Source organism: Lycium barbarum, chromosome 7 (assembly GCF_019175385.1).
Source record: "Lycium barbarum isolate Lr01 chromosome 7, ASM1917538v2, whole genome shotgun sequence".
NCBI lineage: Eukaryota > Viridiplantae > Streptophyta > Magnoliopsida > Solanales > Solanaceae > Lycium > Lycium barbarum.
In genome coordinates, this window is record NC_083343.1 from 131914689 (window position 1) to 131986177 (window position 71489).

The 71489-nt window shown below is 33.4% G+C and overlaps 7 protein-coding genes across 10 annotated transcripts; 6 read left to right on the forward strand and 1 right to left on the reverse strand.

The window, feature by feature from the left end:
* Positions 1-14778: 14778 nt before the first annotated feature.
* LOC132604483 (serine carboxypeptidase-like 26) lies at positions 14779-20378 on the forward strand. 2 transcript variants are annotated; one of them, XM_060318009.1, is made up of 10 exons: positions 14779-15143; positions 16602-16709; positions 16815-16910; positions 17000-17092; positions 17184-17272; positions 17463-17744; positions 18447-18607; positions 18714-18809; positions 19140-19245; positions 19948-20378. In XM_060318009.1, exons 1-10 carry the CDS (start codon positions 14882-14884, stop codon positions 20092-20094), a joined length of 1440 nt encoding a protein of 479 aa, XP_060173992.1. In that variant the 5' UTR covers positions 14779-14881; the 3' UTR covers positions 20095-20378. The 2 variants fall into 2 exon arrangements, with proteins under 2 accessions (XP_060173992.1, XP_060173991.1); XM_060318008.1 differs by having other exon boundaries at positions 14781-15143; positions 18441-18607.
* Positions 20379-22743: 2365 nt separating this feature from the next.
* On the forward strand, positions 22744-24671 carry LOC132604484 (F-box protein At5g49610). The gene is made up of 2 exons (XM_060318010.1): positions 22744-23565; positions 23999-24671. The coding sequence occupies exons 1-2, from the start codon at positions 22975-22977 to the stop codon at positions 24488-24490; spliced, it is 1083 nt and encodes a 360-aa protein (XP_060173993.1). The 5' UTR covers positions 22744-22974; the 3' UTR covers positions 24491-24671.
* A 3673-nt stretch (positions 24672-28344) lies between these two features.
* LOC132604486 (uncharacterized) lies at positions 28345-32730 on the forward strand. Of its 3 annotated transcripts, none has more exons than XM_060318011.1 (5): positions 28345-28479; positions 29877-29994; positions 31573-31768; positions 31975-32024; positions 32337-32730. In XM_060318011.1, the coding sequence occupies exons 2-5, from the start codon at positions 29879-29881 to the stop codon at positions 32365-32367; spliced, it is 393 nt and encodes a 130-aa protein (XP_060173994.1). In that variant the 5' UTR covers positions 28345-28479; positions 29877-29878; the 3' UTR covers positions 32368-32730. The 3 variants fall into 3 exon arrangements, with proteins under 3 accessions (XP_060173994.1, XP_060173996.1, XP_060173995.1); XM_060318013.1 differs by having other exon boundaries at positions 31975-31994; XM_060318012.1 differs by lacking the exon at positions 28345-28479 and adding an exon at positions 28513-29320.
* Positions 32731-34211: 1481 nt separating this feature from the next.
* Positions 34212-40066, forward strand: LOC132602677 (nuclear poly(A) polymerase 3). The gene is made up of 10 exons (XM_060315474.1): positions 34212-34657; positions 34741-34818; positions 35726-35833; positions 35988-36050; positions 36153-36314; positions 36536-36649; positions 37255-37317; positions 37409-37711; positions 38167-38331; positions 39369-40066. The coding sequence occupies exons 1-10, from the start codon at positions 34457-34459 to the stop codon at positions 39753-39755; spliced, it is 1644 nt and encodes a 547-aa protein (XP_060171457.1). The 5' UTR covers positions 34212-34456; the 3' UTR covers positions 39756-40066.
* A 4277-nt stretch (positions 40067-44343) lies between these two features.
* On the forward strand, positions 44344-45353 carry LOC132604487 (cell wall / vacuolar inhibitor of fructosidase 1-like). The gene has a single exon (XM_060318014.1). The coding sequence runs from the start codon at positions 44478-44480 to the stop codon at positions 45018-45020; it is 543 nt and encodes a 180-aa protein (XP_060173997.1). The 5' UTR covers positions 44344-44477; the 3' UTR covers positions 45021-45353.
* A 10787-nt stretch (positions 45354-56140) lies between these two features.
* Positions 56141-58641, forward strand: LOC132604488 (cell wall / vacuolar inhibitor of fructosidase 1-like). Its single transcript, XM_060318016.1, has 2 exons — positions 56141-56568; positions 58307-58641. The coding sequence occupies exons 1-2, from the start codon at positions 56281-56283 to the stop codon at positions 58517-58519; spliced, it is 501 nt and encodes a 166-aa protein (XP_060173999.1). The 5' UTR covers positions 56141-56280; the 3' UTR covers positions 58520-58641.
* Positions 58642-60886: 2245 nt separating this feature from the next.
* LOC132602678 (DELLA protein RGL1-like) lies at positions 60887-63478 on the reverse strand. Its single transcript, XM_060315475.1, has 2 exons — positions 62297-63478; positions 60887-61968 (listed from the first exon to the last, which is right to left on the reverse strand). Exons 1-2 carry the CDS (start codon positions 63192-63194, stop codon positions 61274-61276), a joined length of 1593 nt encoding a protein of 530 aa, XP_060171458.1. The 5' UTR covers positions 63195-63478; the 3' UTR covers positions 60887-61273.
* Between the last annotated feature and the right edge of the window lie 8011 nt (positions 63479-71489).

The window sequence follows — 71489 nt, forward strand, 5'->3', positions numbered from 1 at the left end:
CGATTAATTCCTAATGTTTTTTTTAGACTAAACCATATTTCTTATCTCAATTTTTTGATCAATCCATGTTTAATTCACTAACCCATTCTTTTAATATCCGGTCTAAAAAATCAACCCAGTCCATTTATGGACTGGGTCCGACCCATTTTCAGACGAAATAAGGGAAACCCTAAAAGGGTTCCCCTTCATTTTTTTTCCTCCGCCGCTCCCTTCCTCTTTCTCTCTTCTCATTCATCATCTTCATCATCTCCATCCCCCACCCCGCCGTTCCCTTTACCCCACCACCGCCGCTCCTTTTCATCACCTCGTCCCCACCTCGCCGACGACCCCCACACCGCTACCCCACCACGCTCCTCTTCCTTTTTCCCCCGCTCCTCTCCCCCTGTTTTTTCTTCAACACAAAAGAACCCCCCAAATCCCCATAAATAGCAGGGTTAGAATCGCAGAAAGGAGGAAAAAAGACAGTTCTTGAACCCCCCAAACCCCCTACAAAATAAGTTTTTTTTTTGTTATCACCTGAAACCCTTCTGAAAAATACCAGTCTTCAGACGCACAGAATTTCCCAAATATCAATTTGTAGTTCGTTGTAATAATCGAGTCAAAAGATACGTCAAAACATATTTTTTTTATTTTATTTTATTTGATTCTGTTGGTGTTGGGAATCTGAGCCTCGCGAGCTCAGATTTGGTAGTTTCGAAGGTAGATCTGAAGCCCCGCACCCTATTCGCTGCACCCGAAGCAAGTAATTCTCTATTCCATTTTGCATCCTTTCGTTGCTTGCGTTATTTTAGTTGTTATTCTAGGATTAAAGTGTGTTAGTGTAGTTAAGTCAATTTAGTTTGGTAGATAAGTCTGTTTGCACGTTTTCTGTGTGGGTCTGTTTGTATGGTTGAACATATTTCATATATGATAAATTTAGTTTAGTCTATTTAAGTATGTGAACAACTTTCTTCAGTTAATTAATTTCAGTCCGGTAGTTAATAAGTGTTATGTGTTCATATATGTTTTGTTGTCTCAATTAGTTTAATTTCAGTATAATGGCTTAGTAGCATTATGCGTGTCGTTGTTTCAGTTGGTTTAATTTCATTTTAGCATCTTAGTGTCATTACGCATGTTCATGTTTAATGAGTCCAGGTTCGATTTAGTAATTAATAATGTTTGTATGTCTGTGCCTTAGTTCGGTTTAGTTTCAGTTTGGTAATTGGCAACATCTGTATGTTTATGTCTTACTTTAGTTTAGTTTTCAGTTATATGATGCTTTGGATTAGAATATATGTCATTAGATAGTTATGCCTTTTCGATCCGGTTTCAGATCAACTTTAGCTTAGTTGATCTGTGTATATGCAAAATTGTTGGTTATATACACTAAATGCTATCCACGACCAGAGGAGTTAGTTAACTGATTTTGAGCATGTTTTGGACTGCTGTGTGCTATGATTGATATACCTAGATGGTTTGAAAGTATAATCATACTTGTTTAGACTACATCGACATATATATCAACCCCTAAGATAGATCTGTTAACCCATGCTTATGTGTGTATAAGACTTGTTTGATCTTTCCCTTGTGTGCTAAGTGTCCAGCATCGTGATCTTGATTGCCACTCAAAATGATATTTGATTTCTTTTCCCTGAAAACATTAACATTAAAAGAACCCAAACCTGCCCTATTCTTTCTTTATATTTTCAAACTTCAGCAGAAAGGATTTAACTACTCTAACTTATATGTGCATCATTTGAGATACGAAAAGGAGTTAACTCAGCCTATAGTCAATATCATTCAAATCTTATCACTAATAGGCTCCATAGAACCATAGGGAGGTCTGAAACAAGTTGTTGTTTTGTGTTGTTGGCTTTGGTCTTAGCTAGTTGAATCTGTAATTTCCTTAATTCTAGACACCATGGTTTGAACCCATATATAGCTGGTATGCAAAACTGATAATGAGACCATACAATGAAATTAGTCTACCACTAAAGTATATCATGTTTATCTTGCCTAAGAAGTCCATATCTTTCTCTTGTAAAAATGTCCTGATCTGGTTCCTGAAGGAAAGATATCAACTCAAAAATAGAACACCTAGACTTAAATGGTATTCAACTAAAAACAAGAGAATTCTAAAACAATAATGAGTCCTTAAGTGAATCATCCCGTACATGTTAGCAGTCCTGATTGTTGGTGTTTAACTGGCTGTTGGTATCATAGTAGATTAGGATTATTTGTTTAACCAGGATACCTCATATCTGAAATGTCCATTTCTCAATGATCATATCTAAAGTAAAATCTCTTTTCTCTCTCAAACAAACTACAAACTTGTTATCATCATGCGAAATGTGGAGCATCTCTTCTTCCTTCTTGATAGGCTGGTTGGTAAGTTTCATTTTGTTTTAAAACAGTTTTTTTTTTTTTCTTCTAAGAGTTATGAATTAGGCAGTTAGATAAACCAAGAAAGTTGGCTTTTTCTTCATGATATGATTTGAGTGTGTTAGGCCCAAGCTGAAATCTGTTTCATTCCGCTAGTATGCTATAAGAAATTTATATTTGCTACAGATTGAAGTTGTATATAATGGGTTATATTTTTACAGTTAGGCATGATTGGATCTTTGTTTGATTCAGCCTAATCAAAGTATGCTTCTATGTTATCCTAGCCTAAGTTTATCCATGTTTAAGCATATATAGAGTATCCTGTTATGATTAATCATGTTTCATATGTCGTATGTGTGTCATGAATCAGTAGTCACTGCGTAATGAAGCCCAGATATGGATGTTTCTTCGTATGCTCTCTGGACTTTCCTTTGCATATTATTCATCATCTTTGGTCCTGTGCATTAATCTGTGTCATTCTTGTATTCTGATATTTTGATAAGTTCAGCGAGATCTTCATGTTGTTTGAGTTTGATAACTGAGTTCTTTCTTCGGTTTAGCTTCATTTCAAATCAGTTGTTTATTTTCAAATTCGTTGGATTAGTTCTGCTACTAGGTGGCTACCTGTTTTTTTCCATATACGATTTTCTTGTTTTGCTATTCATTTTCTCCATTCCTTTCATGTTTGAGTTAAGTAAAATTAATAGACTAAGTGTGTGTCGGTTCGGTTCAGTGATCTGTTTTCGGGTCTGAATAAGAGTTCAGTTTGGTCTTTAATTTAAGAAGCATATTTCAGTTCTTTTATTTTTTGGGCATGGCTGGTACATTTAACCCCTCTTTGAGGTAGATTATTGCCCAATCTAATGTTGATATTTAAAGCATGCTTACACTAGTTTTAAAGCTGACTCCATACTCTTTACATACTCATTTGCTGGATCTGTTACGACTTTATTTTTGTCCAAAACGTGAAACATGCATAAATCTGATTTCGGGTAGGGAGATGCTTGTGTAGGCATATGCTTGTGTATGGACAGCCCAATCAAATTTAATTTTTCTATTTGTCATAAGATGGTATTTGAAGTCTCTTTCTCTGAGTTATGAATTTTGCATCATTAATTATCCCCACTCATACTAATCCTTTCTCTTTCATTTTGTGCATGACCATCGCGTGCGAGTCTGAAGGACTCGTCGTCTTCCGCGTTCGGTGTTGGGCTAAAAGCCTAACGAAATCTTCCCGAGTCATTCCTATCAGCTCTGTCCGCAGCACAGACAAAAAAAATAAAATTTTGGGCCGAAGCCCAATTGACAGCAACAGCCGCAGCAGGCTATATAAAGAAACTATTGGGCTAAAAGCCCAACAGCAGCAATCAACAGCCCATTTAATATCGCTTGTTTCTTTATCTCATTTTATATATTTGATTTGTATTTGTGCAACTAATACTCTATTTTTTTTTATTTCCTGAACTTAGATGAATCTTAAATAAATTAGTAGGCTTAGTTTTAGTAATGGGTAGTTAGTTAAAAGAGATCAATAATTAATTCCATAAATTTCATTTTTTTTTTCTTTTTATATTAAAATGCTTTATAATATCCATAATAGACTTCTAGAATAATTGGTAGTATAAAATTCAGATTTTTCGAATTAAAAGGGTCATATTCTTATCTCAATTTCAAAATATCATTAATAGGCCTAAATTCAAACACATTCATTAAGCATAGTTGATAAAGATAAAAAGAGTTGATAAAGGAAATGTATTAGCCATTTTATATTCTTATTCACACTTCTAAAACTCAAAAATCAATTAATATCTCACTGCTTAGTTTTGTTAATTATTTATCAAAACATTGCATAAATTCGCATTTTTCTTCTACTTATATATAAACTATTATGTTTTGTAAACTTCATTTTATTATGCTACTCCCTTTAAAAAAAACTATTAGCAACATTTTAAGCTTTATCTAAAGAACATTTAAAATTCTCTTTTATGCAAACTATCTTTTCATAAGTTTTCATTTCCAAAATAGCATTTCATTTAAAGCCGTAGTAATATTTATGAGTTTATTTAAAATAGCATTTAAAGTCCTCTTTTGTGCAAATTATTATATTTTATGTAAATCTTATTCCAACTAACATTATTTTCTTTTAAAAACTTCAGCAATATTTTAAAGTCATTTTCTAAATTTTATATTTAATCTTAATTAATTAACCTAAGTTGGTCGGATAACCGTAAGTTAACGGATTCTGAAGGATGCCTAACCCCTTCCCTTTAGGATAATATAGAGCCCTTACCTAGAATCACACTGGTTAAGCAGACTATTAACGGAGGTTTAGTTTTAACTTTACCTTAGTTAATCTCTAGGTGTCCTAATTCACCATTAAATTAATTAGGTGGCGACTCCTTAAAATCAAAACAAAATAGGAATCACCAATACGTCATTACTCCTAATTTTGACTCCGGGTTAAAATGGGGGTGTGACATTGCTTCCCATTTGACTAGGTTGACTCAAAAGAATGTGTCATTCCAGTGGTCCGATGAGTATGAGGAGAGCTTTCAAAAGCTTAAGGCTTTATTGACTTCAGCCCCGATTTTGGCTTTACCAGTGGAGGGAAAGGACTTTACTGTTTATTGTGATACTTCACGCATTGGCTTGGGATGTGTGTTGATGCAAGAGGGTAAGGTGATTGCGTATGCTTCGAGACAGTTGAAGGTTCACGAGAAGAACTACCCCACTCATGACTTGGAGTTGGCTGCAGTAGTCTTCGCTTTGAAGATTTGGAGGCATTACTTGTATGGAGTTCATTGTGAGGTCTTCACAGATCATCGTAGCCTTCAGCATGTGTTTAGTCAGAGATATTTGAACTCGAGGCAGCGTAGATGGATGGAGTTGCTCAAGGATTATGATATTACTATCCTTTATCATCCGGGAAAAGCTAATGTGGTAGCTGATACGTTGAGCCGAAAGGTAGTGAGTATGGGCAGCTTGGCGCGTTTGATTGTGGGAGAGCGTCCTTTAGCCATGGAGGTACAGAGTTTGTCTAATAGTATGGTGAGACTCGATATTTCAGAACTTGGTAAGGTTCTAGCTTGTGTGGAGGCGAGGTCATTCCTTGTGGAGCAGATAAGAGCCCAACAGTTTGAGGATGTGAAATTGTGCAAGATTCGGGATAAGGTGCTAAGTGGCGAAGCCAAGGAGGCTATTATTGATGATGAGGGTGTTTTGAGGATTAAGGGGCGTATTTGCGTTCCTAGAGTTGGTGATTTGATTTCGTTGATATTGAAAGAGGCTCATAGTTCTAGATATTCCATTCATCCAGGAGCAACAAAAATGTACCGTGACTTGAGGCAACATTATTGGTGGGGTTGAATGAAGAGAGACATTGTGGAGTTTGTTGCTCAGTGTTCGAATTGCCAGCAGGTTAAATATGAGCACCAGAGACCAGGTGGTGTGCTTCAGAGGATGCCCATTCCCGAGTGGAAATGGGAAAGGATCGCTATGGATTTCGTGGTTGGTCTTCCGAAGACTTTGGGCAAGTTTGATTCGATTTGGGTTATTATGGATAGGTTGACTAAATCTGAACACTTCATTCCAGTTCAGATTACTTATAATGCAGAGAAGTTGGCCAGGATTTACATTCGAGAGATAGTGCGATTACACGGAGTTCCTATTTCCATTATTTCCGACAGAGGCACTCAGTTTACTTCCCATTTCTGGAGGACTTTGCCGAAGGAATTGGGAACTCGGTTAGATCTTAGCACCGCGTTCCACCCGCAGACAGATGGTCAGTCCGAGAGGACTATTCAGGTGCTTGAGGATATGTTGAGGGCTTGTGTTATTGATTTTGGGGGTCATTGGGACAAATTCTTACCCTTGGCAGAGTTCGCATACAACAATAGCTACCATTCCAGTATTGATATGGCGCCATTCGAGGCTTTATATGGTAGAAGGTGTCGTTCTCCTATTGGGCGGTTTGATGCTTTTGAGGTTCAACCTTGGGGTACAGATTTGCTGAGGGAGTCTTTGGACAAGGTGAAGCTTATTCAGGAAAAGCTTCTGGCAGCTTAGAGTAGGAAGAAGGAGTACGCGGACCGGAAGGTTCGTGATATGGAGTTCATGGTTGGTGAGCAGGTCCTATTAAAGGTTTCACCCATGAAGGGTGTGATGCGGTTCGGGAAGAAACGCAAGTTGAGCCCCAGGTTTATTAGCCCGTTTGAGATTCTTCGTCGTATTGGCGAGGTGGCATATGAGTTAGCTTTGCCACCAGGTCTGGCAGGTGTTCATCCGGTATTTCATGTTTCCATGTTGAAGAAATACCATTCAGACGGGTCTTATATCATTCAGTGGGATTCGGTATTATTTGACCAGGATTTGTCCTTCGAGGAAGAGCCAGTAGCAATCTTGGATCGGCAAGTGAGGAAATTGAGGTCCAAGGATATTGCATCAGTTAAGGTGCAATGGAAGCACCGTCCGGTTAAGGAGGCCACTTGGGAAATCGAGGCGGATATGCGGAGTAGATATCCGCAGTTGTTCGATAGTTCAGGTACGCCTTTTCTACATCTTTCCCGTGTCGCTCGAGGACGAGCGATTATTTGATTGGTATCTGATGTAACGGCCCGTTTGGTCGTTTAGCACTTTTGGACTCTTTTTCGTTAAAATACCCTTTCCGTAGCCTTAAATGGTATTCTTAACTTGTGGGGATAGGGGCACGGTTATATAATTGATGGGTAATTTTTGGAATATATTTATTTAATGTGTGAATAGCTTTTTCATAGGAATTTTATTCGCACTTATATAAGGTATAAGTTAGTGAGTAATGTAATTTACTAAATGGGTCAATTTTTACCTTGTACATATTAATCGAGTAAAAAGGTTACTTTGGACAATTATTTTAGTTGGTGATTAATGGGCCAAGCCCATAATTTATTTAATACCCCATGTTACATGGCCATATAAAATGGATTAAAGTTAATAGGGTTTGCACTTTTAAATCATAACAATAGAAAGAAAAAAAATTACCGTGTGTTTTCGGCAGAAAAGGGGGGGGGGGGGGGGGGGCAACTAACCTGACACAGGTACGAACTTGCAAAATTTTGTGATTCATTAATTTCTAAGAAACATGTCCCTTGACATTAACTATGGTATTAGTATTAGGTGGGAATGCACATAATTAGTAATTTATTTTCCATTTCTGTTGGTGGTTAGCCGTATGACACTAGGATATAAAGTTAGTGATTCAATCAATTTAAGGATGGGTTAATCATTGGGTAATGATTACAAATAATGATAGAATTGTTGTTGGATAAATGGTCCCTGTACGTTTTCTTGTTCAATTGTAAGCACAGTGTCTGTATCTTTCTTTAGGTTTGTAATACTCTTATGTTTATCATGTTCAACTTTAAGTCTAATATATAGGGTATATGTAATTGAATATTTTGGTATCAAATTATATGTACACCTTCAAATTCATGACAATTAAGACTTTGGGATAATTGAAAGTTTTGAGCCTTAGTCTTAAGAGATGAGAATTAATGATTTGAGAGTCCATTTATCGATGAAATTGACTAATTTTCCGGATATATGACCCTTAGGTTATGGGTGATATGATTTCCTAATAAAATTCCAGTTTTGCCCTTATGGGGCTGTGATCTCTTTCTAAGGTCGTTTTGGGTTTCGAATATAAGTATAGCAATATAGGTTTCTTTAGATTCGTATTCTAACGTAAAGCACATATTTGATAGACTTTGATCGTTCAGTGGCTCTTCGCAAAGGGAAGGCATTGGTTTGATCGTTCGTGGCACCCGCTCGGCCTTCGAGGTAGGTTACGGTCTACTTTAGTTAGACTCTGATTAGAGAATCGTATGTAGTTGTAGAAAGTGACGAGGATAGCATGATAGGCCTTCGGGCATGAAGTGGAGGTGAATTCCAATTAGGTGGGTTTTGTCAGCTGCTATGTGGGCTTGTCACCAAATGTGTTAATTCTGTGATTATCACTTGTTTGTATCTCCGTCACATACTAGTTCACTCATCACATAAAAAGGAATGGTAATATTGATAATTGAACAGTGGACAGTAATATGACTTGTACTTGTTGATTTTTATTTGTGATATTGTTGAGACTGATATCATGCATGGCATGCTTTCCATATTATTGTTGTGATGATTGGTGAGGTGAGTGATTGAGAGACTCCGAGGTCTTTGCCGGAGATGGAGAGTGACAGAGAGACTCTGAGGTCCTTGCCGGAGAATGAGAGTGATTAATAGCCTCCGAGGTTTCTGCCGGAGAGCACGAGTGGTACATGGACTTCGCAGGTCCCTTATGGGTCATGGATTTGAGGCACTGCCCTTAGCATGTGTGTACGAGAGTGGAGTGAGAGAGGTGACAGTTGCATTGCATTGCATTCATTCACTCATACCTTTGACTGATCATCTGGTGAACTATATCTGTTTTGGTTGATTTCATGATTCCTTTATACTTTACTTGTATATTAGATGTGACCATACCTGTTTGCTCTATGTGCTACTTGTTAGTTTCCACTTCTTCATGCGTTATCTAATCATGGTCGGCCTATGATGCTTACCGGTACTAGTGTTGTACTGGTACTACTCTTGCTGCACTTTTGTTGAGTGTAGAGTACGATCCAGGCTCCAGTTCTACACCCTGTAGCTGATACGCGAGGGTGACATTTTTCAGTCATTCAGGGTGAGCTACTTGGTCACCCGTGGCCCCTGAAGGACCTCCTCTATTTATTTCTGTTTTTGTATTCGACAGACAATATGTAGCCTTCGGGTATTTTCAGACTTCTATTCCGTACTATGTTAGCGCTCTTGTACCCTTTGACCAGATTTTGGGGATTGTCGTGACATTTCTAGTTATGATAAGTATTTAATACTTGATAATTTATTCTTATTTAATTTTACGCTTATTTAACTTGTTATCAGTAATGTGGTTCGCCTACTCGGAGGGATAGTGTAGGTGCCACCACGACTCGCGAATTGGGTCGTGACCGTTGTGGCTAACAATTTGGGTTGAAATGCACTAGCAGAAGAGAAATGGCTATAGTCTTAGTAGGAGAAGGACGAATGTTCGAACAAGCATGGCCCTACGTGAAGAGGTTATAAGGAGGACAATTAGATTAAATGGGTGGGGTAATTTTAAAATTAAATAATATATGTGGCCAATCAAAACAAGCCACGTGGCATTTTAAAATTGAAAAAATATCATCAAAATTAGGTGTTAGTTTGAGCGCTATTCTTGAGCAAAAAAAAAAAATAGGCTGGGGGTATTTTTGGACCAAAGAGGTTGATGGAGGGATATTTTTGGACCAATAGGTGGATGGAGGGTATTTGTGAGCTATTTCCCATAGTTTAGGGGTATTTTTGGACCTTTTCCGCAAAATAAATGAAGGCAAAAATGATTTGCAGGAAAAATACCAATTACAACCACGGATTAAGGAGTTGAAATACCTACTTATAAAATAAGGGACAACTCAACACGTGTCACTTCTTCATTGTGGTTTAAACTCTAGTAAATTGACCAATATAGCCCAGTGAGGACTACAAAATATTTCCATTCTCCCTTATATATAGTTACTAGTGTCATTTGGCCCGGGCTTACTGACGTTAAAGTTTTAATTTGTAGATATCTTTTAAAATTTTCTGCTTTTGCTGCTTTATTTTTGTAACATCAATATGATACTTCGAAAGACTTCTAAAATATTAAAGTATAAAAACGTACCTGAAAATTAAAGGAAAGTATTTTTCTTAGTTTATTTATTAGATTTTTTTTTTAAAAAAAATCAAACATTTGAAAGCTCTTCTAATTTCCATTTTACATAAATTTTTTGAGATTAAAGTCTCTGATGATCCAAATTTGAGTTTCATATGTTAAATTAATTTCATTTGTTTCTTTGAATTGAATCCACATTGGCTAACTTATTTTTTACCAAAGATATTACAATATTCAATGTATGTCAAATATATTTGATGCGCAAATATTGTTGCATGATGAAATCAATAAAGTTAACTTACAAATAAATATAAATAATTAAAAGCCTTGATATTACAAGCATTTTTTGTAGATTCTTTCAAATTAAATCAGAAAAAAATACTGAAAAGTCAATAGAATTAATTGTTCTAACTTTAAGCTTTCTTTTACCTTCCAAAAGGTGCATGTAAAAAAATAACATTTTTTTACCTTTTCTTAATTTAATAAACCATTTTATGAAATCTACATTGTAATAATATTTTCATGTTAAACGTAACTATTTTATCCTAAACTATATAAAATATTGATTATCCGATTTTTACAAAATATTTTAATATTTAAGAAAATAGTAAAACATATAATTTTTGCAATTGTCTAGTATTATTACTGTTTGAAAATCAAATTGTATTTTCTTTAATTACATATATTTTTAAACATTTTCAGAATATATAAAAACAATATTTTATAGTTACTCTTTTAATATAGTAAATAAATTTTATTTAAATAGTGTGCGCACATAAAATTTATTAATTAACTATTGTACTTCGGAATTCCTTTTTTTCGATTGAGACGGAGGGACTGTAATTTACATTTTCGAAGGATTTAACAATGATATAAGTAATTTATATTTATTTTCTTAATTTAAAAATTAATACAAACTTAAGTGAAATCCTTATAAATTACTTATGTTCGCCAGCATGTACGACATAAGATTTTAGGAGAAAAATAAAAAGAAATTACTAAATGGACGAATAAAAATTAAAATAGCAAATGATAAATGGTAAATAACATTAATAAATAATAAATAGTATTATAAGAATAATATTTTAGTTCAATAATTAAGTCTATATTAAGATAGAATTGAATGACATGATAACTCTTTATGTGTCTATAATAAATTCTTAAGGAAAAACATAATTTGAAATAAGTTTAATAATATTTCTACATAAAATATTCAAAAATGTATGAGTTGCTTTGAGGGGCCTCTATAACGTTTTTCATAATCATTATTTTTAGGGGCATGAAAAAAGTCCCCAAAGTTTTCAAAGTTTACCAAAATGTGTGAAGATTCACAAAGCCATTAAAATTTTAATTAGGAGTAAAAAGAGTAAAAAACAAATTCACGTGAAGACTACAAAAAATGAGTATTCTCTCTTATATATAATAGTAAAATTAAAGTAATGAAAAGTAGATAATAGAATTAAAACATAAATTTGACCTTAAAAATAAATTTGGGACCTAGAAGTAATTAATTGAAAAGTTTAACATTAAATTGAATTTTTTTGTGAGGAATATAAATACTCTTTGATTGTTTGTTATATATAGTAATAATCTTATATATATATATATATATATATATATATAAAAGCAAGCAATAGGCTCGCCTACGTGGCGCTCTAAAAAATCAGAAATCATATTTATCTTTTTTCCTATTTTTTTGCCTCTTTACTCCTTTTTTGCCATTTAATTTGCTAAAGAAAATTAAAAGGACACGCCTTTTAAATTGGCAGTTTTAAAACCTCCCTCTGTTAATTACTATTCCTCTTTCCCTTTTCCAACTAAAACTATTTTTCTTCACTTTCCGTCCTTCTCCTTTACCTCTCCCTCCCACTGGCCAGCAAATTCTCTTTTCCTCTTCAACATATATTTTTTCCACCTCATTTTATGTTAATTGTACTACTCAGTATTTTGTCTATTAGTTGTTTCGTTGCTCACGTATTGAATTAAACAAGTTTCATTTGATATGGTATGTGCTCTTTACTTTCGGAGAAGCCATCAAATTAAACACGGGTACACCGACGATACTGAAGACGGTAACAAGTTTTGTGAAGAGAACGAGGCGGGCAACGGAAGTAATAGCACCAATCATGGCAGAAACAGAGTGTCCAACTTAAATGCAAGGACAAATTTGGAGTTCTTCCAAAAGAACGATCACCTCACATATGTACGTATCCTTTTAAGATTGACTACTTATAGAAGTTAAATTTGTCGGGATTGATAGTTCCAACACCCATATTGTCAAACAAGACAACCTTATAATATATTTGTTATTTAGAGCCACTCGAAGTTGGTTTCCGGAACCAATTTATTTGGTTTTAAAACTATACATGTACAAGCATTGATTTTTATTGTTTTAGGTAAGCCATTTTGCACTTCCTTTGATAATCCAACCTACACAAACCCGCGTTTTACAGACTTCTTTCACTATTTGCAGTAATACAACATTATTGTTTTTGTGGCTTCTTGCGCGGTGTTCGATACTTGCATTGACGCTCTGATTAATCAAGGTCCAACTCAACTCAACACGGTAACACAGTATTAATCATGCATTTAAAATGTTGAATTACCAACAATTTGATTTCTTTTACTCAAAGACATGGTTTTTTTTTCTAAATAGAATTTGCTTATGAAAAATTTATAATCATACGTTTTTAAGCATATGTTTGTTTTTGTTCCACTCTTTGTGTGAAACTGCTTATATGGAAAGTGCTGCAGCTAACTAGAAAAAATGGGTATGTATGATAGAATTAAGTCATTAACTTTAACATGCATATACAAGAAAATTTATTTGTATATCGATCAAATTTATAAGAATAATATATACTCCTACATAATTTAAGCAATATTGATCATAGAACTAACTTTTATATGCATATATATGAAAAGTTATTCCTATATGAGTGGAGGACTATTTCTTGAGAACTCTATTATAAACTTATAAAACACATATGAGATGCTTCTATTGAAGGTTTTTTTTCCGTTTTGTATCTTTTTTCTTATATATTAATTTTTCTAAAAGATCTTTCATATGTATATCTTGCATATATTTGTTACTTTCAATTTTTCGTCTGCATGTATTAAAAGAAGTTTATTGACCGCGCGAAGCGCGGATAAATTTACTAGTATACTAATATATATTACTACTATATAGAACCATGGGTTAAACCCATGCTTCGTCGTCACTCATCATTAAAAAAATAAAAAAATCAAGTGGCCCCATACTAAAAACACCAAGAATATTAAAAAAAAAAAAAGTGGATCCCAGCATCTTCAAACTCATGTAAATTACGATTATATAGAAGCATGGGTTAAACCCATGCTTCGTCGTCAATCATCATTAAAAACAAATAAAAAAATCAGGTGGCCTCATACTAAAAACACCAAGAATATTAAAAAAAAAAAGTGGATCCCACCATCTTCAAACTCATGTAAAAAAAAAAAAAAACGAACTCCATATTAAAAAAAAGCAATATTAAAAAAATAAAATAAAAAAAAAGCAATGTCAAAAAAAAAAACGTGCACCCCATATTAAAAAATCAAACAATATTCATGTAATTCTCAGAGTATCCCCATTAAGTCAATAATGATGGATTCATTGCCACGTGTATATCAACCCATTAGTGAGAGCAAATAAAATTATTGTACATCAAAAGACATGAACCCCATATTATTGCTTTTCTTCAAAAGGTTAAGTAGTCAAACCATACAATCTCCTTTCTTTTCTTATATCAGCCTGAGATCTAATTTAGATATTTAACTGTTGTATTTGTTATTCTGCCATGTCATTTATTTGTTATGTTTACTAAAATAAATATCCTTAAAATATTTATATTTTAAAATAAGATAGAATTTAATTATTTTTCATTTTTATTCTTACTCTAATAAATGTGAAAAGAGATTAATGTCATAAAAAATATTATTAAATGGAGATCAAATAATTAATAAGATAAATTAGTCAAATGATAATTCTAATTGACGTTTCCTTACAAAACCGTACAAAGGACAACATGACAAGTAAAATGAGCTAAACCAAGAATATTTACCAAAAATTAAAAAATAGTAGTTATTACTATATAGAAGCATGGGTTTATACCCATGCTTCGTTGTCAGTCACCCTAAAAAAATAAAAATATAAATAATAATAATAATAATAATAATAATAATAATAATAATAATAAGGTGGGCCTCATACTAAAAACACCAAATAATATTTAAAACAAAAAAGGAAAAAAAAAGTGCACCCCACCATCTCCAAACTCATAAAAAAAAAAGTAGACCCCATATTAAAAAAATCAAGCAATATAAAAAAAAAAAAGTGGACCCTATATTAAAAAAAAAGCAATGTCAAAAAAAAAAAATGTGCACCCATATTAAAAAATCAAATAATATTTATGTAATTCCCAAAGTATTCTCATCACTATCTAAACACAACTACATACACATAAATACACTATAATTCAAAATGTTGGGCCCGTGCACAGCACGGGCATACGCCTTCTAATATATATATATATATATATATATATATAACAACATTTTGCTACTACAACGAAAAAACATGTGGACAAAAATTTAATACCGACTTGCAAATAATAAAAAACTATTGCCTGAAGTAGTGCCCTGTGACTGTTATTGTTTTGTCACTGTCCTTTCAATTGTAGAGGTCAACCCAAGAGTCAAGACTGAGACAAACTTTATCTTTAAAGTTTTTTTTTTTAAAAAAAAACACAGACATAATAGGAAACAGAACTGAAAATGGAATCTTCAATTCCAAAGAACACCACAAACATAGTAGTAATTATATTTGTGTTCCTCATTTGTTGGAGTAAAGTTTTTGCAAGAACTCAAGAAGATGACAAAGTAACAAAGCTGCCTGGTCAACCCAATAGCCCACAAGTCTCACAATATTCTGGTTATATTACAGTAAATAAAACTCATGGAAGGGCTCTTTTTTACTGGTTTTTTCAATCTCAGTTTGAATCTTCCAAGAAACCCCTTCTCCTCTGGCTAAATGGAGGTAATTTTCTCATGTTTTTTCATAATTAGTGAACCCCATTTTTTATTTTTCTTGTTTCATATGAAAGATTGGAGATTAATTACTATTACTATTTAGTTCTGTTCTTCTACTTCTCTATGTTGTTGTTCTTGAACTTGTGGCTCTAACAACAATTGTTGTTTCCCCTTGTAATTTTCCATATCTTATATCATAAAGAGTGAACCCCATTTTTTATTTTTCTTGTTTCATATGAAAGATTGGAGATAACTATTTAGTTCTGTTCTTTTACTTCTCTATGTTGTTGTTCTTGAACTTGTGACTCTAACCATAATTCTTGTTTCCCCTTGTAATTTCCCATATCTTATATCATAAAGAGTGAACTCCATTTTTATTTTTCTTGTTTCATATGAAAGTTTAGAGATTAATTGTTTGATTCTGTTCTTCTTGTACTTTTTTGTATGTTGTTGTTCTTTGGAACTTGTGGCTCTATAATCATAATTCTTGTTTTCCCTTGTAATTTCCCATATCTTATATCATAAAGAGTGAACCCCCCCATATTTTGTTTTTCCTGTTTCATATGAAAGTTTAGAGATTAACTATTTAATTCTGTTCTTTCAGTACTTTTTGTATGTTGTTGTTCTTTGGAACTTGTGGCTCTATAATCATATGTTTTCCCTTGTAATTTCCCATATCTTTATCATAGAGAGTGAACCCCACTTACTATTTTTCTTGTTTCATATGAAAGATTGGAGATTAACTGTTTAATTCTGTTCTTTTTGTACTTTTTTGTATGTTGTTGTACTTTGGAGTTTGGACTTGTGGCTCAATAACCATAATTCTTGTTTTCCCTAGTATCTTATGATCTATGTTGCTCAACTCTTCAAAATGTCCACGGGTGCATGTCGGATACTCGAGAAGTAGTGTTTTTTAAGGATCCGACATGGGTGCAGCAGTATTTTTGGAGAGTCTGGGCAGCATAGTTATGATGTTTTTCTTGCTTCATACGGAAAGCTTAGAGCTTATTTATGTTCTTTTTGTCCTTTTTCTATGTTGTTGCAGTTAGATTTTGTGGCTCTATAACCGTATTTCTTGTTTTCCCTTGTATCTTAATTATGATTTATGTTGCTTGGACTTTTCCAGTATATCGAAGGGTGCATGTCAGATCTTCGAAAAGTAGTGTTTTTTGAGGATCCGACATGTGCGTGGCAGTAATTTTGGAGAGTCCGAGCAACATCAACTTGCGATAGCTAAGGGGAAAAGAAGCATGAGTTTTGGCGCATAAAAAAAGATGCCCTTGAACTTGTGGTTTTAAACATGTCGTGATATTTCTATGAGAGCATGTCATTAAGTGTAAACTAGAAAGTTTTAAAGTTAAAGGATTCCTAAATATAAAAATACTGCCATTCTTTTAGGAACAAACTAAAAAGAACAAATGAGTACTTAGTTCCTTAGCATTCACTTGTGTGCTTTCTATATTAGGGCCTGGTTGCTCTTCAATTGGATATGGTGCTGCTACGGAGTTGGGACCTCTGCTAGTTCAAAGCAATGGGACTGGTCTTGACTTCAACGTGCATTCTTGGAATAACGGTCATATCTCTTTTCCATTTCTGCTCTATTTTGACCCTAAATCATTTGCCAACTTATGGCTATCCTCACAATATTGAACATATTGACTATCTATATTACTTGCAGAAGCCAATTTGTTGTTTTTGGAGTCACCAGTTGGGGTGGGGTTCTCATACACCAATACATCCTCTGACTTAACCAACTTAGATGACGATTTCGCTGGTAATTACAACCCGGGAAATGTAAATACATTTTCCAAGAAGAGTGCATACTGTGTTTGCTAACTTATGAATATAATTTGCTTCATATAGCTGAAGATGCGTACAATTTCCTGGTGAATTGGCTGGAAAGGTTTCCCGAGTTCAAGAACCGCGAATTTTTCATATCAGGAGAGAGCTATGCAGGTGACATAAACCTTCTCCTATACTTTCATTTTGACGATTAAGACTATGTGTCCAATGTGTGTAAAGAACGTTCATTCTTTTGTAATCACAGGACACTACGTGCCCCAATTGGCAGAGCTCGTATACAACCGAAATAAAGATGGCAAAAAATATCCATATATTAATCTCAAAGGTTTCATAGTAAGTATCTATATATTAATCTCAAAGGGTTTTATAGTAAGTATCCATTGATGCAAAATTCACGGATATTTGCAAAGAAATTGATTACTTACTTGCTCATTCTGATTTATGCAGGAAAGAAGAAACAGAATATTAGCATTTTCTTTACTGATCTCTTGAAGTCTATTTAATCTTATAAGATGGCTTGCAGGTTGGAAATCCTGAAACGAACGATTACTATGATTACACAGGGATATTAGAATATGCTTGGAGCCATGCGATACTATACGATTCAGAGTATCAGAAAGCCAAACAAGTATGCAATTTCAAGGTCTCCAACTGGTCCAACGCGTGTAATGATGCCATGCAAGTAGTATGGGATAAATACAGAGAAATTGACATTTACAACATTTATGCTCCTAAATGTCTCGTGAACAGTTCCTCTTCTTCAGCTAGTGATATCGTTAGTACACACGATTCTTCTCAAATCAAGGTGAGAACGATCTTGGGTTCCATTGAGTGCATATTAGCTTGTATTTGCATAAAATAATTTATTAGTCCTACATTGAGGAGCTATTTTCAGCCTCTTCAAAGGCTTATATGCTGTGTTGCACGGACTCTTCAAAAATGTCGTTGGGTGCATGTCGGATCCTCCAAAAGTAGTGCATTTTTGGAGGATCCAACATGGGTGTGACAACATTTTGGAGAGTCTGAGAAATATAAATTATATGCATAATAACATAATTATGTTGCCGTGAATTTTCATCTGAATATTTTTTCTTCACTGCATATTTCGTTTTCTTCAAAAGATTTTTACTCCCTCTATACCAATTTATGTGGCACTTTTCATTTTTCGAGATTCAGACTATGTAACGTTTGACCAACATCTTAAAACGTAATTTTTCATCAGATTGACATGAGAAAAATTGCAACTTATAGTACTTTGGGTATAGTTTTTGAATATATAAATTTTAATTTTAGAATATTGAGTTGATCTAATTCAATTTAGCTTTCAAAGATTACTCAGATTGGCTCCCGGAAAGCGAAAACTATAACATAAATTGGCACGGAGGGAGTATAAGCCTATTTAGTTGATAGCTCCTGAAATCCACATGTAATCTTCATGAGTCAAATGGAAACTTGATAAGCATGACTGGAAACTAAGTTTTCATTTTGATAATGTACTTAGTTGCAGGAACCTAATTATGGGTTCAGGAGAATGAAACGAATTCCAGGAGGTTATGACCCCTGCTATACCGTGTCCGCCGAAGAGTATTTCAACAGGTTAGATGTTCAAATGGCTCTTCATGCAAACACCGAAGGAAGTCAAGCTAGACGAAAATGGAAAAGTTGCAGGTGAGTTCAAGTTCGTCACATGGTTATATTTACTCGAGCTCCATGCAATTTTTGTTTACTATTTTCAGTTTCTATTTCCTAACTTAGTTTCTATTATGCACTGCAGTGATTCCGTGTTCCAAACGTACAACTACAATGTAATATCTCTATTGCCAGTATACAAAATGCTCATCAAAGGGGGTCTGAAGATTTGGATTTTTAGGTATTTGTGTTTTTATCTCTGTCTTGATTTTGCTTTTAGCTTGTTCTTATACTTATTATAGTTGCATCCTAGTATAAGGTTGTTGTAAATATATTTGGTTTAGACCATATACATTACAAAATATGAACGGCTCGTGTTTTATAAATGGTTCCCGCTGTTTACATAACACTCTTTACATAATGGTGAAATACCGCATATTTATCATGTTTTCTGAATCTAATAATGCGTTGCGATTCCTTGACCACATCTTGATCTGCTTTTAGTACTCATTTAATATAAGCTGACATTCATTGACCTGTGTTTGTGTTTGTATTTTTTTTTATCAAAAAGTGGCGATGCAGATGGAAGAGTGCCAGTAATTGGGACGAGATACTGCATTGAAGCTCTTAATCTGACTCTAAAGTCCCCTTGGCATTCTTGGTTCCACAATCATCAGGTCAGTTCTTGTTATAATTCTCGACTTAGAAAAATTAAATGACGAACGATCGTATAGAAAACCGTGCTTTAGCCTGAAATCGGTAAAATCCATGTTTCCCCTCCCTAGCGGTCCCTGAACCCCACGCCCCCTTGAGATCCAGAAAATGTAGTCGGACTCCATTAGTGGATTAGTTTAACTTATCCTCCTTTTAAAGATAGTCATCTCGATAAAATTACTTTTCGTTGAGTCAACAATGCTTCAATCTTTTAAAACATTTAAACAAAGCAATGTAGGACAAAATTACAGCATGATCAAGACAAATATGACTTGTACTCAAAGGCAAAGCTAGAATTTTGAATTCTAGAAAACGCAGCTTACTGGGTTCTTGATAAGTATTTATTATAGATTAAGTAATAAATACAGCGTTTGAGCCAAAACTGCTTGGTTTTGCGAACCCATAACCGAAATTGTAGCTCCGCCTGCTTGTATTTACCTGATTGAATGTTGTTTATCTGTACACGAAAAGCTAACTAGCTAAGCATCTTTGGTTGCTTGAGTCATGTAACCTAAAAAATAAGGCAGGTTATATGTTACAACATAGTAAAAGTATTGATAGTGTAAAAGTATCTGCACTATGGATGTGTGTGTGTGCATAGCAACCGCTAGCGAGTGCTACTGAAATGAGGACAACGAGGGACATTAATGTATCTAAAAATGCAGGTGGCTGGACGGGTAGTGGAGTACGAAGGGCTAACATTCGTGACAGTAAGAGGAGCCGGTCATCTAGTACCTCTATACAAGCCAAATGAAGGTCTAGCCCTGATCCGTTCTTTCTTAACTGGTGAAGAACTGCCGGCTCATAGATAAACGCTGATTGTATCCCACAATAAAATTTCTTTGATAAACATCTCCTCGATGATTCATTACCGATCGATTGTTTTACTTCAAGAAGTTACCTGATGTTCGTTACTAGTGATAAGGGCGGAGAAATGTTGACCTTTCGCTATTAGCATTATACTTCTTTCTTGGTTATACTACAGCAAGAATCAAGACTTCGGACACCATAAAAAGCAAGACGCTATCAAATGCACTTGCAAATTGTACCTTTTTAACTGTATTTTAATGAATTTCAAGGTGGTTCTCTTCTTTTCCTTGTGCTGTTGTCTTCTTGGCTATTAATAACCAGTGCCATTGGATTACTTTGTTTTTTTAACTATTTACCTATATTGCTCGGACTCGGATGTGGATACCACATACAAGTGTGGATCTAGAGGTCGGATTCTTCATCATGTAAGTTCTAGGATGTGGGGTATAGATCCGAATGTAGATATGGGTGTCGGGATATGGCCTAAAATGTATATTACGACACATATAAGTATATATTCCGAGTAAATGAGGTTACTAAACTAAAATTAGTTCTCTATAGACACCTAGTAATATTTTTATTCATAAGATATCAGCCCCCAGACCCCAGTGGGTATGTTATTGTGTTGATAAGATATCTTGCGTAATAGCAACACATTCTCATACTTTATATATTGGGGAAATTTTTATAATGTACAATCTAGCATACAGAATTACATTTGCGTAGCCATATTTTTAAATTACACCCGCATAGCCACTTTTTCACTCTATACAACATTATACACCTGCAGTACACAAGGTATCAACCTTGTATAAAAGTGTATAATAATGTATAAGAGGTGTTTATACACACTTTTACACTAGTATACAAGATTATACAAATTTTTACAAGAGGTGAAAAACACTTTTACTCTAGTATACAATATTATATAAACTTATACAAGAGGTGCTTATACATAAGAGGGGTTTATACATAATGTATAGAGGTGTTTATACACACTTTTACACCGTTATACAAAATTGTACAAAAAATTATTTTGATCCCCTACAATACACCCTCGCCCATCGTGAAAAATAGCTAAGAAACTTGTCATGGATACACCATAGCCATCTTGCTCTATTAAAAAATCATAAAAACAGAGCATCTCCATAACCCAGCTGATTCTTCCTCGCAATGGACAATGAGATGGGCATCTGAATACAAGCCAATCGTCATGATAATGGCTAAGTCGGGTAAAAATTAAAAATGGGCTAAAACGGGTAATTAGTTTTCCCAAGTTAGCATAGGGTGTAAAAATCCCTTATATATTATTGTATATTATGACGTAAATCCAAAAGTCAAAACAAATACCCAATCAATTCATGCTTACTAGTCATAGGTGTAGTTAGAACACCCAAGGTAAGTTTGCCAAACCCGGTATAGATCCCACACCCACACCCAAATCGTGTCGGATCAAGATGGGTGCAGCAACGATTTTAAATAGTCCAAGCAACATAGCTATTTACTTCCTGTTGAGATTTCACTGTAATTTCTTTTCTCTTTTCTTTTCAAACAATCGTTGGATTCCAAAAATACCTTGTAATTTAATAAATTTTTGAAAGGTATCAATGTCCTAAAATGACTAGATCAATAAAGTAGAAACTGATGTTATTATACTATTATTTAGTCATCATGCAACAACTTTAACTATTATTAAGACTTGACTAAATGTGCTGTAGAATATTGTGAAGTCAAGCTAAATTAATATAGAAACTTACATCAATTTTTAAGACTATTTATTTGTTTGTTAGTTTATGCTTCCATTAACTGCAAGTGGATTCTCTTTTTAGTACTAAAGAAATCAGTCACTGTCACAACTCACAAGTCTTCTAGTGCAAATAAATTATTAGGGAGTTATATTTGAATCCTTTTTTATAATATTAACTCTTGTTGCTTGTCCGTTGTTAAAAATTCAATATTTACGACCACTTTTTAAGTTATCTGGTGTGATTATCAGTCATTCATTCAGCACTGCTAAAATTGTAGCACCCATTCGTTGTTACGATTGTGGTTTCAACTATCCTTTTGCTCATAACCAAAATTCTTTAGTCCAACTTGTATTTGATATTAAAGAGAAAAATAGTTACTTAATAAGTATTTGACTTATAGCAACAATTGAAATGTATGAAAAGGTCTAAAAATTATAACAAAATTAAATCAATGATGTATCTATTTCTCTTTAAATCACACTACTATTGAAAAGTCTTTTCTTCTTTGCTAAGCTTTGTCAAGCATTTTTTAATTTTATAACCCCTATTTTAATTATAAAAGATGGTGACTTTTAATACTTACCACTTGGTGCAGCGGATTGGCTTGCTTCGCCCTTAACCAAAGGTCTCGCGTTTGAGCCCTAATATGAAAAAATCCTGGGTAGGGAGTGCTTCTCTCCAATGGACCCTACACGGCATGAATCCAGATATAATCGGGCTCTAATGCGAGTACCGGACATCAAATGCGAAACAAAAAAAAAAAAAAAGAGAAGAAGGACTTTTAAGTTTTAATACTTATAAATGGATTATGTATTTTTACAATATACGTAATCCTTTAAATAATGACCAAAAGCCCAAAATGGAAACTATACTATAAAAGGCCTTTTAAGGCCCATTTTCACTCATCATCTCATAAAAATTGATAACCTCTTTTATGCTATTCCAAGATCAAAAATTTACACTTCACCTTCACAAATCATCCTTTTTCCTTTCAATTTAAGCTAATTCAACACCCCCCATCTTCATCAAATTGCAGAAAAACCTCAAAAATGTGAAAAAGGGTGAGTCTTTAATCCATTTCTGTTAAAAAAAAACATTTTTTTTAACCCCAAAACAAATTTCTCCAAATTTGAGATGAATTCATCATATGGGGTTTTCCCAGATGAAGTAATTCTTCAAATTCTTGCAAGATTACCTATTAAATCACTTTTTAAAACAAAAATTGTATGTAAACTTTGGTACAAATTGATATCTGATAAATATTTCACAAATCTTTATAATGAATTATCAATCAAGAATCCTATGGTACTTGTTCAAATAACTGAACCTTCATTAGAATCAAGATCTAGTTTAATTTGTGTTGATAATTTAAAAGGTGTATGTGAATTTTCATTAGATTTTATTAAAGATAGGGTTAGAGTTAGAGGTTCTTGTAATGGTTTATTATGTTTGTCTAGTATACCTGATAAAGGTGTTTATTATGTTTGTAATCCATTAACTAGAGATTATAAATTGCTTCCTAGAAGTAGGGAAAGACCTATTACTAGATTTCATCCTGATGGTGAAGCTACACTTGTTGGTTTAGCTTGTGATTTGGTTAAACAAAAGTACAATGTGGTATTAGCTGGTTATCATCGATCGTTCGGTCATAGGCCCGAAAGGACGTTTATATCCATGGTTTATGATTCAGAATCGAACAAATGGAGGAAGTTCGTCTCGTTGCAGGTAAATTTTTTGTTTATGTGTATATACTGTATTTATAGCCTGTTTAACCAAGCTTTTGGAATGCATAAGTGCTTATTTTAGAAAGTTGAGGCGTTGAGCCAAGATTTTAGGGAAAAAAATAAGTGCTTTTGAGTAATAGTAGAGGCAGCTTTTCAGAAGATAAAAGAGTAGCTTTTTCGTAGAAGCATTCTTAGAACACTGGCCAAGCACAAAGTACTACTCTAATATTGACATGAGTGCTTTTCAAATTGATTAGTCAAACACAAATTGATACTCTTCAAAAGTACTTTTTCTATAAACACTTTTCAAAAGAAGCAAGATTTTGGAAGTTTGGCCAAACAAGCTATTAGACTCCCATAGGCTTCTTCGTGGGTTTACTCCTTTATATTTTGACACCCCTAAGTGAAAATCCTGGCTCCAACAATGGTTGCAGGACGATCAATTCACGCATATGAATAAGAATCAAGTTGTGTTTATTAATGGTGGATTGCATTGGTTGACGGATAGTTGTTCGTGTATGCTTGTTCTTGATTTGGCTACCGACATTTGGAGGAAAATACAGTTGCCAAATGAAATTAGTTGTGGAGTTAGGAGTCGGGTTTATTTGTTGGAATTGGATGGGCGCTTGTCTGTGATTCAGATATACGAGGCTTGGATGGTTATTTGGGTAATGGAAGATTACGAGAAGGAAGAATGGAAAATGGTTGACAAAGTGAGTCTTCGATGCATTAGAGGGATGGTACCGGGGATTTTCCCGATAAGTCAAAATGGTAACTATGTTTACCTTGCTACACATAAGCAGGTTTTGGTATATCAAAGAAACAGCCGAGTTTGGAAGGAAATGTTCTCGGTAAAGGACAGCTCAACCTTGCCTTTATGGTTCTCAGCACATGCCTTTAGAAGCATGCTCTTTTCCTGCCATTGATCCGAGGCTCATGTAAATCTTTCTATTCAACTGTGTACATATGCTATCATTAGTTTAATTTATTTCTTTGAATGTAGTCATTGACTTGATCTCTTGTCATACTGTGTATGTTCTGTTGAACCTTAAAGGGTGGTTGAAAATGATGTAAATTTGCTGTTATATTGAAGTCTTTTGTTACATATGAAGCTTAGTATGCAATGGTCTTTTTGCTGGTTGTTCATAATCACTCTTTCTCTCGCCATATATTTGGCTTACGTCAGGTTCTGGTTCTGATTAGGCTATGGGTTGTGGAAACTTTGCGCTCTGCTCCTTCATGTTTTCCTATTACCATCGTTTGTTTGGATATTTTTTGTGGCTGCCATAGCGAAATGTTGTTATTGAGAATGTATAATATAATATAACATGAAAGACCAGTTCCACGGAAAACATGGTTGTTATACTGAAATGTCGTTATAGAGAATGACTGTTGTAGAGAGGTCTGACTGTATAGTGAAACTGAACCTCCAGCTTTCTTAGATGATCTAGCCGTTCTATATGCCATTTAATTTTTTTTTCCATCTTTCTTGTCTCATTCTGTCTTATTATCTTCCTTGACCTTATATTTTTTTTTATACCATGTTGTGAGCATGAATATATTCTTGTTGGTTACATGACATATTGTGTTCTTAACTTCTTTAACCTGTTTTTAGATGAGCAATAGCATGTTGATGGTGAAAACTAACAAAATTGTTTATTTTGCACATTATATATCAGTTTCTCTATATAGGAGGAAATAGTTTTGTTTGTTCTTCATTCTAGTGGCGAAATGGAGGATACACCAGTCTTATTTACAGTGGCAAAACAACCAAAATCGTTTTCTCTGTTCTACTAACTTGTAAGTCTTGATGATAGATGTAATATTTTACTTGTAATGAAACAAGCATTTGCCTCAAGTTATTGGTGATTCTAAGACTATGGACTGTACTTTCTAAACTTGCTGATTTTCATCCAAGCATTTAATAGTAAAGATATACTTCTATCTTCTCAATTACTAATCTGGCATATAATAGTAACGTTGGAACCGTTCTCTTTCGGGCAAGTAAAAATATACTTGAATCTTCTAAATAACTAATCTGACATATAATACTAACGTTGGAACCGTTCTCTTTATGGCAAGTAAGATATACTTCTATCTTCTGAAAAACTAATCTAACATATAATAGTAATGTTGGAACTGTTCTCTTTCTGGCAAGTAAAGATATACTTCTATCTTCTCAGTAACTAATCTGGCATATAATAGTAACACTGGAGCCGTTCTCTTTCCGGCAAAAAAAGATATACTTTTATCTTCTCAATAACTAATAATCACGACAAGGTAAAAAAATATATTCAGTTAGAAAATTTTCTAGTAAAAAGAAAGGCGTTACGAGTTGGGCCAAGATTGTTTTAGAACCAAAAGAGGCAAGCCTAATTTGCAGGAATGTCCTTTGCTGGGGTGGTCTTTAATTTTGCCCCTCGCGGTCCTGGGTTCGAACCTATGCTCAGTCAAAAAAAAAAAACCGTAAGGCATAAGTTGGGGTCAACTTTTGCCTTAAGGCAAACTTTTACCCAAAATTAGGCCTTAAGGCTTAACTTTTGCCCAAAGTTAGGCCTTAAGGCAGAGATTTGCAAAATTCGAGCAAAGTTTTTTTTCTCCTTAAACCAGAGTTTAAAACTCTGGCTTAAGGCAGAGTTTAAAACCCAACTTATGACTTGCGAATTTTTTGACTAGCGAAGGTTCGAACCTGGAACCAATGAGCTTTTCGCGGAGGACAAAAATTAAAGACCAGTCCTTTTGAAGGACATTTCGCGCAAAAAAAACTATGCAGCCCATTTCGGGAGGTGAAAGAACATTAGAATCGTTCTCTTTCTGGCAACGAAAGATATACTTCTAACATCTCATAGCGAATGATTGTAGAAAATATTTAATTTGGAATTTTCTAATAAAAAGAAGAAAGGTTTTGAAATTATTGTGAGGAGACCTATTAAACCTATTCAACATATTAATGCCTGATTACCAGCAAATCTCTTTACAACTTCTTTGTGATCCATTGACTTGGTCTTGTTCTTTTAGTTGTTTTTACAATGGGAAAAAATTAGAAACAAATTATTCACTCCTAATCATCTTGTCCTAACTTTAAACTTTAAATGTTTTTTTTTTTCACATCGTTAACAAGATACGTTAATCCAAATTGGGATGCTAGTTTGGATTCAAACTCATAATGTTACAATTCGTCTGTGATCTCTTGACCATTGAATTGTTGTTATTGATTAGAATTGTTAGTTGGTTAAAGAAAAGTAAATTTTGAAGTAGCAAGACAATTCTGAGCGAAAGCTTGAAAGTATTTCAGTAACAACAAGGACCGTGAATTACATCTTCTTACTATAAAGTATAATTATAATCTTGAATTACAATTACATCGTGGAGAAAAAAGCTACAAAAGTATACATGAAATAGTAAGTGTACACTGAGTAATGTTATACTCCCTCTATCCCATATTAATCGTTATGTTTCGCTTCTCGAGAATCAATTTGATTAATTTTTTAAACTAAATCGGATTAGACTAATTAAATATTTTAAAATTAAGTACAATTTAAATATTAAAAAACTACACAAAAAGTACTACAAGTTACACTTCTTCTCATATTAATATGATGAAAAGATATATTTTAAAATATTAATTAAAATTAATCTAATTTGACTCTCGAAAAATAAACCAAGTATTATGGGAAGAGGGAGTAAAGTATACAATGATAATGCTTTAAGCCCAAGTGCACCTAGATTCTTATTAATGATAATGCTTTAAGTATATGGGCAGTTCACACAATTGCCCTTCTTTTGGGGTGGTCTTTAAATTTTGTCTCTCATATTTGAAATCTTTAGATTTTTTCCTTCGGCTAAAACCCATGGATTCCAGGTTCGAATCCCCACTCAGTAAAAAATTTTTAAAAAAATTGCAAGACAGAGTTTAAATTTTGCTATGCCCCCACCGGCATAAACTTGTGAAGGAATCACCAAAGTTATGCCGGACTCGGCATACTTATGGGCAGACTTGGCATACTTATGGGCAGACTTGGCATAAGTATGCCGGGTCCGGCATAACTTTGATAATTCCTTCACAAGTTTATGCCGGGTCCGGCATACTTATGGGCAAATTTTTAATGGGCAAACTTTTAGTTAAGCCTTAACTAAAAGTCTTTTCCTAGTTATGCTTTACAAGGCAGACTTTTAGTTAAGACATAACTAAAAGTATGCCCCATAAGACATAATTTTTCTTTAAGACATAGACTTTGTCTTATAACGCAAATTTTTAGTTATGCCTTAAGGAAAAGTTCCGTCTTATGGGGCATACTTTTAATTAGTTGTGCCTTAACTAAAAGCCTGCCCCATAAGGTATAATTAGGAAAAGACTTTTAGTTAAGGCTTAACTTAAAGTTTGTCCGGCTTGTTAAGGATTTACCAAAATTATGCCGGATCCGACATACTTATGCCAAGTCTGCCCATAAGGCATGAATATGCCGGGTCCGACATAAATTTGGTAATTCCTTAACAAGTGTATGCCGGGTCCGGCATACACGCTACCCAAAACCTTGCCTTGCAATTTTTTTTTTAATTTATGCTTGAGCGGGGGTTCGAACCCAGAACTTTATAATTTCTGCGTGAACGCTTAGGATTGCAACACAAAGGACAAAAATTAAAGATCAGCAATATGAAGGGCATAATTTAAAGACCATAAATATGAGGGGCAAAATTTAAAAGACCACCCAAAAGAAGGTCAATCCGCGCAAAAAAATGTAAGTATATAATGATAATGCTTTAAGCCCAAGTGCACCTAGATTCTTATTAATTCCCCAAATCCTTTTTTTTTTTTTTTAATCTCAATTAAATCCCCAAATCCAAATTAAGCAAAAAGGGTGAATCCTAAACCTGGGAAAATCTTAATTACTTCAGTGTCGTCCCCATTTCTGTGGTAAGACTTTCTCTTTGTATGTGTGTGTTGTGGTTTTATTTATGTTTATTTTATCACTTTATTTCATCCTCCCATAATGTGGGAAAGAATTAAATTGAACTAGGTTTGAGATGACTAGAAGAAAGTTTGAATCTTTTATGCATGCATGAATCTTGGTTTTGTAATTTTTTTTTTATTTGGTGTAACAAAAAGTAATTCTAGCATAAAACTGTGTGTTATTGTTTACCTCAAAAGAGTAACAATTGAATTTGTACACGGTTTAAAGGATACGTGACTTGAACTTGACAGCAAAGGAAATAGCTAACGAATAAGAATTAACGAAAAAATAGTATGAAAATCAAACAGAGTAAATGAGCCTGAGTTTTGAGACTGCAAGTCCGGTTCGGAAAAGATCCTTGCTCGGACTATGCTCAATAGGTCCGATCGGGGGAAATTCCTTCCCCAAGCTGTTGAACGGACAGTTAAGCGCAAAGAAAGAACAACAAAATAATACTGAAAACAATAATACAGAAAACAGAAGCTTAAACGGGGAGGAGCTTTTATTAGCAACTGGAATGTATAAGATGATTGTGATGCCCTCTATAAGTGTCCTACTAGAACTAGGAGACACGAGCCCTCACGTGGGCAAATGCGGTTCCGATACAGTCAGACACATCCGTTAGTGGCGCAATCTTTGGCGATAAATCAGGGGAAGATAACCTTCTGTTGATTCGGACTTATCCTCTTGAACACTATTCGGGTGCAACTCCTCGGACTCGCTAGCTCGGATTCAACCACTATTCCATTTCACGGACTGTTATCTAACGGACCCTCGATGAAATCCGAGTGAACTTTTTATCAGGTTCTCACCGTACACAGTTATTATTAACGTGCTTGTTCTTTGATGCAAAACTCTTTATGACCACTACAACTCTGCATTACTAATGCAGCAATTTGTAAACTCTGTATAACCTATGTTGCTCGGACTCTCCAAAAATGATGCCGCTCAGGTGTCGGATCCTCTGAAAATTCACTACGTTTGGAGGATCCGACACACAGTCGGTTTCATTTCTGAAGAGTCTAAGCAACACAGTGTATAACTATACTTGGATATTGGAGTCTATATATTATCTTCTAGGGGCAGAATGTAGAATAAAAATACGTGGTATTACCAGGATAAAACTAATTGTTGACTTTGTTACTGCAATCTCTGTATAGTAATCCATGCTTTCTTATTCATCATATTGTACTAAGTCTATTATTATTCACTGCATAACTATTCATTATGATAATTCTATATAGCTAGTCAATGAACAAAATGACCCCTTGTTCTTGTTAAATGTCAAACCTTCAAGTCGCTTTTGCTGCATTTTGAATTTCTATTTTCTAAATGCTTGATGTTGTAAAATTGCAAGCAGTGATGGCTATGCATGATGACGTAAATGGGTCGATTGAAAAATCAAGCAGTAGCATGGATGAGTTGCCAACTTTCCATGCTGAGAATATGCAAAACAACATGAAAGTCATTTACTACAGGTTGGTTCAAAATCATTATTTAGTTGCAGTGGAATGTGTGTTATAATTTTCCACTATCTAATATGGAAATAGGTTGACGACGTTATGTTTGTATGTACTAGTCTTTGGTTATGTAGAGATTAGGAAAAGAAAAACAAAGAAGTTACTCCTAGTACTTTTTAATAGAAGGAAACTCTGCTATCTTTGGTGAAGTTTTAAATATTTAAGCTGTAGCTTTAGATGTACTTATAGTCCTTTAATACCCCGATTAGTGGATTTGGAACCTTGCACACTGTGAACATGATTTCTGAAGTCAAAAACTGCAGATTCTAACCATAATAATGATGCAAGATTTTGAGTAACTATTAACGAGTAAGAAGCAACTTATGCAATAATTCAGAAGCTTATTTTGCTTTTCAATGATATCTAAACTTGACGTTGAGGCTTAAGAAGTCTTACGACCATGTGAAATGGGACGTTCTAATTAACCCTGAAGGACATGGGATTTGGGGAAAAAATGGGTGAATAGGGTGAGGTATTGCGTTTCAACTGTCAGATTCTCAGTATTAGTCAATGGAAGCCATGAAGGTTTCTTTCTCAATCACAAAGACTCAATTGTTGTTTGTGGAAATATGAACCAGATGAAGGTCAGTTAAATATGGTTGTAGTGAAATTTGGTGCAGAAATCTTGTGCTAGGTCCTTATGGGTAAGTATTTGGAGGAACATTAGGAACTTTTGGGAAGAGTTTGTGGTAAATACCAGCTTATCTTTAGGTGATGGAATGAAATCGAGATTTTGGCAGGGTACTTGGATGGGCACTGTCCTCTAAAAGATGATTTTCGAGAATTCAAAATTAAATGTGTTTTATGTAACTCTCAAACGAAAAATGATACTGAGGCTCAACATAGGCCACAACATGGTTGGGAGTTATCTTATTGGAGAAATTGTGAAGATTGGGAAGTGGAGAAGATGGTGCAGTTGCTTAACAAATTAGAAGGGGTCAGATGCTTTGATGATATTGCTGTAGCAGTGCACAGATTAAATTATTGATGTTTATATTTTTTGGCTTTTTGGTATAAAATGCCATAAATATATGATTTAGATACTCCCTACGGATTGTCTCAACTCCCTAAGATTTTAAGGGAGTTTTGAGTTTTTGCTATGTCAATACTTCTAGACCTTGAGAGGTGCCCACAATATTAATAGAATTGTCCTACTTATTTTTTAATAACCGTGGTGTCCAGACTAGCTTGCCGCATCCCAACTAATTCCATGAGGTATTTGCCACCTCCCACCAGCAACAGGTACTAGGTAACCCTGTCCACCGAGGCTAAGATAGATGGTAAGAAATCACCTAGTATTTTGAGCTGTCTCCTTTTATTTTGCTTGTAGATCTAAATACTTCCTAAACAACAATTTTCCAAATTTGATGTCTTTGTGAATCCAGTAAAACATGAATGCATCCTGTAATTGGATTAAGTGATAGCAATATAAATAGTGAAGAAATTTATCTTATACCAACAAGAAAAGTTGTGGTTTTCTACTCCTTTCTTGGATATTATGTCGTCGTTCTGAAATTGATTGTTTCTGTCGATCAGCCGTACATTCTTGTCAATCATCAGTGGTGCCATAGCTGGGATACTGGGGTTTACTGGCTTGACGGGATTCATTTTTTATTTCCTTGTTATGGCGATTACTTCAGTAGCACTTGCAGCAAAGGCCAGCTTTTCAGTACACTCCTACTTCGACAGCTGGAATCGCATTATCTTTGACGGATTTCTCGGCGGGCTTATGGTACTAACTCTAACTCCGTTGCCATCATGCTTTTCTTCGTACATGCTTTGATTTGTCATTTTATCCTTGGCAAGAATATCTATTTTTGATTCCTTCAGTGTGAAGTTCCTTTCTTTTGCCTGTTAATGCAATATTCCTAATTTGATATTCTAGCATCTTTTTTAGCTTCATGCAACTTAGATTGACATCGTATTCATTTCTTGCAGTCGTTTGTGCTCTTCTGGACGTATCCTAATGTATTTTCAAGATCTGTAAGGTAGAGCTATGTTCCTTCTCTTCTCCGTTAGTAAGACTATTTTTACATCTTTTCACTTTTTCACCTCCAGCCCGAAGACTAACTTTGGTTGTCGAAATTGTCATGTTTATTTTCCTATCAAATTAAAAGAAGCTAATGAACTATTCAAGAAATTGTAAAAATATATTTTCTTGCTCGAATTCTTCAAAAATATTTTCGTGTGTGTTGGATCCTTTAAAAGTACCAGTGTATTCTTTGGAGGATCCGACAAGGATGCGACCACATTTTTGGAGAGTCTGAGCAATTTTCTGATATTTCCTTGACATGCAAAAGATTTGCGTATGACATGGTGCATATATTCTGATTTCTGATGATCGGGGTGGAATGACGAGCATTACTTGCCTTACGCTATAATGAAAGCCCTTCTACCTGCAAGTCAGAGAGTTGCTGGAGGCATTTTCAAGATTGTTAGTCCACATCCATGGTGTTTTCGTTCTAATAATTCTTTTGTGAATTGTTCTGTAAAGAAGCAGTTGACCAATTTTGTCAAAAAATCATCAATCAAGTGTTGTTAGTGGCTTTTTCTTTTCTTGCATATTCATGGTCATTAAAGCTCTGGGAAGTTGTATACTTGTATAACCTCTTATTAGCACTGACAACAATGTTAAATTGACATGGATGACCTTGTAATCCTATTTTTCATCTCGGCTAAAAGCTTTAGTTGTTAGAGAGGGTATACTTTTACTTAATTTACTATCTCCAACACTCTTTCACAGAAATTCTTGTAGATAACGGATGACAATGAGATTTGAACCAGCGACCTCTAGCATGTGCTAGAATCATCTCTATTATATATGGTGTTTTTCAATGCCGGACTCCCGTATATATTCTTATTGCCATTGGTATACCCACACTTCATGGATCAAAATGTGGAGATATAAATTAGTCGAAACGAGGAAATTTATGACATTCTTGTGTAGATTATAGGAACAAAACATAGCGGATGGTGAAGTACAAAATGTCGGAATAATTTCACGCAAGTTTACTCAATTTTACTTGTTGAACTAAAATCACTAAACTTTTTTAGTTAATGAATGAGTCATTCACTTACCTAATAAATACTCCCTCCGTCACAAAATATTTGTCGTCCTTACTAAAAATATATGTCTTAAAATATCTGTCGTTTTTGGAGTTCAACACAAAATTAATCATTTTTTTTCCTATTTTACCCTTGGTAGATAATGTCACAAAAGTGATCTCTCTCTCTCTACACTCACCAGTCCACCCAACTCCCTTTGATCCATTCTTTTCTCTCTTCCATTTTAGTCTTCTTCCTTCCATCAACCCCTCTCTCCTCCAATATTTTCTCTAATTACTTATTTTTTGCTCATTTTTCAAAAGTAAATCATTTAATTATACAAAATTATTTTGATTATGACCAAAATAATTAAATTAGTTTAAGTTTGAATCTGATCCTAAGTTTTTATTGAGCTTATTTGTGTTAAAATTTAGTTGAATACTGCAAAAATAAAATACTTGTTTAACCTCATGAAACCTCCATAAAATTTTGGACATTCATTGATGAACATTAACCTCAATTTGAAAATTTATTTCGAGATTTGTTGGCGATTTGAACTTGGTATGTCAGAATTTGGTTCTTAAGCTCAAGCGTGATTGAGTATACGTGGAAAAAAAATCCATTAAAGAATTGAAGGAGCTTTTCGAAGCTTGCTTTACATTTCTAAATTTGTAAATTTGGGTGTTTAAATCAATTGAGTGATATTATTTTTAAAATTGGTAGCATGAATAACCATCAAATTAGGGCTTAAAACTGAAGAAGTTTTTAAAAGATGTTTATTATATGAAGGTTATTTTGGATATTATAGTTGTTTTAAGATGTATACCATTTACCAATCCTCCAATTTTATTTTACCTTATATCCTCATAAAATAATACATTAATTCTTATATACTCCCTCCGTTCACTTTTACTTATTCACTATAAATTTTGTACACCCCGTAAGAAATAATAAATGAAGTGTCTAATTTGCTGTGATCCCATATTAATTGGTGTATATTTTTAATGGGCTTGAAAAATGATTTGAAAGCAGTAATTAATACAATGAGTAAAACAGGACAAAAAATTATATTCTCTTAATATGTTAAAAGTGAAAATATACTTGACAAGTAAAAGTGAACGGAGGGAGTATACCATAATTATTTGCGCATGTAACAAAAATGAAAAACCAAACACTACATTGCCAATCTTTTTTTTTTTTTTTAAACATTTTATGCAAGTACTGTCATTCCTTATACCTAAACCAAACAAGGCCTTAACTAATAACCGTCATTATAGTTCCGTACTTCCTGAATAACTGGAGATCCTCTGATAATAATTTTCAAGATTCTTGAGAATCATTTGCAAGAATTTCAAGATTCTTCAAATTTTGTTGCATGGAATTAGAAAACTTTGAAAACCAACACTTTCTTGATCTTATTAAAGTTGTTAATCAACCTTATACATGCCAACCCACAAAGCCAATTGGGTTGGCAAACTCTAATCTTGGTTCTTTAGAGCCAAAATTACGCAATTTTAATGGAAACTCAGATGTGATTTTGAGAATGGAAATGGAAAGATCAATGTCTATGCTTCAGGTAAAGCGTTTTGCATGTATATGATTATTATTTGTTAAGTTGTTTTGTTTATGATTAATGTGGTGTTAATTTGCATTTTGAAGATGATGGTCAATGAAGGTTTAGTGCCTTGTCCAGTAGAGGAAATGAAAAGGAGAAATGCCATTGACAAGCTCAAAAAGGTTTTTGTTTTTTTTAAGCATTAATATGTATCTATTTGATATACATTTTTCTCTTTTATATGAATAGAATGTACATCTTATATAGGAACAGGCAGCAGGTGTGTACTGCTCCTCTCCGGCTCGAGTTATATATTTAGGGTGTGTTTGTTATGAAGGGAAATGTTTTCCGCCGAAAATATGGTATTATTACTTAGTTTCTGGTGTTTGGTAAATAAGCAGAAAATATTATCCCAAAAACATTTATATATAATTTAGGCAAACACTATGGAGGATGGGAGTGAGGGGTAGGGGTGTGGGCTGGGTGAGGTGGGGGATATGGGGACTGGGGGTGGCATGGGGTGTGTTGGAGGAAGGAGAGAAGTGAAATGCCAATTATGGAACTTGTTTTTTCTACTTTCACTAGAGAAGTGATAACTTGTTTTTCTAAGAGAAAACGTTTTCAAACAATTTTGACCAACCAAACATGAAAAAATTGAAAAATATATTCTCCGTACTAAACACACCCTTATAATCGAAAATTTCCTAATTTTATGTATTTATACCAAGTCCAATCACTCACATTGACATAAAGATGTAAGAGGGTGTAGTGCTATTCTGCAGTAACAAGCTTAAAATCTTGAATATATGCCTCTGGTAAAAGGTACAGTTCTTAAATGGTTATGTAAATCCTCTCCAACTTATGATTTAGAGTGCAGCTATCATCTCAGGGTCTCTCCTAGAATTAAAACAAAGAAGTAAAATCGACTCTCGTAATATAACAACCAGTGGAAAAAGAAAGGATGGAGAAAGAAAAAAAAAAGAAAAAAAAGAATCACCTGTTAGCTGTGAATCTTAAAGTGTTTTATGTTGGGTTTCAGTCATTTCCATTACATCAATTTTTTGATTGACTTCTACTATTATTTCGCAGATAGTAGTGGAATGGGTTAAAACGGTGACTTACCAGCGAGGTCTTCCAAAAAAGTACCTTAAGTTTGCCTCTGGGACAATATTGACATATGGATCTTATGGTTTGGGGGTAAGTCTAATTCCATAAGTTATCCTTCAACTTCCGTTGATCTTTTGTCTTGTTGGAAAATGCTGTATTGTTGATCACAGATATTTATGTTGGATAATAAGTGTTGTTCTGAATATCTGATTCACATTTTCTTGATACGTTCCGGCATTTGCAGGTTTATAATTCGGAGTCAGATATTGATGCTTTGTGTGTTGGTCCTTACTTTGCCACTATAGCTGTGAGTCTTTGTTTCCTTTTTTAGCTTCTTTGAATCAAAAAGAGGTTGTGCAATGCCTATATAATGCTACATGTCATGTGTATCTCATTGTGGCTTGTGTAGGAAGACTTTTTCATCGTTCTGCATGACATGCTTGCAAGCAGGCCCGAAGTATCAGAAATCCACTGTGTCAAGGATGCAAAAGTTCCTCTCATGCGATTCAAATTTGATGGGATATCCATTGATCTTCCCTATGCACGACTCAAAGTAATATCCATCCCTGAGGTGAGGTTTTTTTTTTTTTTTTTTGTAACTTTCTTTTCATTTTTTTAAACCCTGAGGTGAGGTGACAGTTAAATTCCTGTTATTTCGATCAGTACACTTCAAGTAAGTGCATCACGGGAAAAACCATGAAAAAGACCTTGTTTACCGAAAGTCCTAAATTTCATCCTCTACAGATATACTATACGATTATTATATCTTATTGATTTTCTGTTTACATATAGAATGTGGACGTATTCAATCCATTCTTTCTGAAGAATATCGATGACACGAGCTGGAAAAGTTTGTCTGGTGTACGTGCCAATAGAAGCATTCTTCATCTTGTACCAAACATAGAGGCAAGTTGAGTGTTGCTGGAAAGTTGAGTTTGCTATATTTAGTTGACTTGTCTATAGCCTTGGGCTTGGCAGTAGGCATAAGGAAATGACACCTCTTCTTAATTTGGTTGCAGTTTTCATTTAAATCACGCTTCACTTAAATTTAAAACTCAAAAGCTAGATATTTTGGTAGTAGAATCTGAATTCTTTAAGTACTCCATGTTTCTGATAATGGGTCACAAATCTAGTTTACTGAAGAATGAAATTGCCAAAAGTGGTCATGTATCAACTTCTCAGAAATGTTTTTCAAAAAAGTACTTGGAGATTGTGTTTGGCTAATCTATTTAAAAAGCACTTTTGCCAATATTAGAGCAGTAATTTGTGCTGGGTCAAGGTTCCAAAAGTGCTTCCGGGGAAAAAAATTACATTTTTTAGATTCTGAAAACAGCTTCTGCTGCTACTCAAAAGCATTTATTTCGTCCTGAAAAACTTGGCCAGACACCTCAACTCTCTAAAATAAGCACTTTCTTAGAAGAATCAGCACTTTTGGCTTCACAGAAGTTTGGCCAAACAGGCTATTAGTGTGAGAGTTTCCGTGTATTACATTCCTGGTTGATATTCTACAGGTATTCCAAGCAGTGCTGCGTTGCATCAAATTATGGGCTAAAAGACGAGGAGTTTATGGAAATGTAAGATTCATGGATTCGAACTCAATTTTCTGCTTCTCTACTTCTATATTTCATGCTAACATTATCTATCCAATCGTGCGATAACCTTCAGTTGCTTGGATTCTTTGGAGGAATTCACTTGGCAGTGCTTACAGCATTTATCTGCCAAAGGCATCCAAGTGCCAGCTTAAGTGCACTCATTTTACTTTTCTTCAAGACATTTGCCTTATGGCCTTGGCCAACTCCAGTAATTCTGCAAGACCGAATAGCTAGGCCATTCATCCCGACTGATAAGGTCTCCTGGATGCCTATCCAGTTACCATGTAGCCCGTATGAATTCTGTCATTCCAACATTACCAGAAGCACATTCTATAAAATCAGGACAGAGTTCCTGAGAGGACATATGCTGACTAAGGTATATGATAATTCAATTTCTAATATATCCCGTCATCCTGGTCATTTCTTTAGTTCTTTTCTCATCTTATATTCATGCAATGGGCCAGTTGTAATAAATGGGCAGGTCAAAGTTACTTGGACTGAAATGGATTGGGCTACAATGCGGGTCACCCCCCCACCAAATTCTTACTACGTTAATTTCTTTGTTTGTTCTATTATAATTTTTGAAGTACCTAATGGCTATATGTAACATATCAAATAAAAAAATGTCTTTTTGAAAATATTTTGACAAGGTTTCGATGGGTCAATTTGGGCTGCATATCAACCCAATTTTAGATGGGCTGAAATGGGTTGGACTAAAATGGGCTGAGCTAATAAACCTCTGGGCGGATCATGTTTTCATGGGCTACTTTCATGCTAATCCTTAGTCGTTATTTTTCCCTTCACCACTCACTGTATGTAAGTTTACCACAGGATATGTTGAGCCCAGATTTTGATTGGAATATCCTTTTTGAGCCTTTTCCTTATGCAAGAAGATACGGACTATTCGTCAAAATTTTCCTCTCAGCTTGTGACAAAGATGAGCTAGGAGACTGGGTAGGTTGGGTCAAGTCACGCTTTCGCTCTTTACTGGTCAAGGTATGTCCCTATGGCTTACTTGTTTTCTCTGTTATAGCAATGATATCATCACTGTTTTAGCTATTTGCATGGGCATTTAGGCTGCTAGGATTTAGTGGACTGTAATGAAATCTTATAAGCCATACTGGTGAGAGTCAGACAAACTTGGTCCTGCATACGACATTCCAATCATGTTTGATCTAATGGTTTCTTATTATAAGTGTGGAGGCGTGAACCATGATAAGCAGCTTTGAAGGATAATGCATTTCCTTATAGTTCCATGGGTGACTTCCACTCTTCCATGACAACATCTGAAAGCTATTTTTCCAAATCAATTACGGGCTTCATCGTGAACAAAGATTGGTTCTAGATGAGCATGATAATGAATCACAAATGGGAATACAAATATCCCAACAATTACTTGTGATCTTTATATTGTTGCTGTAAGCCTGTAACACTGCTTTGAGAAGTCATTGTACATGTTTCATGAGCATCCTCAGAATCAAGACTTTCCAGTTTGTCTGTTGTGCTCTTTCTTTGCCTTTCTTTTTTTCCCGGACATTGTTTATTCCTATGCTTGTTATAGTACAAAATACTTTCTGCAACATATGTTTTGAGGAAGAACATTTTTAAATCATTGTCTAATGCATAGTTGGAGATAAAAATTAATGGCATGTGATAATAGCGAAATATGGAAGTTGGGCATGGGAGTGGTGTAAGCTGATAGTCAGGCAAAGCAATAGTAAATAAATATTTGTATGTTGGTGAATGCAAAATGGTATAAAGGAGGAGTTTTTAGCTACAAATGGCATGCGTTTTTTAAAAATATAACTTTTTTTTTCTTTTTCTTTACTGTTATACTTTGGCCGACCTCAACTTGCTTGGGACTGAGGCATAGTGGTTGTTGTAGTATAATTTTCCTTGATGAGATTATTCTTTAATGTTTAATTGCCTTACATTGTTGAGATTTAAGAAAAGCATCTTCAGAAAAATCGTATTTTCTTGTATCAAATGGAGATCTGGTCTTTCTTGATGACACTTCATTTCATTCTGCCCAGCTGGAGGAGTTATTGGGTTTTTTTGACCCGAACCCAACTGAATATGTCGACACAGATGCATCGGAGCCAAATATCATCTTTTATTGGGGATTACCAACTGGTAGGGTTGACCTAATAAACGCAGATCTCGTGGAAGAATACTTTTTAAAGAGCGTTGATAACGGATATCAAGGCTCAACAGGAACGATGAAGTTATCGATCGTGAAATCATATCAGTTGCCTAAAAAAGCTCAGTCTGCTTGCGAACGAATGAACTCTAAGCCATGTTGGAGGGTAGTCGATGGCAATCGAAAAAAAGTTCCTCAACAGTCCAAGTATAAACCTCATTGTGCTGATGAGTATTTGGCTACGAGTGAAAATCCCGAGTTCCCTAGTGCTGGGGGTTAAGGTTGCTGTTATTCGGAGATATTAGAGCGGGATCTACTTTTTTGGAGAATACAACTCGACGCAATAACAAGAATATTTCTAGTAAAAACAGGTTTGACACTGCACATATTTGTTGATCACACATATAGAGAAAAGGAAGAAACTTCGTACATTTGCATTGTGTTGTACTAATTTTGAAACTCTTTTGACTCTCACAACTCTAAATGTTTTTTTGTTTGGCTACTGAATTGACCGATAGAAGAAAATGTATAAAAATATTGAATACTGATGTAATGAAAAGGTTACTTTCTTATCCTTGTTTGACTTTTTAAAATTTTTGTTTCCTTCATTATTTATTTACTTTCTTTTGTAAGAAAATTATCTTGATCTATATCAAGTAAATCTTATCTGATTTTAGCTGAATTTTCTAATTGGTTCTTGTATCAGTGATGGTTGTTTGGTATGAAAACATTTTCAAGAACATAAATCATTTTCTGGCAACCAAACCCCGGAAAGCATTCAAAAGGGGAATGGTATTCTTCTTTTATGTTTTCCTCAGATAATTCATTTGAAATAGTTTATATATTTAGACAGTGTTGGATAGTGACATAAAGTTTCTTCTGAAAAATGTTTTCCGATTTTTTTTTTTTTTTTTGGGCAAACCAAATACACCTCTCTTTTTTTCTAGAGCACCTTGTTGTTTTTCTTCTTTCTCATAGAAAATGGAAATTAATTGTAGAACCATATGAAAATGATTGATTTGGTTTGCCTCTAACCAAAAGTCTTGGTTTCCAGTTGGAAAAGTACCACCCGAGTAATGGTAGGATTTTAGGGATTTTATTTGTCTTGTCTCGATTTCGAGTATTGAGGACGACAAAGTCAAATCTTTCATACCAAAATCCAAAAGTCATTTCATGAATGTAAATGGAGTTAGTATATGTCAAAAGTCTGTGATAGAGACTTCATATGGAATATAATCACCAAAAGGGATATACTTATTTATGCAAAGAAGTGAGCTATTTCACACTACTTTGAAAAGATGCCATTTTCATCTTTGGATTATTAGTTATTTAGATTGTGATAATCTTTGATTTGAATAAGCAAATTGTGCAACTAGCTAAGATATTTTCTTGAGGGTAATTTACTTTACAATCACAATTATTAAATAAAAACATTTGATTAAATGTCTCGAGTTCGAATTTTGGGAATAGAAAAACTCTTGTTGAGAATGGTTCCCTTTTTATGGAATCCTACGCGGTGTGAATTTGAATTAATAAGATCAGTGTACGTATTAATTCGGACACGAAGAAAATAATTGTTGGACAACATCCATCGCCAAAAGTGATTTACTTATATAGGTAAAGGAGTTCAGAGGTTAAGGTAATCGTCTTTGCTACAGAACGCTTTATCCCCTCATATGAGATTTTTTGGTGCAAATCTGAATTTAGTCGGATCTCAATGTGAGTGGCGAATACTGAATAAAAATAGAAAAAAAAAAAAAAAGGAGTGAGCAAGAAACCGCTTTCACAGAAACCATTTTCATCTTTGGATTATATACTAGTCGTTCAGATGATATACAGTATTTTTGTTCAAGCAAACAAATTGCATCCACTAGCTAATATCTTTTTCTCTAAGGCAAATTGTTAACAAATCTCGAATTATTAAGACAACTCTTAAAAGCTAAAATGTCATTATTAACTGTGATTATTTAAAGAATCCTTGGACAACATCAATCAACTCTTCTAATTAGCGTCGTCACCTACATCAAAATATCTACCAACTTTTATATGTTAAATATGCCTTGCTATTTCCAAACATCATCAATGCCGTTCCATTTTTAAAATTGAATTAATAAAATTAGCGGAGCCACTAAAATTCAAATAATTAGAGAGGATAAATAAAAGATAAAACAAAACAAAACATACCCTCTCTTACGTCTTTTGTCTTGGTCCGTCCATGTTAGGTTATAGAATAATAGTGCGTACTTAAATTTTTAAAAATGGACGAAATTCATTATCATATTTATACTCGTTTTAGAAATGATACTCCTAACTAATCCCTTTTTGTTCTTTTGAGGTTATTCAAAATAGTGGAAAATAAAAAGAATATGAGGGAAGAATATTTGGTGACAAATTAAATAAACAAGAACTTGTTTTGTTAATGATTTTTGTTCTTTTGAGGTTGTTCAAAATAGAGGAAAATAAAAGAATATAAGGGAAGAATATTTGGTGAAAAATTAAAGAAACAAGAGCTTGTTTTGTTAATGATTTGATTATGAATATATTTAATTAAAATAATTATTTGACGGTACAAAAGCTTTTGCTAGTTGGCACAAGTAGCTAACGTCGCAATTTGGAAATCACCTACTACTACACGGCTATAATAAACAAAAATAAAGTCCAAAGAAACTTTTAAAAAGTGACAACAAATTCACTAGATTTTCAATTTTTGGTGCTTTCACCTAGCGAAAAATTGTCACTTCTTATGGCAATTGGATAGAGATTAAGTTTCAAATTCTGTTTTTAAATGTAATTAATAAAATGATTTAATTTATATACGTTAGCCGTATAAAGAATTTTTGCACTAACAACAATTTCATCTATTGTAGTAAATTATGCTTTTTTTTTTATAAAACTATTAAATTGACTTATTATGCTCAGTTATCTGACTAGGTGTTTACGCTAAATTTTGAGACATTTTTTATTTTGTTTCGGATACCCTTTCTACATACAATTTTTTGCCGAGTCTATTGTGGAATCACCATCATTTCATATTCATTCTTAGTCTTAATTTGTATGGTTAAGTGATAAATTAAGATGATAATATGTATTAATTAACTATGATTTAAGGATAACCATATTTATGAAAATATGTGTTGTATATTTATTGAGTTAGTATATACATCCGATACGAGTAACGTTTATCGACTTTTAATTTTGGTGTGTAAGTACCTAAAAGATGAAAATTCAAAAGGAATTGATCTAGAGCGAGTGCAAGTTTTTTAATTCAAAGTTGAATTATTAAGGTGTTGATTTTAATAGTTGGTTCCTCTTTACTGTGCTACAAAAATATCTATCCTGCCCACAGAAAATTGACGGCCAAGAAAATCATGTTTCTCAAGTAACGTCTTTTATCTTTTAAACGATAGTCATACAAAAAGTAGAATTGCACAATTTGACAAAGATGTCTACTCAATTATAAAATAAAAAAATGAAAAGATCAATGAAATTAAGTTCCCGTTTGGGCATAGATTTTGAAGTTAGAATTTTGAAATTTGAAACTTTAAGTTTTTTAAGTTGTGATTTTTGGAACTTGAAGTTGTGTTTGGATATGCATTTTAATAGAAAAAATTTAAAGTTTTGTGAGTAGAAGTCCAAAAAAAAACCAAAAATTGGTTTAGACCAGTTTTTGGAACGAAATTTTTTCAAAATCTTATCCAAAATCTATGATCGAATAGATATTTGAAGATAAATTTTCAAAACCTGATCTAAAATTTAATTATGGCCAAACGCTAGCTAAGTTTAAGCTTGTCCCTTAACAAAGTCAGTTATTGCTTTCTGGGTATATTTTTTAGTTCAATGATATCTGCCGTTTACTGATCCGATTTATTTGAGTTTGAGCACAATAGTAATGGATAGAACACTCCTTTTGGTTCCTATCTAAAAATTTGTCATTCCCAAAACTTAAACTGATATTTCTAATTAAGAATGAAAGGATCTTAAACATTTCAATTCTCATCACTCCCTTTAACAATGAAGCCGTTATTAATTTTTGGACTATTCTTTTTGTTCAACCATCTCGTATATGTGCTTACTTACCCAATTAATTTGAATTTGCGCCTAGTAGACCAATTAGGAGGTACTTAGCAGTTGAAAAGCTCGACTCAGAAATTTCTGATTAAGAGCGAAAGAATCCTAAACATCCTATCGCATTCTTTAAGGATGAAATCGTTATTGATTTTTGGGATACTTTGTTAATTGATCAGTGCACATAAGCTGCTCCATAAGACTAGTAGTCTTGTACACCATGTTAATTAAACCAACATACGCAAAACACAGAGACTTGTTGGACTAAAACTCTTTGATGGTGATCGACACATGTTAAATTTACTTTTTCTAGTTATCAAATCAACTTAAACTTAGGTAACTATTTCGGTTGAAATGATTTTCTAAAAAGCTGGGTTAAATTGTCTATTTTACTGTTACAAGAAATTCAAAAATGGTTTTACTACGTTAATTTTACTAATATTTAATAATCAACTTAATACATAGACGTAATATATATATATATATATATATATACTTTATATACACTAACTGTAATTTTCTTTTACATTGTGAACAAGTCACCTAAATGATGACTATGGTAACAAAAAAATGAATAAACAGCCTAAAACAAAAAAAGATGATCTATCTACTACGGGTAACATAATAAAATACATTGATTTACATTGTGAGTATATATATTATTGTAAGTTCAATCTCAATATAATGTACATAGCGTTCAAATTAAAGCCTATGCATACAACTGAAGTTTACTTTGCACCTACTAATTTAAAATCTTATGTCACCCTTTCCTAGCTATCCCTATATATAGCTTTAGTTGTTTGTGTTTCTAGTCATCTACACAAAAGCAAACACCTTTCCACTATTTAGCCTTCTCCCATATTCTCTTCAGTCTTCACAATCTTCTCATTCCTTTCATCAATTCTCCATATTTTCAACAACACAAACTCTCAAGAAAATGAGAAACTTATTTCCCATATTGATGCTAATAACCAATTTGTCACTCAACAACGACACTACAAACAACAGCAACAACAACAATAATAATAATCTCATCCACACGACCTGTAGGGCCACTCCTAACTACTCCCTATGTCTTACCACCTTACAATCTGATCCACGTACCTACGAGGCCGAGGGTGGTGATGTCATCACCACCCTAGGCCTCGTCATGGTGGACGCAGTGAAATTAAAGTCCGTACAAATAACGGAAAGGTTAAAAGAGCTCGAAAAATCGAACCCTGAGTGGAGAGTCCCACTTAGCCAGTGTTACATGGCGTATTACGCCGTGCAACGTGCCGATGTAACCGTAGCCGTTGAAGCTTTGAAAAAGGGAGACCCTAAATTTGCTGAACATGGTATGGCTGATGTTGTTGTAGAGGCTGAAACTTGTGAGTATAGTTTTGAGTATAAGAAATTGGTTTCTCCAATTTCTGATATGAATAGGGACATAATTGAACTCTCAAAAGTGGCTAAATCCATAATCAGAATGTTATTATGAGGTGGAAAAAAGTCAAATTTGCAGTCCGGTGCATGAAGCTCTTGCTATGTGAGGTCTAATGAAGGATCGGATTATATTGGCTCTATCGTGCGCAACTTCGTGAACTTACATTTCTACAAGGGGTTATGTTTTTTTTGCCATCGTTCTATACTAGTTTAATTGCTTTTTTTTTTTTTTTTTTCTCTCTTCAGATTCCAGTGTCTTTTTGTGTGTGTGTGTCTCTCTGCCTAAAAGTTTGTGAATTTATCAAACATTAAACAAATGTAGAAAATAATGTTGAGTTGTATTTAAGTTACTAGTCTTCTGGTTGCATTGAATTATATTTTCTATGAATTCTACGCGTTTTTATTTTTATTTGGTATGATGATGGCATGATCAGTTGAGCTTAAATATAATAGTAAGGACACATATAATTTAATTCAACTTGTTTGGGATTGAGGCGTTCTTGTTATTGTTATATTTGTAGTTGTGTAAATTTTGAGTTTTTTTTTTTTTTAATTTTACCAACTTTTGGACAAATGTGAAGCGCATGAATACAAATTGTGCATGGAAATTAAAAAATCCAAATTAGTTTAATCTACTTTAACAATGCAGTGGGCAAAACATCTAAGATATCTTCTCATACAGAGGGGAAAGATGAATATTAATTTTACCATAAACAAAGAGAAGTGGAGCTAGAGGTTCTAGCTACTTTCAAAATCTTGAATTTATTTTAAAAAATCTTAATATGTATAAATAATTTATACAAAATTAAATAAATAATTTTTTTTTTAAAATTTAGAATCATGAATCGTAAGCTCAAACTTTTGAATTTGCCTCTTACCCTAACTAGAAAAGAAAATCAATGCTAGCTTTAAATTCATTCTTGCTTTTGTGATGATTAAACTCCCGGCTAAACAATTGATATATTGTTTGGTTGGTGCTTGCACACAAAGAAAGCATTCTACGAGGTGATGGTTTGCTTTCACTTATTCACTTATCTTTCTCTTTTCTTTAAAAAGAACCTAAACTATTTTCATTATCCCATATTCTTCTAATCTAAAAAAGTAATGATTTTCAATATAAGTAATGGGTAACTTGATTTGCTAAATTTTAAATACATTAACAATAATATACCCAGTATTATTCCACAAGTGGAGTCTGGGGAGGGTAGAGTGTACACAGACCTTACTCTTACCTCGTGAGGTAGAGAAGTTGTTTCAAGAAGACCGTCGGCTCGAGTGCATAAGAGCAAAGTAGTTATGAAAATGAAAAAATCACTTACATAACGATTTTTGTCTTAATTAAAATCTAAACTTTGATCTCTCATAATTCTCTCTCACCTTATTAACCGTTAGGTCACTCGTCTTGATATCGAATGTCACGATCGAGCAGTAATTTATCAACAAGACTTAATTAAACTGATTTTGATTTTATTTTCTTCGACGAAACCTTTGAGCTTGTCAATCCATTCTTTGTCATTTCAACTTTGTAAGATGTCCCCAAAGATAATATTAATTTGGATGTCACGATCGAGCACTTATCTATCTATCAACAAAAATTATGTTAGGACATACTTGTCTTCAAGACTTAAACTGATCTTCATTTTAACTCACTTTATTGATCGTTAAATCACACTTTTAGGGTGTTTAAATTTATTCTCATGTTAAATGTCACATGCACTAATCTATCAACAAAAAAATGTGTTGACTTGAACCGATCTTCATTTAGTATCTAACCTTCAAATCGAGCTTGAAATGTAACATATAATTACTTACATCCTTATTTTAAAAACTGAAGATAGCAAGTATTCTGTAAAATTATCGAAGTGCAAACTGAGTTGATTGAAATGTTATGAAAAAAAGTTTAGAATTATCGTTGGGAGAACAAAGCCTTGAGAGGTTGCAATAAAAGTGCCTTTAGTTTTTTAACTCTTCCTTCCTTCCTTTAGGAATTTTTATAAAGTGGAAGTGAGGTTTATAAAATATGATTTGTATTTAGACTAAATAAATCGCCAGTGGGCACATTTTCTTGGGGAAGTTATATAAAAGTCCATATTAATGAATAGTATTTTATTGAGTAATCATGATATGATGCTTTAAGGTTATGTATAATATGAAAAGCTAGAAGAAAAGCAAAACCTGTTTTTGTCATTTTCACTAAAGATGAGTGATACCCTGTAACCCACTATCTCATCAGAAAAGATGATGACAGAATAAGATTAAAAATATATATTCAAAAAGTAGAAGCATATTCTTATCTTTTAACTAATATGATATAAAGCTCCCCTAAGGTAGATATTGATATTTCATCATTTATCAAAGAACAAATCTCTTTCCTTTTTATATCTATGACATCTGGGTCAGCTTATGCACACTTCAACGATTAATTTTGTGAGTATAGTTAGACCTCTCCATAACATTAATCTAACGGCCACATTTTTTTTCTTGAAATGTTATGTTATATTATATATTTTCTTTATAATAACATTTCGCTATATCAGCCAAAGAAAATTCAGACAAATGATGTTGTTATAGAGAGGATTGATTGTATTTGATACCAACATAAGTATCGAGTAACTTTGTCAACTAAGATTTGCTCATGGCAAAATGAGGATTAAAAACACCTATTATCTTAGGTCATTGGGTGTAATTACCACATTTCTTATCACTAAAGACTTAAGGACTGATTGGCCCAGAATTAGTGTATTGGGTTATGTAAGTTGAAGCCCATAAAACAATTTACAGCCCTATAAAACAACGAAGCCCACAATTCTTGCATATTCATACTGTTGGACCACTAGACTTTTAGAGACTCGTTAAAAACAAAAACTTGGAGACTACTTCCTTTATTTAGGATAAAATTCATAAATAACCGCTTTAAATCCTTATAATTAACAAATAATCACTGTCATAAAATCTCAAATTTCATAGAATAAATTCCAGGACATTATCATAAAATTTTACAGGTGAAATTTGAAACTCCACGACTTTGTCTATTTTTCAAACACAAAACCAATCTTATTATCCTAAACTCTGGTTATTATAGTTAAGGAGTAACGATCTAAGAGATTTTGCATACTGGTACTTTGGGGAGTAACAAATGTTTTCCACCTGCAATAATGCATCTTTTGAAATTATATTGGAACCAATAATCAAATTATCTGAATACCTTAATCTTTTTTACAATGCATACAACATAAACTGCGTCCCTCACCTTAAGCATTAGTTGAAGTATAGATTGTGGGAAAAAAAAATTAATTAATCGGGCTGGTGCACAAGTGGACACCAGGGCCAATCTTTAGGCCCAAGAAAATATCCAGCTCGGCCTCTAACACAACCTTCTCCTTAACCGGGCGGTTGCCGGGCCGAACTGTGTTGGAATCGGGCTCACCCAGCCCGGTAAACCTCCCTAGCTATATATTTAAGGAAAAATGATCTAATAACACATATTTAAAATTCTATATTACAAAACATAAGGATACTTTTCTTTATTTACAAAACATACCAACAAAATACAAAGTATATGAGATTTGGGCTTAAAGGAATCCCACGATTTTAGGCTTTTTTTAAGGAAGAAAATCTGATTTTAAATGTGGACTTAATTCTAGGATAGTTACCATTCAACTTCTTCTTCTTTTTAAAAACATTTCTTTCTCTTTCTCTCTCTCCTTCTATGATAGACACTATTTTCATTCTGCTAGTATAAATTTTCAAACCAATATTTCAAAGTATTTTTTATTATTAACTTGTGTATTAATTGTATATAAAAATTGATTTGTATCGTTTTGAGATATATACGATCATTGTGTGTTTTGAAAATCTGTATAAATTAAATAAACTGTAGTTTTAAAAAATGGTGAAACTTATATATGTATGAAATGGGTATGGAGCCTGCTATATGTCATTTTTTAGATATATGCGGCACAATGTGTATGAAATGCGAACAAATTTGATATCAATTAGTCTTAAAAATGTTGAAAACTGATATGTGTATGAAATGTGGATGGAATGTGGTTTGTATCAATCAGAAAACTTATTATACATATATACTTTCTCATAAACTATACATACTTTGATCAGATTTTATACAATTTATATGTAGTTTATCATAATCACAATATACATACAACTTTTATACATATTTCATACGTTGAAATTATAACGAATTTATACCTTTATATATATTGCATACAAAAATAATATATATTTATTTTCTGGTATATGAACTTTGTATGGAATCTGGTTGTATCAATTACAAGTTTATTATACATATTTTTCTCAAAATTTATACATACTTTGATTAGATTTTATACAATTTATATGTACTTTATAATAATCAAAATACTCATATAATTTTTATACATATTTCATATATAAAAATTATAAGAATCTATACATTTATACATATTGCATACGAAAATTATACATATATGTTTTTTGGTGTATGAACTTTGTACATAAAAATTACCGATTATAATGGACTTTTTGGGTAAAAGTTGGAGAAAATTAGGTAACAATATATCTTAATTTTGAATGGGAGAGAAAAGTGGATGAAATAAGGAAGCAAAAGTTGGAGAAAATCAGGGAACTATATATCTAAATTTTGAATGGAAAGAGAGAAGTGGATAAAATAAGTAAAACGATTTCCTTACCTTATTTAATGTGTTTTATTTACTTCTTTTTAATTTACCTAATTCGTATAGATTTTGTAACAAGTCTATTGATATATTTTGTAAACTGAAAAATATCATCATGTTATGTAAATATATCCCCGTATCATGTACATATATGTGTTTTGCCCTATAAGTAAAGGTTGTGATGAAGTGGCGAATACTTAGTCTTTAAAGTAGCTAGCTTCAAGTATCTGTTTTTTACGACAAGGTTTACATCTTAATGTTCGCAAGGAAACATTGTTTTTCAATTATTTCTTGCTAGATCGAATCGTGCAAATGGTAAGTTGAATGGTTTGGTTCCACTTAGCAGCCTAACTCTCGGTCGCTTTACCTACTAAGTTTCGAAACAACTCACAAGCTTTGCCTTTAGAACTCAAGTATTAAAACAAATCTTATTAAATTTTTGTATTCAGATATCTTGAGTTCGAGTCTTGAGAATGAAACCGTCTTTAATTAAAAAAAAAAAATCTTAAAGGTGAAATTCTGAGAAAAGACCATAAATAGTCTCTTATCTATGGGAGTAGGTCTAAAATGGTTCCTAACTATACGCTTACCGGTTTTAGTTCTTTAACTATCCAAAAACTTATCAAATTTAGTCTCCGTCTATTTTTTTATACAAACAGCATACAAACTCATAAACTTTCGTGAGATTAATCATTAAACCATTTCTCAGACCTATATTTCTCTCTCCCTGCTTCTTTTTCCTCAAGTTCCTCTTGTTAAAAAAAAAAAAAAAGCATTTCTGGCACTGATATTGCTCTCGAGTCTCTAAAATTCGAAAAGACAAACTCAGGCATAAAATTTCTGTAACCATTCTTCTCAAACACTACTAAAAACTGGTAAAAACCGACGGAAAGACCGACAGATTCTGTCGGGTTTTTCAATAATTTTTTTAAATCTATTTTTTTTAAAGAAAACTGACGGACTGCGTAGATTATTTTTTGCACAAAAATGCGCAAAAAAATATAATTATTTGTTATATTATTTTCTAAAATAAACCGATGGAGTCCGTCGGTTTTTTATTTTTATTGATTATTTTTTTATAAAAAAAATCGATGGAGACGGAGTCCGTTGATTTTTAGAGCGAAAAAACAGTATAAATTAAATCAATGTAAGTATATGAACAAAAAATATCAGTGGTCTAGTGGTAAAGCCCTTTAATGCCAAGGAACATACCCGGGTTTGACTCCAAGTTCCTACATTTCATTATTTAATTTTCAAAAAAAAAAAAAAACTGACGTGAGACCGTCAGTTTTTTTTTTTTTTTTTTTTTTTTTTAACAAAACCGACGGACTGGGTCTGTTTTAACCGACGCAAAACGTGCGAGAGAACTTGAGGATAAAGTTGAGGTTAAAGAATGAACTTGAGGAAAAAGAAGCAGGGAGAGAGAAATATAGGTCTGAGGAAGGATTTAACGATTAATCTCACGAAGGTTTATGAGTTTATACGTTTTTTGTATAAAAAAATAGATGGAGATCAAATTTGATAAGTTTTTGGATAGTTAAAGAACTAAAACCGATAAATATATTATGAAGGGACTATTTTAGACCTACCTCCATAGATAAGAGACTATTTATGGCCTTTTGTCGTGAAATTCTTTAAATCTAATGGAGCTACCTTAGATGAGAAACCAAAAAAGGAAAAAAGAAGCTTTATGTTTCAAATCAAACAATTATTAGTCAGTGTTAAATAGAGCAAAAAGTGATGAGATTGGAAGGACAGGTGTTACACTCCTGGTGCTGATAATGACTTCTTTTTACATTGTAAACGTCGATTTTAATTCGTTGGGTGGATGTTAAGTGTCCACCTGGCTAATTTTCTGCTATCCGTCACTTATGTGGGCGCCCATATATTGTGTGATGCTGCATTAATACTTCTTCGATTTTAATTTACGTGATAAACTTTTTTTTTAACTTGTCTCAACAGAATAATATATTTATATTTAAAAATAATTTAACTTAATAATTTTTTTATCCTTAATAAAATAATTTATAACCAGATAAATATTTTATGAATTTTTTAAAATTATAAATTTCAATTTTTTTTTAAACACCGTATCTATTCAAATTATATCACATAAATTGAGACGGATGAAGTATTTTTTTTATTGATATTATGTGATGCTACATTATATAGTTTGTATATGTAAGTTAGGGGTGTCAAAAAAATATGAAAAGTCGATCGAGCCTAACCATACCGAACCGATTTATAGTGTTTTTCCAATAAAATTGTGAATTTTTATTTAAGCTTATAACCGTCCCGAACAATTAGGGTGGTCTTTTTAATTTATACAAAAAATCAAAAAATTTCCGAACCGAACTGCCTTGCATGTATGAAATATATTTTATATATTACAGATATGTTAAATTGAATATAGAAAATATATTTTATAAGTTCTATTTCAAATATAAAAAATAATTTTGACCGCTAAATTTGCGCCTTTAGTTGATTGGATTTAATTTCAAAAAGATACCTCATATATATCGTCATACGGTCATAGATTTAGATGGTTTAAGTAGGCATTTTTGGTTATAGTTAGGACTAACAGAAGTTTACCTCCAAGATCTCTTCTACTATGTTGCTTGATGTATATGTATCAACTTCAAGGTGTGGTTTCTGTGGCCTATAAGCTACTGTTTGTTTTGACTCAATTCAACATTGTTGTTTTTGGCAAGTTATTCTTCTCCCTGGTCAATCAATGAGAATTCACGTTGTTGTTGTCTTACTACTCGATATAACACATTTCAGTTTAATTACTTTGTGTAGTTTTTTTAATAGCTTTTACATTAAGTATTTTATAAGAAACAAATAGAAACTTTATTTGATGGTGTACTACAAACAAGTTTGTGGAGGTCTATGTCGTTACATTTTAATGGTGGTGTATTCTTGGGTGACACTTTAAAACTAAAATAACCGGAAATTAACCAAACCGTACCGATACCGAAGAAAATCGAGATGATGGGACGGTCTTGAAAAGTCTAATTTTGATTATACAAAATAAAATAACAGAAGAATTGGGATGGTATAATTTTTTTAAAATAACCGACCGAACCGTCCCATTGACACCCCTATGTAAGCCGTCGTTTGGTAGCTGCTTAGGAGCTAAATTATTCATGTATTAAATCCTGCTTAAATAATATCATGTTTGGTAACTAATATATGAATAACTAAATCTTGCATAACTAATCACCACAAAATAATACTCCCTCCGTCCTAATTTATATGGCATAATTTAACTATACACGAATTTAAAAAAGAAAGCAAGATTTTAATTTTTTTTTTGTTTATCTAAAACAAGCCATAGATATTCATATTGCTGTAAATTATTTTCTTTCATTAAAAATAAAGCGGTAAGTTTTGAGTTAAATTGTTTTATAAATATAGATGTATATCCTTTTTCTTTGGAAACTAAAAAAGAAAATCTATTACGTAATTAAAACAGGGGGTTATAAATTTTGCTTTTATGTGAAACAAAACCAGTAGCCGCATTTAGACAAATTGCGCAGCTCACAGCACATGGGCGTGGGGCCAGAAAGCAGATTATTGTTATTTATTTATGGAGCTAGTAATATTTTTATAATCATGAAAAGGACACTGCTTTCACATTGGTGTATTTTGGGCTTTGATGAGACAGTAAATAATTATTAGCAGTAGATAATAAAAGATAGTGCAAAAATGTCAAAAAGTATGTATGGAGTGCAAAACGCTTTTAATCCAAAACTGGGCCACAACAACCTCAAGATAATGAAGTGATATCATGAAATAAAATGTATGATCTTTTATAGAGGAACTTATAACCAAAATATCCGTTCGTCCCAAATCGAGTAAATTAAAAATAGTTACTAAATATATAATATGTGTATAATTCATGTACAATATGTATATAATCATATATATAATCAACGATAATTTATGTATACTTGCTAGAAAAAAATAACTTATGAATTTCTACAATAATTCCAAATTAATAGTAGTATTATACTAAGAATTGAGTTCACAATTCGTAAGCAGGCTGGCTAATAATGTCATGCAATTTTATCAACCACTAGACATATATTACATCACGCAATTATCTGATAATATCGTCCAATCAAACAAGTAAGAAGAGCCAATCATGAACACTAACTATAAATTAACCCAAAAAAAGAAGAGATAAGAAAAAGGCAATAATACATTCCACTTTCATGAGAATAATGAAAGGAAGCATTATCTCTTATCAATATAATGATGGATGTATCCGTCAACCTCGTAATTAAATATGTCCATTAACTTTGATTCTAAATATATTTATACAATTACAATTGTATTTAAGATATATATTTTCTATTAAGTTCCTACCTATAGTTACAACAGGAGTTAATTAAAGCAAATACTAGGATATCTCACCTGAGATTTAATCTATTTCTAGAATCCTCGTCTGACTTATTATATTGGATTTGTAACCTCTAATAGAGGGCAGGTTAATTAAGAGGAAATGAGACCTCTTGCATTTTTACAATTTAAATAAAAGAAAACAGTCTTTTCAAATCTTTTATGTGTTTTTTGAGGTCTTTTATACGTAAAAAAATGAAGATCACTTATAAAGGATCATAAAACTAAAAAGAGTTTGTAAATGGCTAAAAATTCATTTCTCCCGTTAATTAAGGTGGATCAAGGTAAAGTAAAGATACTTTTCGCTTGTATGGATTTATCCTTTGCGCTACGTCATTATAAAGTTATTTATGTTGCTCTTTCATTTCAATGTTATATTTTGTAAAATGTCATGTGCAAATCGTCTTTAAAAACTTGTTAGCCTAGAAACTTATTAATCCTGCTTGATCCATCCTTATCGGCCCGCTTTCTATCAAAGGGTATCACAAGGCTTATATTTTAGACTAACTTACAGTGGCGGAGCCAGGATATCCGTCGAGGGATTCAAAATATAAAAAAGTAAACATACGAATAAGCCTAAGGGGGTTCAACATCTACTATATCTACATAAAAAATAATTTTAATCTTGTAAAAATATTATTATTTTTTTCCGCTGAAGAGGTTCGGATGAACACCCTCGACAGAGTGCGGCTCTGCCACCGCTAACTTACTTTCGAAAAATGTTGCACATGATACCTTACGAAACATGTGTGTCTTTTTCCCATCGTAGAAGGGCCAGTGATGCTTTTAGGGTTGTTTACACTTTGATAGTTCCACGTCTTATCATATAGAGTATGATTGAAGGCATAATACTTAGGGGATTCTTGAATTTGTATACTCCTATTATTTATTCGGTATATATTTAAATTATTTTTAGTTCTAATAATCATTCAATACGTTGCTATTTGGGATTAGCTTTTTCTTGGACAGCCTCAACCGAAGGAGGTGTAATGCACTCATTGTCACATAAATTCTTTTTACGGTCACAAGTTTAAAAAAAAAGTGTATTCACGCTCTTTAGCATATTAACATGGATAAAAACCTATCAAACTACCAAGTTTAGGAAGGTAATTACAATAAAAATAGTTGAAATCTACGTACATCAAATAAACGATGTCAAGTTTAGTTCGAAGGTCTCGAGGGATTATGTGTGTGATTTAATGATCAAATAGCAGCGTGGCTTCTTTAGAAACTCGTCCTTTCTACGAGCGAGGCAGATCCAATGTTTAAATTTTGTGAGTTCAACTATTAAGATTCTTAGCATTAGCATTAGCATTAGCATTGAATTAATTATGTTGGTAAAATTATAGACTTAAATTTATTGTTTGTAGCAACTTTTAGTAAATTTTTACATATTACCCCCTCCGTCCTAATTTAAGTGTCTTAACTTTCCTTTTTGATTATCCCAAAAAGAGTGTCATTTTCTATATTTAGTAAGTTGACAATTCAAACATTCTACGAGACTAGTTTATAGCTGTAAGATTCAAATGTTATTTTAGTACATTATACACATATTTAATTTAAGGCCACAATATTTAAAGTCCTTCTTTATTTTAAACTCTATAACTAGCCAAATTAAAACACTTAAATTGTAACGGAGGGAACATTAATTAAGAGAGTTTTTACCTATTTTACCCTCATAACCTATCTAGCATGTTGTAACGGAGGGAACATTAATTAAGAGAGTTTTTACCTATTTTACCCTCATAACCTATCTAGCATGTTATATGGGGGTTCAATTGAACCCCTAACTTATGCCGCGAAACATAAATTTATGTGTAAAAAATTATTAAAATTGTAATAAATAGTAGATATGAATTCATAACTTTAAAAATATAATAAGTTTAATGGTAAGAATTTTAGAATTGAACCTATATAATTTAAATCTTGAATCCGCCTCTGCTCATAACATCATCTCATAATAAATAAAAATCAATAATTAATTTGGAATAACTATTTTTTAAAAACACGACAGGTAATTTGAGGCTGAAGGGAGTAGAGCAATGATTTAATCATCCAAAGGCATCCATAAGCCGGCTTCTTTACACACTCTTCTCACCCACAAGCCCAAACAAGCCCCACCGACAAACAGAGAAAGAGATCAGCACGCAATTGAATCCATCCATCTATATAAAAAAAACTCAAACAACCTCATATTTCACGACACCAATTTCTCCATATAGAAAAATCAAGAAAATGAAGAATTTGTTTTTCCTAATGATGTTTCTGGCCATAGTACTACAAACAAATGCAAATCTAGTAGAAACAACATGCAAGAACACACCAAATTATGCACTCTGTGTGAAAACTCTGCGCTCAGACAAAAGAAGTGAAAAAGGAGACATAACAACGTTGGCACTGATAATGGTGGATGCTATTAAATCTAAGGCTAATCAGGCTGCAAATATGATTTCTAAACTTAGGCATTCAAATCCTCCAGCAGCTTGGAAAGATGCCTTAAAGGATTGTGCCTTTTCATATAAGGTAATGTAAAATTATGTTATATTTTTCTTTAGGATTCAACGTATAGTATGTATTAGTGGTTTACAAAGTAAACCGATAAATCGCACTAAATTGATAAATGGAGTCAAATCGAGAAAAAAATTCGACTAGTGATTTGGTTTGACTTGGTTTGGTGTTGAAAAAAAATTCGATCATTATTGGTTTAGTTTGGTTTTAACTAAAAAAAGTCAAATCGAACCAAATCAACCCGATAGTATAAGTATTTAATTTTTAAAATATTTTATACATAAAAATATTTATTTGTAATGTAATTTATAAATATTTCTTAAATTTTTTCGTAGTTTTTTTTATCTATTATCATATTATTCAAGCTTGAACTTAGAATTTTGAATGTCAATAAGTTTTATATCCTGTGGATATTAGTAACTCAAATAAAGTCCAAATCAAAATCAACTCAACACTAATGCTAACAAAAGAAATTCAATTTACCACTAGGAATGACAATAATATTGGATATCTATTATTTATTTTTGCATAATTGATTTAGAGAGTAAAAATACATAACTTATTTTTTTTTGTCATGTAATTAATACTTATTTTAGCATGACTTAGTATTATTAGATTATAGTCATTTTATTTTATGGCTTGTTAATTAGCAATATTTATTTTAACCGATTATATTAGCTTTTGTTGAATATTTTAATACAATGTCATCACTCTTCTCACGTTTTGTTTTATTTTCTTAAGAAACACCTTAATTATATAGTTGTATCTTACTGGGACTAAAGAAATATTTGAAGTAAAAGTTATATGTTTTGTATCCAGACTATTCCGGAAAAAAATTCGAGAAAACCGAATAACCCGAGAAAACACGAGGTTGAAAAATTCGAATTTTATTGATTTGATTTGGTGTATAAATTTAAAAACTCGACGCAATTGATTTGATTTGATGTTTAAAAAGTCCGAACCAATCCGGTCCATATACACTCCTAGTATGTATATATAAAAAGATATTGTGCCAGTTAATTCTCCTTGAACAAGGGTAGCTACTTCCCTACCTGAGGCCACTGGTCTTTTAATCTCAGCACACTTCCATTTAAATGGTAGTAAATGTTTTCTTTTACTTGAAGCAATTTAACTTTTAAATTTTTAAGTATAATTTATGTTTGATGACATATTTTTATAGCCACATAAATCTTAAATCTCATAACTTGTTTCAGCCCGCATGTACCTGGAGCCATAATTTTTACTAAGAAAGATCAAATTATAAAGAAGTAAATTCACAAAAATTTCAAGACATAATATATATATATATATATATATATATAAAGAAATATTTTTATCTAGCTACACAATGCATTTTTCCAATGAAGGAGTGTTGATTGATACCCGAAGGGCATGTGGCAGAGCCACTGCATCATGCACCAAAACCTTTCTTTTTTAGATTCTGTCTAATTAAATTACGCCATGTAAATTGAAATCATGAAATGGAATGAAATGAAAAGATGCTCTCTGTGTTCAATTTATGTGATGTTTGGTCAATTTGAAATTTGTGAGGCTATAAAAACTTTAACAGTACATGGACATGTCATAATATTTTTGTGATTCTAAAATTTCTCCTCAAATGTAAAGTTAATTATTTTCAAATATAAATATTTGTCAACTTTTTTTATGGGAAAAATGTCATTGGAGAGAATATCATAATAAAAATGTACTAACAAAAGATCACATATTTTATTTTTATTATTCCAACAAACAGGTAATATTAACAGCAAGCATGCCAGAAGCAATTGAAGCATTAACAAAAGGGGATCCAAAATTTGCAGAAGATGGAATGGTAGGTTCTTCAGGAGATGCACAAGAATGTGAGGACTATTTCAAGGGTACTAAATATTCACCACTTTCTAAATTAAACTCAGCTGTTCATGAACTTTCTGATGTTGGTAGAGCTATTGTCAGAAATTTATTGTGAATTTTGTGATGTGTGTAACTCTTTTCTTTCACAAAGTGACAAGTGTAATGTACCCTCTTAATCATCACAAATGTATCATGATGTAATATATATTTACAAGTGTAGCACTTATCCTTATTAAATAGTAATGTTGTCCCCTTTTAGATAAGTCTCCACTAGTGCTTTTATAGCACTAAGAGTATTTAAAATATACTGATCCGACTGGTTTAAATTTGCCTGGTGTAGAGTCAATTTAAAGGAAAGCGCTTCTTAATTCTTTATTTTTGGGGTTCAAATTAAAAATTTCTAGTTAAAAATGAAGGAATGGTATTTATTTATTTATAATTGCATTGTGTAGAGTTAATTTAAAGGAAATCGCTTCCTACTACTTTATTTTTGGGGTTCAAATAAAAAATCTCTAGTTAAAGATGACGGACTTGTATTCATTTTCATTTTTAGGCTCGAACATGAGATTTTAGTTAAAGCTGGTACAAAAATTTCATCACATTTTATGCTAGCGCTCAAAACTCACTAGCTATATATATAGATCTGTTACTCTGTTGTAGGTAAATAACCCAAATGTTCTAAACGAAAATAGGGGCAAACGTTTTTTTAAAGAAAACATTAAATACGAAATAAACATTATCATGCGAGTCTGTTAGATAGATTGTAAGCCTAATTGATTGGTGATGTTTCTTTCTTGAAAATGAAATGACTCAGAAATAGTAGTAGAACGTGTCACCATCTCATTCGCCCTTCTAATTGAGCCACATCTAGTAGATCAGGTTCAAGAATTCTGTAACTATTTATATTATTCCCTTCACTCCAATTTAATTTAAGTATCTTACTTTTTTTTTTTTGGTCTGTCTCAATTTTCTATATTTAGTAAGTTGATAATTAAAACATCCTACATGACAAGTATATAATCATAAGATTCAAAGGACATTTTAATACATTATATACATTTTCAATTTAGGACCATAAGATTCAAAAGTCTCTCTTTATTTTTTTTAAATTTCATGCCTAGTCAGACTAAAAATATTTAATTTGGGACGGAGGAAGTAGTATATATTTGCCTATACTGGTAGTCTCTCATTGCAAGTGTTGATCTATTAATTCACCTCCGGACAGTGTGTTCATCACTTCACAAACACAAATTGCCAAATTAATTGTCGATTTAAAATTTTGAACAAGTAATTGAATTTGTTTAGTGATTTAAAAGATACCTGAATTGATTTGTTATAGACGAGAATAAAGTAACAACAATTAGTAATGAAATCAAGTAAATGTAAATCAATAATATAATAAAATAAGCTTGGGCCGTAAGAATTCGGAGAAATCTCTTAATTAGGTTGACTCCAGTTGAACACTCAGCCTTTAAGAACACTTCGAATACGGAATAAAAGAATATAGAGAACATAGAAAGTATGATGTATTGTTATATAATTTCTGATATTTTACAATAGAATGAGAATCTCTACTTATACTAGAGCTATAAGGTGCATGATCCACAAATCCTGCCCCCTTTGTTGTCAAATATTAATGCTGCAATAAAAAGTAATTAAAAGGTGACAAAGGATAATAAAGCGTAATAAAAGCTAATAAAGGTTGGAGGAATCTTGGGGTCTGTAACATTTCTGTAATAGTTACATCTTGAATTGCTTCTTATCCGGCCACAAGTTTGTATCCGGTGTCATCATGGTTGAATCACCATTGACTAGCCATCATTGACACGTGTCTCTTCCTAATTCACCCAACTCTTGACACCGATTTTTACCGTATACACTATTACTACGTGAACTTGATAATGAAATCCTTAGATTGATATTCTCATGCCTCTATCTCAAAACTTGAAATCGCCAACAATGAAATAAGGAATGTTCTATTCCATTAACCGTGGAAGCAAGTTTTCGTTTGTTACATCTAAGCATAGTTCTCAATGGTCAATGCATAATTGACCTCTACAAGGTAATGTCAAGTGTTTTTGGTACTTTTTCCACGAAAAATATTTTCTTAAAGAATGTTTCTTGATGTTTGATTGGTGAATGAAAATGTAATTTTTTGAGGAAAAAACTATTAAAAATTGGTAATGCTGTATGAACATGATCAAGGTTTATGAAAAGATACGAACTTTTAGTGCTAAAGACTGATAATGGTGTCTAAATATTGGTAGGAGCAAGTGATGTGAACGTGATTAGGATGGATAAAAATTGACATTTTAGCGGTACAATGACGATGAGCAATTAATTAGTTTTTCAATTTAAAAGATTTAGTTTCGATAGCAGCTACTGCTACATCTAATACAAAAGGAATTTAATTGGAAATATCATTATATTTTGGAACAAAAAAGCAATTAGAGAACACTAAATTAAGTAGAAGACATGAATAGAATTTGGAAGTTGGACCCTGAAGTTATTATACAAAAAGGTAAAAAGAAACAAAGGAAAATCTATACATGGCTAGCTTCTAAAATACAAGTAGGGCATGTTAACTATCAATTAAATGAAAATAAGGGAGTTGAACAAAACATCTGTTTAAACACATAATAGTATATTGAAAAAAACAGGATTTTTATATTTAATGTTAAAGGGTGAGGTGAAGGTGAGCCATGGAGCTATATAGGTCAGAGATTTGAGCCGTGAAATCAACCGTTGATGCTTGTGTTAGTGTAGACTGCCTGCATCACACCACTTTTGAGTGCGACCCTTCCCCGACCATATATGAACGTGGGATGCTTAGTGCACCAGACTGCCCTTTTTAATGTTAAAGAGTGAGTTAGGCTCCATGAAAAGCGCTTCTTTTGTGAAACTTCCATACAGAAAGTGAATTCAGAGGAGTTCCCTTCCAGCCAATTGCTAGAAAATTTCCATTCATTTCTAGCGTGAACGAGTTCCCACCACTGAATTTTTCCATCACCATTTTCGCTTGGTACAACGACGAGTCACTCAGTTTCATTTCCTCCATTCCGAATCGCTTGAAGTACTTGCTCCATAAGTTAATTGTTACATGTCTAATACTCCTTTCCTTCCCTTCAACCGCTATAATGTTCCTTATTCCATGCCACATAAACTCTGATTCCATAGCCGATCTAGTTGATTCATCATTTTTCATATAATCTTCGAACACATCGAAGAACGCACCGTGATAGAACAAAGTTTCAATAAAACGGTTAACAAAAACCGGAGAATTATGATTTGCCTCAACTTCTGCGATAACCATTATACGAGGATTCAGACCTTTGATAAATCCCATCAAGAAATCCAACTTATCTTGTTGCATCAACATATTGGCGAGAAAATATGGCGAGTAAACTGCAATGGCTTCCTCAGGATCGATATCTAACTCTTCTCTCTTGAGATCCAAGATATCTTCTACTGCAACAATCTTGAAAGAAAATGGAAAGTCGAAAGACTCAGCAAAGTTCATTAGTTGTTTACCCGTCTCCTCGATTTTAGTCCTTGATTGAGCACCTACAACAACAACATACACAGTGAGATCCCACATGTGGGGTCTGGGGAGGGTGAGGTGTACGCAGATCTTACCCCCATCTTGTGTAAGGAAGATTGGCTATTTGTCATAGACCCTCGGCTCAAGAAAAGGGTTTTTCAAAAACAGGTAATTTGAAATACTAGAGCAAAAGCTATGATGAAAATACTGTAGAAAAGAAAAGTATTGACAGCAAAAATAGTAAAGATAACCCTAGTGAAAGAAACAACAGTAGTAATAAAATAATAATAGACTAATAATAATGATACTGATAAGTAGAAGAGGGAACAGACAAGGTTGTCCATTGAGCACCTAATAAAGCAGTTATCTTAAGATGCTCAAGAGGATTTTGAGAGTTTCGTTGATGAGTTGCAAGTGCTTGCATCAAGATTGTCCATTGCACTCCCATTTTAATTTCGAGATCGATTATATGAATCTTTTTTGAGTTTCCTACATTTTCCACTATAGCTTGAATTCCAGCAAATTTTGCCACTTGACATAAAGGCATATCCAGAAATGCAATCGTGCACGCATTTATACTCCTTAACGCGTCCTCAAGATCTCGCATTCCATATATCCCCGAACCTTTCGTGCATTTTTTCCCGGTTTCCCTATCGACTCGTTCACGAAGAGCACGAGAGAAATAGTACACCAATCTCTCAACAGGATTTCCTCTTTTGGAACTTAAGTTATCACATTCATCTAGAAGCTTAGTCGCGTGATCAAACAATTTCTCCCCAACTTTCTCTGCAGAAGCAAGAAGGCGTTCGACGAGCGCCACACTTCTAGAATCTTCCTTTGATAGGCTTAACAATGAACTAGCAAATGGATGATCAATAATACTATGTTCAGTGGATTGAATGAACTTTTGTCCACCTAAACGAAGAATTTCGTCTGTGGACATTTTACAAAGTACACTTGGTGTGCGTTCACTTTCACTAGTTTGGATCATAATTTTTTGTCCCTTTAACTTTCTGAATCCATTTCCATAGTCTTTCAATATGTTAAGTGAAGAAATCAATGGAGATTCCTTCTTCTTTTGTGGGACATAGAGATTAACTTTCTTTGTTTCCTCTTCGACGTCGAAATCCCAATCATCAAAACTCACAAAATCTTCATCAGAAAGAAGTTTTTTCTTACTTGTTGCATCTTCTTCATCTTCTTGATTCAATACAATTCCATTCGAAAACCAGCTGATTTCATTTTCCATATTAATATTCAACTTTGGAGATTTGCGGAATCAATTTCTTGATAAAAAATGCAGATTTTTGTAGGATTTTTAGTATGATTAGAATAATAGGAACATTGGTGGCATCAAATAATCGATGTTTTCTATTTGAAGAAAGACAAAATCAAGTGGTAGTAATTTCGGTGACATCAGCAACAAGAAATTTTAGCTGTCTCTCTCACACATATATAGCTGTGCACCCGAATTAGTCCAAAAATGAATAAACCGATATGTGTTTCAGAGGCGAATCCAAAGTTCAGAATGAGTGTGATCTTAAAAAACTTATATGCTTTAAGTTTTTTGACCGTATGTTTACATAGTTCGAACCCAAAGCAATGAGCTTAGTTGAATCCACAAAACGTGTCATAAGTCCGCCTCCACATATATATGAGATAATATCTAGGTTTTTTTCCCCACCCTGCTGGTTTTGTCGCCCACTAGTCCCAACCAATTTGTTCTAGTCAGCTTTGGACCGGAAATTGATGATTGACCAAGCGTGCTTTGGTAGCTTGTGGTGGAGTCCTCTCTGACGAATTGCCTCTATTATTGAGGGAATGATCCAGATTAGTAAGAGCATCCTTAGGGATCGTATAAATCAAAAGCTGAAATACTTAGAGAATCAACTAAAACTTTGTAGCATTTCTCATTTGGTTTATGGTTTACTTTGAACCAACTAATAAGTACATTAACACCTAAAATCTATATCTATATATAATATAAAGCTAGACATAGATAAGGTGATGTGACACCTCTCTATGACCTAGAATGCTATTTATCTTTTTTCTCTTTTTTTGGACATTTTTCCTATTTTTCTCATTTATATTCTATGTAAAAAAATAAAATAAAATAAAAAACTTAAAAGTCACTTAACTAATATTTAATTCTCTTAATTATGTTAAATATGCCACGTTATAAACTGAAAGATAATTTCATTCCCTTAAATACACATTCATTGCTTTCTTATTCCTTAACCGTTTGCTCCACATCTCTAATTAACTAGACCACGTAATGGGTAGTAATGCTTGTATCTTTTCACATTCTTTGCAAGTAACTATTTATAATCTACATCCAATTTATATTTGCAAGATCTTGGAAATATTTGAATTGGAATTGGACGCACAGACAGATATATTTAGATAGTAGAAGTATATTAATAATTCTGTTCAACCATCTTCTTTTCTCTAAGCGTACATCTCTTATTTGTGTTGGGAATAAACCCGCCACAGAAATAATATTCACGGTATTAACAGCGGAATAATAATGTAGCACCGTGATATGGTTAATCAACAAGAATAAAAAAGAGTGATAATGACACCAAGATTTTTACGTGGAAACCCAAAAGGGAAAAACCACAAGCCGAGAGGAGCAACTGATATCACTATAGCAAGGATTTTACACTTTGTAGGTCTGAGTAAAATACTCCAAAGACCACTACACACTCAAAAGAAATTACCCTCTTTTAAGATTTTTTACCTCACTACAATATCGCTCATACTCTCTATTTTTCCTCACAGACTATTTTCCTATCTGTGAATGCCTCACTCTTCTTTCTCTCTTTGTTGGTATAGAAATGAGAAGCCTGAAGGCTTCTATTTATAGGGAAAACTGCCTCCTTCTTAACCAATCAAAATGAAGGAAACATTTGCAATTTGCAATTGCAAGATGTCGTGACATATTCTTCAAGTGGCCAACTTGTTAGTCCTAAAAACATGTCCAGACTTCACTTTTCCTTTCTATCAATTTAATGGGTATGGACCTCATCAATCTCCCCCTCCAGACCCATTCACCGGAAGGAGGTAACACCAGGCTTCTAGTTTGAGTGCATCCCGACAAGTTCCTTGCATAGCTCGAACTTGTCTCTTGGTACCATCTTGGTCAGCATATCCGAAGGATTCTCAGATATAGGGATCTTTTTGACCTGCATAGATCCGTCCTATATCTTTTCCCGAATCCAGTGATGTCGCACATCTATATGCTTTGTTCTTGCATGGTACATGGAGTTCTTGCTCAAGTCTATTGCACTTTGACTGTCACAATAGACGACATACTCTTTCTGATGCAATCCAAGCTCTTGAAGGAATCGTTTCAGCCATATCATCTCCTTGCTAGCTTCTGTAGAGGCAATGTACTCTACTTCAGTTGTAGAGAGTGCAACACACTTCTGTAACTTTGATTGCCATGATATAGCTCCCCCTGAAAATGTGAACAGGTATCCAGTAGTAGATTTACGATTATCAAGATCACCTGCCATATCAGCATCTGTGTAACCCTTCAAGACTGGATCAGATCCTCCGAAACACAAAGAGTCTCCAGCAGTACCTCTCAGGTACCTAAGTATCCACTTGACTGCTTCCCAGTGTTCTTTTCCAGGATTTTCAAGAAATTTGCTAACAACACCAACTGCATGAGCAATATCAGGTCTAGTGCATACCATTGCATACATCAAGCTTCCGACTGTTGACGAATAAGGAACTTTGGCCATGCCCTCTTTCTCCTCCTTTGTCGTAGGGCACATCTGCTTGCTCAACTTCAGATGACTAGGAAGAGGCGTGCTAGTGGGTTTAGCACTCTTCATGTTGAAGCGTTCTAGTACACGTTCAATGTACTTTTGCTGAGATAGCCTGATAGGCTAGGAACATGATCTTTTTAGCTATAGTTCGCCTTATATTTTACCACATTTTGATTGTGTTTGAGCTATAGTGTTAGTATTTTGTGCTTATTACGTGAGTTTTGTTGTATAGGACTTGATTTCGAGATAAGGAGCATTTTGAAGCTAAATCGGGATTAAACGGACGTGGGTTTATAATCGAAGTTGAAGTTGAATATATTGGTAACAAATTAAAGTGAAGCAGTACATTATAACAAGTCAAAATGAAGGAGATCCTATCTAATGATTGGACCACGATTGCCTAATGATTGAGGCCACTAACTAAGTGAAAGGAAATTAATTAAAGGAATGAATTGGATGGGGAATTAGGTGGCAACAGATGGAGAAAGAACATAGAGCAGCACTTTAATAGGCTGCTACGTCCATAGGCTCTGAATTTATTGCCTGCCCTGCGCGTCGCGGTAAGCCTTTTTCGAGCAGTTTCAGTTTTTCCGAATTCTTAAGGGTATTTTCGTCCCGGGACTTTTGGGGTATGTTATAAATACCTAAAACACACGTTTTTTAGGGGATCTTTTTGGACTGTGACCAAGAGGAGACGGCTGAGAGTTCGATTGACGATTTTGCAACTTTCTACCATTGATTCAATACGAAAGCTGGATCAAAAGTTGGTTGTAATGACTTCTAGTTTAATTTCTATTTCTTCTATATCATTTTATACTATTATGGAGTAGTTTTCTTATAGGGTTTTGACAGACATGGTGTTTGAGATTTATTTATAGATTGATTTCGTTCTTGTTAGAATATTCGAATGGGGTTTTGAACGTTATGCATAAATGTTCTTTATTTTAGTTAATCGAAACAGAACTATTTTATTGAGTATTTATGCTAGTATATTGTTATTGAAGTGTAATTCTTGTTAGTAATCGTAAGAGCTTTCTTGAGTTGTTCCTTAATCAAGTTAGGAAGATATTCGAGAGAAGTTTTCCTGCTATTAAATCCATTCGACAGTTCTAGCATATGTTCTTTTCAAATTAGTCTATTGTGAAGATATTTAGTTCATTCGAAAGAAGAGTTTGAATAGTGCAGGTAGACTAATTATTCGTTGAAATCGAAAGAGTCAACAAAGCTTCAGAGAAGAACCTAGAACGTTTTATTAATCTTGAATATTTCTCTTGCACCAGTCCTGTCATCCGCCCTTAATTCTCCTATTGATAGTAACCCTCGATCAATTTCCTCATTTTCAGTATTCTTTTAATAGTAAATTAGTTACTCATGGTTCACACCACAAAAACTCTAAAGTTTTGATTTCCTAAATAATACAGAGCAAGACTTTGTTTGATTTATTAGTAACACCAATCCCTGTGGAGTAGATCTTAAACTATACTATTTTTGACTAGCGAAGCGCTTAAGGAAATTATATTGTGATTTTCGCTCGTCATAGCCACAACTTTCTGCTTGTTCGTTCTCGAACAATCTTCATCCCTAGAATTTATTGTGCTGGGCCCAAGTCTTTCATGTCAAATGACTTGGACAGATCTCCTTTCAACTTGGCAATCAGCTCCTTGTCTTGTCCTACAATTAACATGTCATCCACATACAACAACAAAATAATAAAGTTGTTGTCAGAAAATCTTTTGAAGTATACACACGGATCAGAATAAGTCGTTGTGTAAGTTTGACTTTTCATGAATGAGTCAAACTTCTTGTACCACTTCCTTGGTGACTGCTTCAATCCATAAAGACTCTTATTCAATTTTCACACCATGTGTTTCTTTCCTGTTACTTCAAATCCTTTTGGCTGCTCCATATAAATCTCCTCTTCCAAATCTCCGTGAAGAAATGCAGTTTTCACGTCCAACTGCTCCACTTTCTTCTGTTCGAAGCCTTTTACCACCAATCGAGCTTTGTATCTGACCAGCTTGCCATTTCCATCTTTCTTGAGTTTAAAGACCCACTTGCATTTGAGTGATCTTTTACCCTTTGGAAGTTCAACCAGATTGTACGTGCCATTTTTCTGTAGAGAATCCATCTCTTCTTGCATAGCTTTCATCTACTGGCTCTTTTCTGGATGGGACAACACCTCCTTCAGATTTTCTGGCTCTCCCTCATCACTGATGAGGACATACCTTGAGGAAGGGTACTTGGATGACTATACCCTTTGCCTTTCTGATCTCCTCAGAGGTTGAGATTCTTCTTCTTCTTCTTCTTCTTCTTCTTCTTCTTCTTCTTCTTCTTCTTCTTCTTCTTCTTCCTGAGTAGGGTACTCAACTTACTCAACATAATTATCAAGTTGCTCCCCCTGCTCAGCAATCTCGTCAGATTGCTCCCCTTGCTCGGCAACCTCATCGGTCATACTTTCTGCACATTTGGAATGGTTAGAAGGAATGGTAACAAGATTAGGGACTATATCATTATTTCCCTTATCTGACAGATCATGAGCAATTCCAACTTCACTTTCTCGGAAGACTACGTCTCTGCTTCTGATGACCTTCTTCTTTAAAAAATCTCACAATCTGTACCCGAACTCTTCATCTCCATATCCGATGAATATGCACGGAATGGATTTATCATCCAGCTTTGTTCTCTGCTCCTTCGGTACATGTGCAAAAGCTCTGCAACCGAACACCTTTAGATGCGAGTAGGACACCTCTTTATTAGTCTAAACTCTTTCTGGTATGTCAAACTCCAATGGAACTAATGGACTCCTATTGATCAGGTAACAGGCTGTCTGAACTGTTTCACCCCAAAAGCTCTCCAAAGTTGGATTACAATTTTACCCCCGATGTAAATCAAAATGTAAGAAAACATAATTTTAAAAAAAAAAGTTAAATTAGAAAAACATAATTGTGAACCCGTTGAGATGCTCAGCTTTTATTAAGTCCTTTGGGCTTCTTGGCAGATGATGCATGTATGACCATTTAATTTTTCTACATTTAAAATTGTAACCTTTCAAAGTGTAACGAATTAGCTACTATAGTGGACCAAAACGTCACTACGAGAAAGTATAAAAATTGCAACAGCTCTTTTGACAAAAAAAAAAATATAGTTGGCAAAAGATAATATTTGACAACAACTTAGTTTTATAGTTGGCATATATGATGAATCTTAAAAATGATTTTTTTTTTTGGTTGCGAAAAATTTAATTTTGTTGCCATATAGTATTGACTATTGTTGCAAAAAGTATTTTTAGCAATAACAAAAAAAAGTTGTTGCACGTCATTGCAATAACAGTCACTGGGAAAAGTTTATGCAACAATTAAAAAAAAAATTGTTGCAAAAAGTACTTTTTGCAACAATAACCTATCTTTTTTGTTGTCGCATGTCTTCTTTCTTGTAGTGCGTTTATAATTGTTCCGTAGATTAACCAAGATTTAGTTAGCATTCCATTTACGTTGCTGGAATCTAAAGTGTTGCATATTCACATGCATTGAATTTCATAGGTATGCATTGAATTTCTTAGGTAAATGTGAATATGCATTGAATCTCATGGGTAAATGTATGATTTCCGTTGATAAATGTGTGAAAAGAAGCCCAAGAGACACTAATCATGAAAATATTATATAAAGCAAAGAAAGAGTTTTCATTTCCCTGAAGTCTTCCTCTCCATTTTTATGGGCTCTAAAGTTTCACAGGTTTTCAAATATTCTCTACTCCTAAGCAGTTTTTTTCTCAACGTTAAAGTTAAGAAGTCCGGAGCCAAAATGACTTATTTTTACAGTCATTAGACAAAAATAATATACTTTTTTTTTTTAGACCAAAATGGGTATTTCGTTGGATAACCAACGAAATACCCACACAACGTACTGTTCCGGTGCCGATGAATTTCTTGCATTTCGCTACACACATGTAGCGAAATGCAAGAAATTGTTTTTTTTTTTTTAAATTTTCCTTTGCATTTCGTGAATCAATTCACGAAATAGGATTTTTTTTTTTTTTTTTTTGCAATTCGTGTAATTAAAACTGTTTTTTTAGCATTTCGTGATGCAATTCACGAAATGGATTTTTTTTTATTTTGTCAATTAAATGAACGAAGTTGATACGAAATGCAAAAAATTGCAAAAAAAAAAAAAAAGCCTATTTTGTGATTTGATTCACGAAATGCAAGAATATTGTTTTTTTTTATTTTCCTTTGCATTTCGTGAATCAATTCACGAAATAGGCATTTTTAATTTTTTTTTTTGCAATTCGTGAAATTAAAACTGTTTTTTTTTTAAAATTAAAATTAAAACTTTATTTTGAATATAAATCTAATTCAATTAGATAACAACATAGTTAAAAAATATAGGAGAAAGAGTAGTTGTAAATTGGTGAAACTTTAAACAGTCATAACTTTGCGCTCGGATATCCGATTTATGCAATTTTTTTTTATTTTGCATATTTTTCTGAGATCTAGCAGCGCAAACCGCCGTTTGGCCGGGCCGATTTTCTAGAAAACCTCTTTTTTCTCTTCCAATTTTAATTTTCCCCCAAATTGGCGGGAAATTTTTAGTTTTCTTTACTTATAATATGATGATACGCAATAGACTTCAACATAAAAATTTCGGAGTAATGTAGCTGTGAATGTCAATTTCACTTATGTGGTTTCAATTTTTGAAAATAAAGCTGACTAATTTTCTCAACATATAGGATAATACTAATTTTTTTTATCCTATTTCGTTTTTTAATACACGAAATGCAAAAAAACATATATATATATATATATATATATATATATATATATATATTTTGTTTTGTATTTCGTTGATATACCAACGAAATAGGATAAAAAAATTAGTTTTATCCTATACAACAACCCAGTGAAACCCCACATCGTGGGGTCTGGGGAGGGTAGAGTGTACGCAGACCTTACTCCTACCAAGGTAGGACGACTGTTTCCGAAAGACCCTCGGCTCAATAAAAGCATAAAAAGAAGTCAGATAAGGTTAAGAGAATCAAAGCGATATGAAATGAAATAATGCAAGCGACACAGATAACACAGGATAATCAAAGCACAGGAAATAACAGATAATAGCAGAAATCTGAGCAGAAGAAATTATATTGCGATAATGCGACTACTAATAAGAACGGAAAACGAGACTATCTACTAGCCTTCCTAATTTGGGTCCTCCAAACCCTCCTATCTAATGTCATGTCCTCGGTAAGCTGTAGTTGCGCCATGTCGTGTCTAATTACCTCTCCCCAATACTTCTTCGGTCTACCCTACCTCGTCTGAAACCATCCATGGCCAACCTCTCACACCTCCGCACTGGGGCATCTGTGTCTCTCCTCTTCACATGCCCAAACCATCTCAATCTCGCTTCTCGCATCTTATCTTCCACCGAGGCCACCCCCACCTTATCCCGAATATGCTCATTCCTAATCCTGTCACTCCTGGTGTGGCCACACATCCATCTTAACATTCTCATCTCGGCAACTTTCATCTTTTGAACGTGAGAGATCTTAATCAGCCAACACTCCGCCCCATACAACATAGTCGGTCTAACCACCACTTTGTAGAACTTGCCCTTAAGTTTTGGTGGCACCTTCTTGTCACATAGCACTCCGGAAGCAAGCCTCCATTTCATCCACCCTGCCCCAATACGATGTGTGACATCATTGTCAATCTCCCCGCAGCTTTGCAGAATAGACCCAAGGTACTTGAAATTACTTTTCTTCTGGACGGCCTGGGT

Excerpts from the sequence above, each read along its gene's own strand:
- LOC132604483 (XM_060318008.1), top strand. The coding sequence starts at position 14,882 with ATGGAATCTTCAATTCCAAAGAACACCACAAACATAGTAGTAATTATA. Across the intron at positions 15,144-16,601 it reads TCTCCTCTGGCTAAATGGAG|GGCCTGGTTGCTCTTCAATT; the intron begins GTAATTTTCTCA and ends TTTCTATATTAG. Across the intron at positions 17,745-18,440 it reads ACGATTCTTCTCAAATCAAG|TTGCAGGAACCTAATTATGG; the intron begins GTGAGAACGATC and ends TAATGTACTTAG.
- LOC132604486 (XM_060318011.1), top strand. The coding sequence starts at position 29,879 with ATGGCTATGCATGATGACGTAAATGGGTCGATTGAAAAATCAAGCAGT. Across the intron at positions 29,995-31,572 it reads ATGAAAGTCATTTACTACAG|CCGTACATTCTTGTCAATCA; the intron begins GTTGGTTCAAAA and ends TCTGTCGATCAG. Across the intron at positions 31,769-31,974 it reads GATTTCTCGGCGGGCTTATG|TCGTTTGTGCTCTTCTGGAC; the intron begins GTACTAACTCTA and ends CATTTCTTGCAG.
- LOC132604487 (XM_060318014.1), top strand. The coding sequence starts at position 44,478 with ATGAGAAACTTATTTCCCATATTGATGCTAATAACCAATTTGTCACTC.
- LOC132604484 (XM_060318010.1), top strand. The coding sequence starts at position 22,975 with ATGAATTCATCATATGGGGTTTTCCCAGATGAAGTAATTCTTCAAATT. Across the intron at positions 23,566-23,998 it reads GGAAGTTCGTCTCGTTGCAG|GACGATCAATTCACGCATAT; the intron begins GTAAATTTTTTG and ends CAATGGTTGCAG.
- LOC132604488 (XM_060318016.1), top strand. The coding sequence starts at position 56,281 with ATGAAGAATTTGTTTTTCCTAATGATGTTTCTGGCCATAGTACTACAA. Across the intron at positions 56,569-58,306 it reads ATTGTGCCTTTTCATATAAG|GTAATATTAACAGCAAGCAT; the intron begins GTAATGTAAAAT and ends TCCAACAAACAG.
- LOC132602677 (XM_060315474.1), top strand. The coding sequence starts at position 34,457 with ATGGAATTAGAAAACTTTGAAAACCAACACTTTCTTGATCTTATTAAA. Across the intron at positions 36,650-37,254 it reads ATCTTGTACCAAACATAGAG|GTATTCCAAGCAGTGCTGCG; the intron begins GCAAGTTGAGTG and ends GATATTCTACAG. Across the intron at positions 37,712-38,166 it reads GAGGACATATGCTGACTAAG|GATATGTTGAGCCCAGATTT; the intron begins GTATATGATAAT and ends AGTTTACCACAG.
- LOC132602678 (XM_060315475.1), bottom strand. The coding sequence starts at position 63,194 with ATGGAAAATGAAATCAGCTGGTTTTCGAATGGAATTGTATTGAATCAA. Across the intron at positions 61,969-62,296 it reads TAAGATAACTGCTTTATTAG|GTGCTCAATCAAGGACTAAA; the intron begins GTGCTCAATGGA and ends TTGTTGTTGTAG.